Genomic DNA, 71,337 nt, shown 5'->3' with positions numbered 1-71,337 from the left:
CCACCCCCGGCTGTCCTGGCTTCCGCTCTTCGGCCAACCAGCTCACATGCCATCTCTGTCAACCCACGATCCGTTGCCTCTGTTTCTCCACGTGTTGTAAGTGAGTGACCCTCACAGCATCCTCCTGGAATAAGACCACTGGCTCACCCTCTGCCTGCCCTCAGTCAAGATTTCCCTTTGGATTCCCCCTGCCTGAGCTCCCATCAGCAGCATGTTGAAGTAAGGATGCTCTGGCCACCAGCCTCAGTCTCATAAGACTATTGTTGGGCAAATCAAACTCGGGGAGGAGATTATCATTCATATAACAATCACTTATGGAGCACCCGCTGTATGCCATGTGGGGACTGGGGCTTCCAGGATGAGCAAGTCAAACAGCACACTCTGCAGTCATGGAGGGAGAAGCTGAGCATTATTTAAGATGAAACAGCCAGGTTCTGGCTCAGCTTATTAGCTATGGGACTTCTCTGCGCCTCAGTTTCCTCATCTGTAAAATGCGGATAATGATGGTACTCACCTTGTAGGGTTTTCGTGAGGAGTAAACATACATGAAGTGCGTAGACACAGCCTGGCACTGATGAACCTGCTGGGGAAGAACGTGCATTGTTATTCTGCGGCTCACAGCCCCTCAGGGGAAACAAACCTGAACAAGTCATTGTGCTAACATGGTTCCCAGCCCTGGCTGCATCTTAGCATCCTTTGGGGAACTGTTACAAACGCAGATTACCCAGCCCCTCCGGGAACATACTTAGACTCTTTAGGGATGGGATCCAGGCATCTCTAACTGTGAAAAGCCTGGTGAGTGATTCTGATCAGGCTGGTTTGAATGTGAGCCACTATTCAAAGCACAGATGTTCCTCCCTGTAGAGCTGAGAGGAGAAGACAGGAGAAGGTCTCACCCAGCTCAGCGGAGCTAGAGCCTCAGATGCTGGCAGCATATCAGAGATGAGGCGAGAAGTTAGGTACCTCCCCGCATCCTGTAGTTCCGGCTCTCCAGGCACCGTATCAAAGGTAATCCACACCACCCACTGTGGACACATGTAGGGTCTAGGTAGATGGAATCTGTCTCTATAAAAAAAGAATGGGTCAATAGGCAGGGAAAGCCACCCCCACACGAAAGACACATGAAAAATCCGCAGCCACAGAGAAATGTCACACTGCAAGGAAGTCTCAGGAGCAGGGAATTGCTCTGAAAATTACTTTATCCATTAAGCAGAAGAAGACTGTTAGGAATCATTTTTGGGGGGTCTCAGAAGAAGATGCAGCCTCTCTTGAACAGGGTCAAGGAGCCTCAGGTGAGGCTGAGACCGTAGAAGAGAAGGCTGAGATAAACAGATGGGCTGAGACAATGAAAGCCAGCAAAAAAAAAAAGAGAGAGAGAGAGAGAAAAAAAGAAAAAGAAGAAAGAAAAAAAAAAGAAGCCGCAGCACAAAGATGAAATCTACATCTGAGGTCCTAAAGACAGAACTGACCAAGCTGGAAAGCAGATTAAAGAGGTTGGAGTGGGTTGAGTATGAGCTCAAAATTCATGTCTGCTCAGAACCACCGGAGTGGCCTTATTTGGAAATGGGATTTTTGAAGAAGTATTTAATTAAGATGGTGAGGTGAGGTGAGGTGAAGTCGCTCAGTCGTGTCTGACTCTTTGCGACCCTGTGGACTGTAACCTCCTAGGCTTCTCCGTCCATGGGATTCTCCAGGCAAGAATACTGGAGTGGATTGCCATTTCCTTCTCCAGGGGATCTTCCCGACCCAGGGATCAAACCCGGGTCTTACTCATTGGAGGCAGACGCTTTAACCTCTGAGCCACCAGGGAAGCCCAGAAGGTATACCAAATTAAAGCAGAGCCTAAATTCAATGATTGGTGAAGAGAAGAGAAGGGGGTTCAAAGAGACACACACAGAGGAAGAAGGCCATGTAACCATGGGGAAGAAAACTACAGCGATGTAGCTGCAAGCCAAAGGACAGCAAGCATTGCCAAGAACCACCAGAGGCTGGGAAGAGGCAAAGAATCCCTCCTCAGAGCCCTCAGGGGGAGCATGGCCCTGCTGATCCTTTGATTTGGGGTTTCTGGCTTCCTGAGGGAACAAGACAATAAATTGCTGTTGCTTTAAGTCACTCAGTTGTGGCTTAAAGTGGGAATTTGCTACAGCAGCTGTAAGAAACTAATACAGATTTCTAGGTCGTACTTCCAACTGAAAAGGAAAAAGGAAATGGAGTGAAAGTGTTAAGAAAGTAAGAGGTATAGAAGAAAGAGAGAAAAGATCTAAATGATTTTAGTGGGTTTGCCAAGAGGTGAAGGAAAGAGTTAAAAAACAAGTGGTCCAACAAGAGAAGCCCCCACCATAGAAGCCCCCCCACCACACCTGGAGAGTAGCCCCCCCTCACCACAGCTAGAGAAAGCCCACACATGGCAGTGAAGACCCAGCACAGCCCCAAATAAGCAAGTAACAAATAAATAAAACCAAGTCCTCCATCTGGCCTTTTGTGTCTTATAGTAAGGGATTTTTATAGTAAATAAGATTTTAAAAGAAAACTAACAGCAGAATATTAATGCTAGTAAAACGTCTTACCGAAAAGAAAACCAGCATAAATGGTGCAGGAGCACTTTAATAGAGGAAAATTCCAGACGTCAGAAATAATGCCTTCATATCACGATGCCAGGTCAGCAGATTGATGAGGTTTGGCCGGGTATCCAGTTACAAAGATGGCGCCCCATGGCTACATGCTTGCCACAGTCTTCCTTCCATTCTGTGCTCCAGTGGTAATAAATTACCTCAAGTCTTTCAAAAGTGCTTTTTAATGCTTTTCATTTACTTTCACCTCCTTTCCTAAAACTAGAATTCCCTTCCCAAACTCCTTTCTGTTCTCCCCAACCCTGCTTACCCTCTTGTCAATTTTGCAGGGTCTACTCACACTCTGCAGCCCTGAAATTAAAAGACGCCTTTTCCATGGAAGGAAAGGTACAACAAGACTACACAGTTTATTAAAAGGCAGAGACATCACTTTGCCAACAAAGGTCTGTAGTCAAAGCTGTGGTTTTTCCAGTAGATGTATGGATGTGAGAATTGTGCCAGCTGCTGCTGCTGCTGCTGCTGCTAAGTCGCGTCAGTCATGTCTGACTCTGTGTGACCCCATAGAGGGCAGCCCACCAGGCTCCGTTGTCCCTGGGATTCTCCAGCCAAGAACACTGGAGTGGGTTGCCTTTTCCTTCTCCATCAAGCAAGCTGAGTACCCAAAAATTGATGCTTTAGAATTATGATGCTGGAGAAGACTCTTGAGAGCCTCTTGGATAGCAAGGAGATCAAACCAGTCCATCCTAAAGGAAATCAACCCTGAATAGTCATTGGAAGGACTGATGCTGAAGCTGAAATTCCAATATGTTGGCCACAGTGTGAAGAGCAGACTCATTAGAAAAGACCCTTATGCTGGGAAAGATTGAGGGCAGGAGGAGAAGGGGGTGACAGGATGGGATGGTTGGGTGGCATCACGGATTCAATGGACATGAGTTTGAGCGAACTCTGGGAGATGGTGAAGGACAGGGAAGCCTGGAGTGCTGCCGTTCATGGGGTTGCAGAGTTGGACAAGATTTAGCAACTGATCAACAGCAGCAACTTTCACTCCAGGTCACAGTCAGGTTTCTTTGTCCCCACGGAGCTTTGGCCTGGGCTGCCTGCTTCCCCTTCTTGTGTCCACTACACCCTGGATGCACCTGAAGATCCCGTTTCTCACACACTATTGTAATTTATATCGCTCCATCTCTGCTTTACCTTCCAAACTGAGAATTTCCTAAAGGCAGGACTCCCACCTTCTCTGTCCTTTTACCTGAAGCCTCCTGCCCTGTGCTCAGTGCTGTCTCATCCTTGAGGACTAAATAAGCACAGTGCCTGCTGCTGCTGCTGCTAAGTCACTTCAGTCATGTCCGACTCTATGTGACCCCATAGACGGCAGCCCACCAGGCTCCCCCCCTCCCTGGAATTCTCCGGGCAAGAATATTGGAGTGGGTTGCACAGTGCCTAGGGACAGCTAAATTTTCAAGAGCTGAAAAAAAAAAAAAAAAGAAGTGAGACCTGAAAAAAAATGATGGCTCCAAACTTAGAGGGGGTAAGTGCAGAATACAGTTAAGATTTGTCTGTTAGCCATAATATTTAATCAATTTCATTAATTGTTCCATCTGATTTGCATAAAATATCATTGTAATGGGAAAAATATGTAGAGTAGGTTTTTTCTCTTTGCAAGAATCCCTCATATGCACAATGGCTGCTGAGAAATCATAGATGATCCTAAAGAATGACTCACACCCAATAATTTAAAAAGTAAAGCCAAGGCTTTAAAAGCCTTTCAAAACTTCGTAAGTAAAAGAAAAATTTTACATATGATAGATGTACTTTAGTATATTTGATTTGAAGAGAGATGAGGAATCCTAAAAGCCAGCGTGTCTGAGATCTGTAATCTGATAGTGCAGACACATAACAGATTTTCAAAAAATCGATGTGCAGTGAATAAATGAACACAGCCCTCAAAACAAATGGTTGCCTGTGGGGTACCATCCTTGCAAGGTGGGTGTGCGCCTATACTTGTGGGCTGTGGAAGATCAAGTGCCAAGATATATCATGTGTACACTGAGCACCAGGAGGGAACCTTGTTTCCTGTTCTCTGTTTCCCCCTAATTAAGGGACATCAATTAGGGTAGCACTCTTGGCCTCCTGTCCCGCTTTCACTTACGTATGAATTCTGATGGGAGGACGGGAGGTGAGCATGTCCAGCTCATCCTCTCCTTCCTCCCTCCGTCTCCTCAAGGACCCAGGTTCCCACAGGAAGTTCACGTTTTGAGCTGCTCTTCCCTGGGTGTTAGGTTTAGAGGGGCAGGCCCACTCAGGGATGCTAGCGGTGGTCCAGCTGTGCCGATGAGAGTGGGTGGGACTTTCCGATAGAGCGTTCAACGTCTCCTTTGTTTTCAAAGCCACCTCACACATAGCGAGCATGACTTCCTTCCAGCTCTTGGAAGGATTCGTTGTGGGTGAAACTGCCCCTCAGACACTGACCTCGGCCATGGGATTTGCTTTGGCCAGTGGAATACAGGTGAAAGTGCCACTTCCACGCTGAGACTTTAGGAGGCATCACATGCGGCCACTGGTCCCCGGCTCTTTGCCACTTGCCATGAGAAGAGTACGCCCACGGATCCTCTGATCTTAGAGTCAGAGAAACAGAGCAGAGATGAATCCTTTCTGCAGCCTGAAGCAGAGCTTCCCGAGCAGACACAGACCCATGAGTTTAGAAAAATAAACGTTTGTGTCTCTTTTTTTTCTTTTTTTTTTTTCTTTTCGTCATAAGCCAATGAGTTTTGTCATGAGGCAAAAAGCTAACTATTACATCCTCCAACCTAATACATAGAGGTGTTATTTTGTTCTCCATCTTCTGAACTCAGACTGGGAAAGGGAGGAGTCATTTGATAAGCCCCTCAAACCAGAACAATATTCAGCCTCGCAGTGGAGAAGCCTGTGCATATGAGCCTCTTAGGATGAGAAGGTCCCCAAGCAGTTTGTACACGCCCTTAGGGGACTGTATGGTTTGTGGTGAAGAGCTCCTGCAGTGGGTAGGAAAAATGGATCAGGAACACAATACTTTCCTCAAAATGAAGATGGGAGAGGAAATATAAACACTCCTGCTTCCTTGTTGGGCCATTTGGAATAACTGATCGGAGGCAGGGCTATTGTGGGTGTGTTTGAAGGTTTTGATTACCTAGAATTTTTCTTTTTCCCCAGGGAGTGTCTTTCACCATTGGTTCCCTGCCTAGGCAGAGCTGCACGGCAATGACCTTTTCATTCATCTATTTTCCTTCCTATGCTAGGAACTCCCGGAAGGTATGAACCGTGTGTCTTATTCATCTTCATATTCCTAGAACCTACCCCAGTGGGTGAACATCCAGTTGGATGCATGAGTAATGGGAGAGCTCCCTGACTCTGGCAAGGCAAGCTGGGTGCACGTTTCAGGTCTTGTAAGTGATGCTTCCCTCTGCATTAGCTTTCCCAGACTGTCACGATCAAATGAGGGCTGATAGAAGCCAGATTCCCAGCTCCTTCATCTGTTCAGCCCTGCAGGAGGTTCCCCGCTAAATGGATCAAGCTGAGCTCCTGGGGACCATTTCCATGGTTCCCTAAAAGGATGAGGCACGGCGATCTAAAATGAATTATTCTTTGCGGTAGATACCCTGTTGGCAGCCGCTAAAGCAGCGTTTCCAAGGACATGGTGTGCATTTTTCAGGGACAGAAGAAGCATCAAGCAAGTGAGCACAGATTTGGAACTTTTACCTGCATCTCCACTAGCCTTGTGGCTTTGGAAAAGGAACTTAACCTCTTCGAGCCTCAATTTTTCTCATCCTTACACTGACTATCATGTCACTTGCCTCCGAGTCCTTAAATCATATATAATAGGTGCGAAATGTCCAGCCTATAATAGGCGCTCGAGACAATTGGAGGCTTTTAAAAAATGTTTTGGCAACAGCTGGACTTTTTTGCTGAATGGGCTTTTTATAACCGTTGGCCCAGAAGATTCAGAAGGTAATTCTATTTTTTTCAGTACATCTTAGATCTGCCTCCTCTGAGGGGACGTAAAGCAGAGAAATGCTAATTTGTGACTATCTTAAGGAACTTAGGGAGCAAGACACATTTTTCAATAGCATATATGAAAGCTTTGCAAACTGGAAATTAAAGAGGTGGCTTTGAGCCTGAGTCTCACCTAGTACGTGACCTCACTCTGTCTTTCCAATCTTCCTGTCCTTCCCAGGTGACCTGGTCTCTGATCACTACTCCTTCCCTCAATAACCACCTCTCTAGCCTGGAAGCTCATCTTTTCTCCATCACAAATAACAGTATGTGCCCCTCACCCCTGCGTATTCATACCGTGTCCTGTCTTCAAGGTGGTGCAGATTCCACCTCCTCCAGGAAGTATTCCCTGAAGCCCCAATGCATTATCTCTTCTGGGCATGCTGCAGTGCCTAGAGCTTTAGAGTAAGACAGCCCAGGGTTTGCGACCTGGATGCACCTCTCATCAGCAGTGTGACCTTAGGAGAATAGCCTGTCTTCTCTGCACAGACATTTTATTGTGTAAAACCTACACAATACACCTAAAAACCTAATTTGTAGGGTTGTTGTGAAAAGTGTATATGGAGATCCCTTACATTACAGGCGGGGTCTGCAGAGAACACTCAATAAACATTGTTTCCTTCCATTGGCCTATATCACTGTTTTTTGGGGCTGTAACCTCAGGTCTTTTCCCTCAAGTCCTTATCTTGTCATCCATTCATTTAGAATTACTCTTTGCTCACCTGCTATTTGTCAGGCACCATCCTAGCATTTGGGTCCATGTGTGAAAAAAGTAGTCAAAGATCCCTGTTGTCTGGAGACTTAACTTCTAGTCAGGGAGGTAAACAGTAAACATGAATAAGTACATCATTTTGTCTGTTAGAGGTGATGGGGAGAAATGAGTAGGGAAAGGGGGCCCAGCAGTGTTGGGGGAGACCAGGTTGCAGCACTGAACAAGTGGTTGGAGAAACCTCATGGAGAAGCGGAGGTTCAAGCGAAAACTCAAAAGCGATGGGTAGATTGCACCCATTTGTTGAATGAATGAAGACAGCCACATTTCTTTCTCTTTTATTGGCTGCGTTTGGTGCTCGTGGTGGCACGCAGGCTTAGTTGCCCCATGGCGTGTGGGGTCTTAGTTCTCTGACCAGGATCAACTTCACATCCCCTACATTGGAAGGTGGATTCGCACCGGACCACCAGGTAAGTCGCAAGAGCCACATTTATTCCTGAGGGAAAATGGCTCAAAATCAAGAGCTTGGACTTTTAAAGGATTTCTACTAAGCCCAGATCTTATCTAACTAATAGAGGAAAGGAGAAGCCTCAGAATATTAGTCGTAAAAGCCACATACCTCTTTTTTAAGCGTGACATCCTGCTGGGCTGGGGAGGGCAGGGGCACAAGGCCTGAGTCAGCAGGGAAAGTTTAAATTGACTTCCTTTTGTAAATGATATTTACAAATCTCATCTGACCGGAGAAATCTGTTTGTATAGTGAGTAATTCCTCCAGTGAATTCTAAAATGAGTTTGAGGCCTCTGAGCGGAACTATGGGGGGTGCATACTGGAAGACTCTAGAGCTACAGGTGCATCTAAGAACCCAGCTGGAATTTTTAAGTTTATCTTCCTTTATAGCCTTCTGGACAGCCGTGAATAAGGGTTTAAGTGTATAATGGCTTCATCCTGTGGCCTTCCCAGTAGCCGCCTATGAATCTGCAGAGCCACTGACGCTGTAGAAAAATCTTGCAGATAAACCTTTATGTGATCTTCCTCCAGTAGCCCTAAGAGGTCACAGTCAAGGCTCAGAGAGGGCAAGCAATTCCCCCAAAGTCACACAGCCACTGCCATCATAGCTCAGCCTCAGACTCAGGTCATCTGATGTCCACTCCAGGGCTCTTCCTGGCTCTCACCCACCTTGAGCTGGTGGACCCCAGTCCAAGGAGGGGGATGAGAAGAGGACCCACTAAGCTTATTCTGCCTCTGAGCCCTTGCTTCCTACAGCTCTGGGGAGTGAGCATCCACGCTGTCACAGAACATTACCATCTTGCTCAGCTCCAGAGGGCCATGGGACGAATGTCTACCGGTTCCCCATGACAACAGGTCCACCTCAAGTGCTGAGTACACCTGAGCTGAGACTGTTAAGGCAAAGAGGTGAAGGGAGGGCCTTGGGTGGTAAATTTCACTGGGTAAAATTTCCCACCAGCAAAAGGGACTCTTCTTAAACAGTTCAGCTCACAAATCTGCAGGTATTTGTGATGTCCAACATCTCTTTTTTCCCAGGTCCAGAATGACTAAGAAAATAGGGGACAATATTAAAGCAGCTTTTGGACTTGATGGGATCTCACTCCTATCTTTTTAATTTGTTTTTTATTGCAGAATGGATAATTTGCAACAATGTGTGTGTGTATATATATATGTATATATTTTTTCTCTTTCAGAAAACATATATTCTTTTTCAGATTCAGTTATACCACTTCAGTTCAGTCACTCAGTCATGTCTGACTTTTTGTGACCCCATGAATCACAGCACACCAGGCCTCCCTGTCCATCACCAACTCCCAGAGTCCATCCAAACCCATGTCCATCAAGTCAACGATGCCATCCAACCATCTCATCCTCTGTCATCCCCTTCTCCTTCTGCCCTCAATCTTTCCCAGCATCAAGGTCTTTTCCAGTGAGTCAGCTCTTCGCATCTGGTGGCCAAAGTACTGGAGTTTCAGCTTCAGCATCAGTCCTTCCAATGAACACCCAGGACTGATCTCCTTTAGGATGGACGGGTTGGATCTCCTTGCAGTCCAAGGGACTCTCAAGAGTCTTCTCCAACACCACAGTTCAAAAGCATCAGTTCTTCGGGGCTCAGCTTTCTTTATAGTCCAGCTCTCACATCCAATATATTCTTTTTCAGATTCTTTTCCGTTTATAGATTATTACAAGATATTGACTATAGTTCCTGGTGCTATATAGTAAGTCCTTGTTGTTTATCTCTTTTCTATGTATTCATGTGAATATTTTTATGCCCATTCATTCTTTCACTCACTCATTCATTCATTCCAAACTTCTGCCGAATGCCTGCTATCAAAAAGTCTCTTGATCTTGGAGATCCAAAGATCAATAGGTCTTGTCCTTCTCTGACTTGTGGCCATGTGTGAGGTACTAGATGGGGAGCTGACACTGAGAATTAAAGAAGCCAGAAGACAGGAATCTATTGTGTCTGACGTGGAGGTAGGTATTCAGAGACGCTTTCTGAAGGAGGTGGAACCTGAGCTGAGCCTGAAGATATAGAGTAAGAGGTGAAAAGGTCAGGGTTCAGGGCAAGCTCAAGCCATCAGAGGGTGTGAGCAAAAGTTCATAGTCCAGAAAATGTCACAAGAGTCAGGGAGCACGGTATCTGTATTATTGAACTATCAGGTTTGGAGTCAGCTCACTGACTCAATGGTCATGAATATAAGCAAAATTTGGGAGAGAGTGAAGGACAGGGAATCCTGGTGTGCTGCCGTCCATGGGGTTGAAAAGAGTTGGTCTTAGTGACAGGGCTTCCCTGGTGGCTCAGATGGGAAAGTGTCTGCCTGCAATGCGGGAGACCTGGGTTCAGTCCCTGGGTTGGGAAGATCCCCTGGAGAAGGAAATGGCAACCCACTCCAGTACTCTTGCCTGGAAAATTCCATGGACGGAGGAGCCTGGTAGGCTACAGCCCATGGGGTCACAAACAGTCGGACATGACTGAGCAACTTCACTTTCTACTGACTGAACAACAACACACTGATGGAGCCAAGCAATGAAGATCAAGAAATAAAGGCAGAGAGAGATGGAGCTTTGGGAACCAGACTGATAGAGCTTGGATTTGATCTCCAAGAGAGCAGACAGAGCAATGAAGAAGGTCAAGCAGGAAGGGGTGGGGCCAGATGTGTCTGTGGGAAAGAGCAGTCTAGTATTTACATAAAGACAGGAAAGCGGGAGGGATGCAGAGAGACTCCAGAAGATTCTGCTGCTGCTGCTAAGTCGCTTCAGTCGTGTCCGACTCTGTGCGACCGCATAGACGGCAGCCCACCAGGCTCCGCCGTCCTTGGGATTCTCCAGGCAAGAACATTGCAGTGGGCTGCCATTTCCTTCTCCAATGGATGAAAGTGAAAAGTGAAAGTGAAGTCGCTCAGTCGTGTCCGACTCTTCGCGACCCCATGGACTGCAGCCTACCAGGCTGCTCCGTCCTCTTCCTCCTCCCCCTCCTCCTCCTCCATCTATGAGATTTTCCAGTGGGGTGCCATTGCTTTCTCCCCAGAAGATTCTACTTTCTCCCAAATCAGCCTCACAAGCATTCTGGTGGTTTCCCTTTCCAGCCCAAGAGCCCTGGTGCCCTTGGCAGAAACCATCCCGGGCTTCCCGGCTGCAGAAACGGTATAGAATCTCCAGCCCATCAGCTCTCTGCTGCCCTCTACTGTCTATAGAAGGCAACAACACTCTATTATTGGACCTTGAAGGCTTGCTCTTAATCTCGTAAATCCTAACCCAGGAGCTACAAACTTTTTCTGTAAAAGATGAGATAGTAAAATATTTAGGATTTGCAGAACATACGGTCTTAGCAAATATTCAACTCTGCTGCTTTCGCACAAAGGCAGTTATAAACAAAATATAAACAAATGAGCAGGACGGTATCCCAATGAAATTTAATTTAGGGACATTAAAGCTTGAATTGCACATAATTTTCACAATTATGCGAAGTCACAAAATCTTCTCCTTTAAATATTTAAAAAATGTAAAAAAAATTTTATAGCAAATAAACCCAATTTAAAAGTGAACAAAAGACTTGAGGAGACATGTCTTCAGAGATGATACAAATAGCCAATAAGAATACAAAAAGATGCTCACCATCACTAATAATTAGGGAAATGAACATCAAAAAGGGCTTCCCTGGTGGCTCAGATGGTAAAGAATTTGCCTGCAATGCAGAAAACTGGGGTTCAATACCTGGATACGGAAGATCCATTGGAAAAGGGAATGGCAACCCACCTCAGTATTCTTGCTTGAAGAATTCCATGGATAGAGGAGCCTGGCAGGCTACAGCCCATGGGGTCGTGAAGAGTCGAACCTGACTTGAGTTAATAACTCTTTCCCTTTTCACTTTTACTTTGAACAACAAAACCGCAGGATACCACCTCACACCCTTTCGTGTAGTTACTATCAAAAAGTCTGAAAATAACAAGTGTTGATGGGAAGAGAAGAACGTGGAGAAATTGGAGCCCTTGCACACCGTGGTGCATTGTAAAATGCTGCGGGCAGTACAGAAAAACAGTATGAAGCGTTCTCAGATGGTTAAAAATAGACCTACCATACGATCCACTTTGGGGATAATTTATTACACAGCAGCCGCAAACAAACAGAGGCATGCAAATGAGCAGATGGCATGATTCCTGTATTGAAACACCATCAAGGAAGTGAAGTTAGTCCAACAGTATTTTTATTTATAATGAACTCATTTGGAGTCCTGGACATCCTCATCAAGGTGTGTTGCAATATATTCTAGAACTGCCCTGGGATCAGAATCAAGTTAGTGCGTCTACAGCTGGAAAAACATACACCTTCTTTCTTTTTTGAAAAGTGGTGCGCCGTCCCCAGTCTAGAGTCCTTTTTTATCAAGCGTGTTGCAGTAGGAACAGCATTGTCTGCACTTTCTTTCAGGTCCCAAGATAATATTCATTTAGGACAAAAACCTCAAGTTTTGGAAAAGCTGCCATGTGTTCTTTTATAATCTCCAGCCCCAGCTTCTTTCTAGATGCCCCTCAAGGCCCTTCAGCAGCTCTTAATTCTCCTGATCTTGGTTCTAGTCACTCAGAGTATCAGGTGAGAAATGAGACCATTTGGGGGTTTCAATCTGGGTTATTCACTGACTAGGTGCAAGTCAGCCTTCCAACCCCCCACCCATTCTGTCCACCTACACACACACACACACACACACACACACACACACACACACAGGGTTATTATACAGGCCAAAGAAGATGACACATGTAAACAGCTTTATGCAAGACTGATAAAAGTAGTGGCTGTAGATAACATTATTCTTAGAGACTGTATTTGCTTGCTTGTCACATATCTAGACTTGTCTAGGAAATCATCTAAGACAGCAGCCCGCAACCTTTTTTTCATCAGGGACTGGTTTTGTGGAAGAAAATCTTTCCATGGACAAGAGTTGGGAGGCGGCAGCGGGGAGGGATAGGCTTGGGATGACTCAAGAGTGTTACATTTGCTGCGCACTTTATTTTTATTATTATTACATCAGCTCCACCTCAGATCATCTGGTATTAGATCCCAGAGGTTGGGGACCCCTCTCCTAAGAGGAAATCACTAAATTTGAGCAGTTGGGAAACTTTAGGGACCGCTAAAAAGGAAGGGAGCAGGAGGTGACATGTATTAATTCCGTGCCTAGCATCTTACTAGCATCACTTCACTCACTCTGAACACAAACAGGCATTAGGGCCTCACCATACAAGTGGGGAGAAAGAAGCAGGAATCACAGTTACTAAGAGGCAGCATCCGAGCTCACGCTGGTCACATACACTCATGGGCTTGTTTCTTGAGCTCATTCTGTCAGGAGTGCAGGCTTAGACAGCCCTCCCATCTCAGAGCTTTTGTTCCTTTCACCACATTGTGCAGGGCCTCCCACCCCGGGATCTCCTTCTGGCGTGACCAGCTCTACTGTCCAGCTGCAGCCACACTGCCCAGTCCTACAGATGAGCAGGGAGTCCTCACTGTGGCCACAGCAGGGACTTAATGAAGCGAAGAGGCAGCAGGCTATAAAAATGTCGTTAGGCAGCCCTCCAGCCGTGGGGTTAACCATGGAAGTATTGAAAGGGCGCAAAGGGGGTGATTATCGGCTGATAGTTACTGCAGAGACAAAGGGTCTCCCTGGAAAGCTGGCAGAAAGCAAGGAGCAGTCATTCGAGGCTACCCTGTGCCTCTACAAGGGGTACCAGAGATACAGGAATTATTCCCATAACTTTGGTTTTTAAAAGGATCAGAAGAGACACCTCACCAATAACCAATAAATATGAAAGAAGTGTAGCCCCTGGAATTGTCAAAGAAACCCAAATTGAGCCACAGTGATGGGCCCTGTTTCATATATCAGGTTGGCAAATGCCCTTTAAAATGATAATACCCAGTGCTGGTGAGGGTGTAGTAAAATGAACAGCCTACATCTTGTGTATCTTACAGATCTTATATCCGGAGGGATAGAAATGGACACAACCTTTTCTTTTTAATTTATTTTATTGAAGCAATATACTCTTTTTCATATTCTTTTCCATTATATGGTTTATCACAAGATATTGGATATAGTTCCCTGTGCTATACAGCACGACCTTGGTATATATCATCTTACATGTAACACTCTGTATCTGCTAACCCCGAACTCCCATTCTGTCTCTCTCCCCCCTCCCCTCCCCATTAGCAATCACAATTCGGCTCTCTTTGTCTGGACATAGCCTTTCTGAAAGCCATTTGGTAGTATGTACTAAGTACTTTGAAGCTACCTGGGGATCAGCCCTTAGGATATAATCAGGGGTGTGGTCAGCTTGTGCTGTGAACACATAATCCCCAAATGTAATCGCTTACATTTGGCATTTAGATCACGATTTGAGGGGATGAGATGGTTGGACGGCATCAACGACACGATGGACATGAGTTTGAGCAAGCTCCGGGAGTTGGTGATGGACAGGAGAGCCTGGCGTGCTGCAGTCCATGGGGTCTCAAAGAGTTGGACACAACTGAGCCACTGAACTGCACTGAACTTGGGGGGTTGACTGAGCTGTTCTTGCGGTTTGCGGCTCTTTCTCACACGTCTGCAGTCAGCTGGAGGGTCAGCTGGTGACTGGGTGGCCTAGGAAGGTGTGGGGTGGGGGCAGGAGAAGGCGACTCCCAGACCTCCTTTGACAGATAGCTGATCTCCCCACGGCCAGGCTGCTGTTCCCCAGGGTCCCTCACCACGGCCACTCTGAGGGTGCCCTGCCTGGGGGTTGCTCCCCTCCAGCGAGTCTCCAAGGCATAGATACTACATTGACCTACATCCCTGGGAGACACAGGATTCCTTTGACAGCTGACTTCAGCCTGGCACGTTCTTTCTTTTATTATATTTATGTATTTATTCTGGCTGCGTTGCCTCTTCGTTGTTGTGTGCGGGCTTTTTCTCATTGTGGCGAGTGGGGGCTACTCTCTAGTTGGGGTGAATGGGCTTCTCATTGCTGTGAGCATAGGCTGTGAAGTTGGGGCTCAGTCATTGTGGCACATGGGTCTAGTTGCCCCATGGCATGTGGAATCGTCCTGGACCAGGAATCAAACCCGTTTCCCCCACATTGGCAGGCAGATTCTTAACCACTGGACCACCAAGAAAACCCCTGGCATGTTCCTAAGGTGATCTCAGTGGTCATCACAGCTAACACTATCCAAGTCACATTTTCACGTGTCCCATTGACATACCCACAATCTCTGTGGAAGAAGCATGTCCCAGGCCACGGATGCCAGCAGGGGAATTATTGGAACCATGTCTGTAGGTGTCTACCATGTCTTTTAGAGGTGTGTTTGCAAGGGCTCTCATTCTCTTGTTCACTTACTCAAGCAACATATACTTATTGAACGCCCGCCAGGGGGGCCAGCTCAAGATGCTGAGCAATTAGTTGTGACCCAGTTGGCAAACCCTGCATTCTTGTGGAAACTATATTCTAGTAGAGAAAGGCAAGTGCGCAAATAAGCAAAAGAGAAGAAAGTGAAAGTCGTTCAGTCATGTCCAACCCTTTGCGACTCCATGGATTGTCCATGGAATTCTCTAGGCCAGAATACTGGAGTGGGTAGTCTTTCCATTCTCCAGGGGATCTTCCCAACCCAGGGATCGAACCCAGGTCTCCAGCATTGCAGGCGGATTCTTTACGAACTAAGCTATGAGGGAAGCCCAAAAGAAAAATATCAGAGTAATTTAATCATCATTATACAGAGAGCGCAGAGAATCAAAATGTGGTCAGGTGACAGAGAACTAAGGGAAAGGTAGATTCGGGAGCATTCAAGGAGGAGCTGAGCTGGCAAAGACCTGCAGGCAGGAAGGGTTCTGGACAGGACGGAGGAAGAGAAAGAAAACCAGAGCCCTTCCGGAGGGTAGGCGGTGGGGAAGGCGGATGATGAGGGCACAGACGTGGCCAGTCTTAGACCACAAAGGGTCCAGACACCAGGCACTGGAGGCTGAAATAGGTTCTACGTGGAGTGGGAAGCTACTTGAGGGTTTTAAATGAGTCAGGAGGGAGAGCGTAATATGGTCTAACTTATGTCTTTAGATGGATCATTCTGGGCTTCCCTAGTAGCTCAGAGGGTAAAGAATCTGCTTGCAATGCAGGAGACCAGGGTTCAATCCCTGGGTTGGAAAGATCCCCTGGAGAAGGAAATGGCAACCCACACTAGTATTCTTGCCTGAGAATCCCATGGACAGGGGAGCCTGGCAGGCAACAGTCCATGGGGTCGCAATGAGTCAGACACAACTGAGTGACTAACACACACACGTGATCATTCTGGATGCTGGGTGCAGATGAGACTGTAGATGGACAAGAATGGCAACAGGCAGAGCTGTTGGGAGCCCGGGAAAGTGATTCAGCTAGAGATCATACTGGCTTGGAATGTGGGGCTGGAGGAGGAGACTGAGAGAAGCTGGTTGCTTGGGGAAAGCTGCTGAAGGTAAAGACTCTTGGACTTCCTGAGAGCTTGGATATGAGAGGTGAGTGTGTGAGGAAGAACTTGCAGACACTGGCTTTTGGTACCGGCTGGTTGGTTGGTGGTGGCAGAGGGAAGGATGGAAGAGAAGCTAGTCTGTGGGTGATGATAGGAATCCAAGCTGTGTGGGACTTGTGAAATCCAAAGTATCCTTGGACTTGCAGCTGTCATTTTCACATGGCATGAAATATGATGGCATGTGTAAATTTCACAAGAGAGATCAGGTAGGACATGGAAACTGAGGGGCTCTTGGCAGGTAGAGGGGATGTAACACCCTGGGAATAGATGGGCTCACCAGGGAGGGTATAGAAAAGAGAAGGGGCCCAGGACTGAGTCCACTGGAAGTCAAGCAGAGAAGGAGCTTAGAATGAAAGGAGCCAACAAAGAGGATGGGGAAGCTAGGATAACATGGAACCTGCAAGGAGGGAGAATTTCAAGGACAGAGTAGGGACAACTGACTGTGAGACATGAAAAGATTGAAGACAGAGAAATGACTATCAGATTTGGAGATGAGAGGTCACTGCTGCCCTTGCCTAGAGCAGAGACTCGGGGGCTAGCAGTCCCTGGAGATGGATAGAAGTGGCCAAAGATGGCGAGCTGTGCAGAGAGACAGAGGCTCAGGCCACTTTAAAGCTCTGGCATAAGCCCAACTCTGTCCCGAAGCGTGAGACAGGAAACAGCTTGGTCAGGACACAGGAGCTGACTCAGCTGATTAAAGGAGGCTGGCGGGAACACAACAAAGCTTAGATCTGTTCCATGTGGTTCCAGAAGGCTGAGTGGAGCCTGAAGGGCAGGGGGGGATTTCTTCCAAGGCAGATTCCGGCTCAGACCCAGGGAGAACTCTCTTAGAGCCAGAGCTGTTCACAAGGGAAGTAGACTTCCCTACGGAGCAACATAGGCTGCCTCGATCTCAGCCTCCAGTGCCTGGTGTCTGGACCTTTTCTGGTCTGAGACAGGCTCATCTCTGTGCCTCCCGCTCCTCCAGCAGATCTGGCAAAAAGTGGTTCCACAAACCTTTTTCATGTTGGAGAGAAAAGATCTGCCCCTGCTAACGTCAGCAAGGGCTCTAGGGCGTCCAGCGGTCCTTGTGCTGAGGGAACCCCAGCCTCCCCCTAGTCAGCATCCTAGTCAGCACGGTCCTACTCCAGGGAACACATGCAGGGTTACCTCCGACCCTCTGCTATCTCATGACGCTATGATCAAGCCAGTGATGGACTCAAACGTTTAAGTGCCAATGTCAAGACCATGCGAAGGCAAGGAGTTTGGGATGGACATGCACACGCTGCTATATTTTAAATGGATAATCAACAAGGACATACTGTAGAGCACATGGAACTCTGCTCAATGTTATGTGGCAGCCTGGATGGGAGGGGGTTTACGGGGAGAATGGGTACGTGTGTATGTATGGCCGAGGCCCTTCGCTGTTCACCTGAAACTATCATAAGATTGTTAATCGGCTATACCCCAGTACAAAATAAAAAGTTTAAAGTTTGAAAAAAAGTGTGGGCTGGAAAATGACACAACCGGGGGCTGCTGTCAGCGTTAAGTGAGAAAGACATTCATCCTCGTGTTGTATGCGGTCCCTGGATACATAACCAGACCTCTCCATTCTATCACATCTGCATTCCCTGTGAGTTCTGACATAAAGACACCCCGCGGTGTAATGGAATGTTCAGAGGAAAGTGGTCTTCAAAAGAATTTTTACAGCAAGATATAAATCGTACCGTTTTAACACTTTGAAATGTCATTTGCATTCTGGAGGGAAGGCTGGACTTTGCCTTGGGCAGGCTATACTCACTATTCTTGATTGAACCTGAAGGAAAACGGCCCAAATGCACCTGCTTCCAACCAAAAGGATGGCTTTCTGGTTAGCTTCTTTTATTTATTTTACTTTATTATTATTATTTACTTTACAATATTGTATTAGTTTTGCCATACATCAACATGAATCCGCCACAGGCGTACACATGTTCCCAATCCTGAACCCCCCTCCCACCTCCCTCCCCTCCCCATACCATTCCTCTGGGTCTTCCCGGTGCACCAGCCCCAAGCATCCTGTATCCTGCATCGAACCTAGATTGGCGATTCATTTCTTATATGATATTATACATGTTTCAATGCCATTCTCCCAAATCATCCCACCCTCTTCCTCTCCCACAGAGTCCAAAAGAGTGTTCTATACATCTGTGTCTCTTTTGCTGTCTCACACACAGGGTTATCGTTACCATCTTTCTAAATTCCATATATATGCGTTAGTAAAATGGCAACCCACTCCAGTATTCTTGCTTGAAAAATCTCCTGGACAAAGGAGCCTGGTGGGCTACTGTTCACGGTCACAAAGAGTTGGATACTACTTAGCGATTAAACAACAACATACATCCCTCAGTTCATATTTATCTTATAACTGGGAGTGTGTGGTCTTCACGGTGACCCAGATGGTAAAGAATCTGCCTGCAATGCAAGAGACCCAGTTTCCATCCCTGGGTCAGAAAGATCCCCTGGAGAAGAGAACAGCTACCCACTCCAGTATTCTTTTCTGGAGAATTCCATGGACAGTGGAGCCTGGTGGGCTACAATTCCTGGGGTTGCAAAGAGTACACATTGGGAGTGTGTACATTTTGACTTATTCAGTCGCTCAGTCGTGTCTGACTCTTTGCAACCCCATGGACTGCAGCACACCAGGTTTCCCTGTCCTTCACAATCTCCTGGAGCTTGCTCAAACTCATGTCCATTGAATCGGTTCCAACCATCTCATCCTCTGTCGTCCCCTTCTCCTCCTGCCTTCAACCTTTCCCAGCATCAGGGTCTTTTCCAATGAGTCGGTTCTTCACATCAGGTGATCAAAGATTTGGAGCTTCAGCTTCAGTCATTCCTTCCAATGAATATTCAGGGTTGATTTCCTTTAGGATGGACTGGTTTGATCTCCTTGCAGTCCAAGGGACTCTCAAGAGTCTGCTCCAACACCACAGATTGAAAGCATCAATTTTTTGGCGCTCAGCCTTCTTTATGATCCAACTCTCACATCCGTACATGACCACTGAAAAAAAACAGAGCTTTGACCATACAGACCTTTGTCAGCAACGTGATGTCTCTTTAAAACACTGTCTAGGTTTGTCATAGCTTTTCTTCCATTTTGACTGCCTCATCCAGTTCCGCCTGCTTCCTCTGACTTCTGATAACCACTAGTATGATCTCTTTTCCTATTGTTTTGTTTGTTTGCTTTGAAGCTTGATTGACCTACAAGACTGTGTTAGTTCCTGGTACAAGACATAGTGATTCAATATTTAAAGTTTTAAAACAATTATCATGATGTCTGGATACAAAGATATTGCATAGATATTGACTACATTGCTCACACTGTACATGTCATACTCATGACTCATTTATTTTGCAGCCGGAATTTTGTACCTCTTAATCTCCCTCACCTATTTCTATTTTTAATATCTTTCTCTGTACTTAGAAAATATATCAGAGGAAGGAGATACAGGGTGAAAAGGAATACAGCTTTTACAGGTGATTTTATACAGCAATAATACTTCAATCTGGAGTTTAATACATCATATTAGCAGCTTCTTCCCACTCACTAAAACAAAAACGTCAACAACCACAAACTGAAATTTCTAATCATGGGTTTGTTGTTTTCTTGAGGGGCAGGGGAGTTGCTTTTTTAAATTAAAGCATAGTTGATTTACAAAGTTGCATTAATTTCAGGGGTACAGCACAGTGATTCAATTATATATATATATACACACACACACACACACATATATATGTATATATGCATGTGGCTATTCTTTTTCAGATTCTTTTCCTTTATAGCTTATTACAAAATACTGTGTAGAGTTCTCTGTGTTATAGAGCAGGTCCTTGCTGGTTATCTATTTTACATATGGTCGTGTGTTCATGTTAATCCCCAAATCCTAGTTCAGTCCTAGTTAATCCCCAAATCCCCCTCCTTTCCCACTTTGGTAACCATCATTTGCTTTCTGTATCTGTCCCTTACCTATTTCTTTCCTCCCCCTACACCCGCCTGGCAATGCCCTATTTTTACCTGTTGCTCTGTTTCTGTCTTTTTATGTTTGTTACTCTGTTTTCCTTTGTAGATTTCCCATATAAGTGAAATCATGCAGTATCTGCCTTTCTTTGTTGTACTTGTTTCATTTAGCATAATACCTTCTAAGTCTATTGATGTTGTCATAAATGGCAAATTTTATTCTTTTTTATGACTGAGTAATATTCCATGGTGTATATATACACCATATCTTCTTTATTCATTTATCTTTTGATGGGTACTTAGGTTCCTTCTATATTTTGACTACTGTAAAAAAAAAAAAATTCTGGGACTTCCCTGGTGGTCCAGTAGTTAAGAATCCTCCTGCCAATGCAGGGGACATAGGTTCGATCCCTGGTCCCAGAAGATCCCACATGCCTTTGAGCAATTAAGCTCATGTGTGTGTTGAAATCTTAATGCCCAGAGATGATACTATTTGGAGGTGGGGGATTTGGGAGGTGCCTAAGTGAATGGGATTCGTGCCTTATAAAAGAAGCCCCAGAGAGCTCCCTCTTGCCTTCCACCAGTGAGGGCACAGCTAGAGAGTGATAGCGTGAACCAGGAAGAGGGCCTTTCCTAGAATATGGCCACGCCAGGGCCTTGATCTTGCAGTTCCCAACCTCCATAGCTGTAAGAATCAAATTTATGCTGTTTATAAGCCACAGAGCCTGTGGTACTTTGCCTCAGCAGCCCAAGTAGACTAAAACGAGCCTCCTCTGGTGCAGGTCCTCAAGTACATGTCCTCACAATCTGGAGACCTGAAAATTAAAGGTGGTCATGTCCATCCACACCATCAGGACTAACTCAAATGTGTTCTTTTTTATAGCTGAGTAATATTCCATTGTACATACGTACCACAGTTTCGGTGTCCATTCATCTTTCAGTGGGCATCTAGGTTGCTTCCATGTCCTAGCTACTGTAAAAAGCGCGGCAACAAACCTAAAGCCTATTCTAAAGAGCGAAGCAAGTCAGAAAGAGAAAGGCAAATATTATTTATTAATGCAAGTGTGTGGAATCTAGAAAGACGGTTCTGATGAACCTGTTTACAGGGCAACAGCGGAGATGCAGACAGAGAGAACAGACGCATGGACACAGTGAGGGAAGGAGAGAGTGGGACAAATTGAGAGAATGGTGTGGATGTGTACATTACTGTACATAAAGTAAATTGCAAGTGGGAATTTGCTGTGTGACACAGGGAGCTCAGCCCAGTGCTCTGTGGCAGTCTAGAAGGGTGGGATGGGGTGGGAGATGGGAGAGGGGTTCAGGAGGGAGGGGACTTTGTATACCTGTGGTTGATTCATGGTGATGTATGGCAAAGGCCAACACAATATTGTAAAGCAATTATTTTCCAATTAAGAAAAAGATGATTATGTCACCGTTCATTTTCCTACTCCCAACATACAGTGACCATCAAAGGGTAAACACAGCAACACTCCCAATCAAGGATGGCGGGGGCGATAAGAAGTCAGAAGAATGGGAAGTGCCTAGGAGTCCCTGGCCCCTCACAATTCTGAAATGTAGCTGGGCGCAGACCACTGGTTCCTCAACTAAAGCACAGTCCTGCTCTGAGAACAGTTCTAGGTGACTCTGGGTTCTTGGTTCTGCTGTGTCACTGTCCCGTAAGAAACGGCCCAGATGCACAGTCAACTCGCTTTCTCAGTCTGCCTCCTGCCTAAACCATGCTCAGACCCCAAAAGTGACTTGTCATTCCCAACTGACTCTGTCCCTTCAGTCTAAGCTGACACCTTTCCTCTAAAATTCACATGGGTTTCCTATTATCAGGTTATAAAAGACCCGTTTCTTCCTAAGATATATCCTTTTACATTTGGGGCTGCCTGTGAGGTTGCTATGCGACCATACCCTTTAGATTCTTTTTTGAAAAAGGGCCCTGCTGTCTAGCAGAAATGGTATAAAAGTGCTCCCTAAGATTGTTAGAGCCCTCTTGTCCAACAGCGAATGTCTGCAAAGCACATCCTGATTACAAATCTTCCTGGTATCTTAAGGTCTCGTAGGTGTACTCTGGACTTCATTTTACCTTGACAGGTCATACTTCACTGGCAGTCCCTGGGTTTGATCTTTGCCATGAGGCCATTTCTTACTTTGAAAACATCTTGTCATTTAGAAGGATTGCCCTGAGTTCTCTACATTTCCTCAAAATTCTGTGAAAACCAAACAGCTCCTTTTTCTTTCAGCTCATCCATCTACATCCATATTGTATATGCAGGTAAAAGGAGCCAGTTGGCACTTTAAGCATTCCACTTAGAAACCTCCTTAGCCAGATACACAAGTTCATTTGGTACAGTTTTTATGCTCCAAGTTGACACAGCCAACCATCTCACTAATTGTCCTGCCAGTATATAAATCACATCCCTTTTCTTCCAGTCTCCAATAAAAATTGCTTTCCTTCAAACTTTCATTGACAGTCTCTTTGAAATCCTTCCAAGTCTCATCTGCCAAGCAGTCCCAGATAGATCAGCATCTCATTTCCCAGGGACTAATGTCTTCTCGGCTTATCTGTTACTGTGTAAGAAACCGACCCAGAACTTAATGGCTCAGAATAACAATTTATTACTGCTTATCATTCTATGGATTGGCTGGGCTCACTTGGGATCTCTCATAGAGGTATAGTCAGGTGGCAGCTGGGCTGTCAATCAACTGGCTGCTCCATGAACCTTGGGCTTCTCACAGTATAATGGCTGGATTCCAAGAAGGAATGTCCCAAGAACCAACATCTCCAAAAATTCAGGAGGAAGATTCAAGACTACATATGATCTAGCCTTGAGCATCACTTCCACTGTATTCTTTGATCTCCAGAACAAAGCAGTCACAAGCTAGCCCACATTCAATCAGATGGAGAAATACACCCCATCTCCTAACGGGATACTGTCATGTGGGTACAAGGAGGAAGGGAACTCATGGTGGCCATCTCTGGAGGTGATCTATCACATCAGGGAGGGGCAGGCAGTGGGTTTGAGAGCAGGTGACTAGTACCCTTAATCTCACTTCCCTGTCATCATAGCATTTATTAATATTACCATTTCTAATTAGACATCGTGTCCCTCAATAGAACATAGTCTGTGTGAAGGCAGGGGTCATGTCTGTTTCTATGCATCACTGTGTTTTCATACTTAGCACAATGGCTTGTCCTTCCTGAGTGCTCAGAATGTACACTGTTTGTGTAATAAATTAATGAACAGGGTATTAATGAACTGCCCAACTTCTCCACTGGAGTTTTGGGGAGAACCACAAAGGCCCCATTTCCACTGAAGCATATAGGTGTCTGTCCTTGGATGAAAAGTAGCAGAACTCTCATTCATTCAAGATGCTTATTAACCATCAGCTTATTATAGATGAGTAATTTTCAAAGCAACTTCCATAAATGCTGGACATTAGCACTTCTTGGCTTCAAATGTGTGTGGCAGGGTGGGGAGGGAAGGAGGCCTCAGGGTGGTCAGTGGGTAAAGCAGAAACCTGGGTGCCCCCAGTCCTAGTGAATGTGAGTTGATGGGAATGGGCCTCCAAAGCTGTGTTGAAACCAGTTCCAGGTGGTTTTGATGCCCAGGAAAGTGTGAAAACCTCTTCAGGAGACGATATTGACGTCTGGAGGTGGGCAAGATGGCCCAGGCAGAGAGGAGAGGGACAAAGGGCCAAGGGGAGACCACCAGGGAAACACCCCCCAAGTATAGCAGTGAGCAAGACAGGCCCGTCTCTGCCCCCAGTGGGCCTCTGTTCTAGCGAGGAGCAGGGTGGTAAGCAAAGAATTCCAAGGATGTTGATTGCGCTGATACAGGAGACGGCGGGTGGGGGGGGGGGGTGGTGCGGGGCACTGCCAGCGATTCTGATGACAGACACCACACAGAACACAGCTTGTCCTGAAGATGGCAGATAAGCCCCAAAGGTTTTCGGAGACCCACAAACAACCCAAACTGCTTTCTTAAAGGCCCATCCATGGACCAAGAGCAGAATGCTCTGCCTGGCCCCTTGGTGATGCCAGCCACTAAGCATCTCACCAAAGAAAAGTAGAACAAAATTATTATTGTCTTTCAGTTGCTAAGTTGTATCTGACTCTTTGAGACCCCAAAGACTGCAGGCTCCTCTCTCCTCCATTATCTCCCAGCGTTTGCTCAAATCCACATCCACTGAGGTTGGCCATCTCCCAACGCCTGGCATTTATCCTTTCCCCCGCTCCTCTGTCTCGTATAGAAATCCTGTCTTTGCTTTTGCTACATGGAAATCAATCTAGTGTTAGTTTGCCTTGTACAGAAGCTAAGTAATGTGCTTGTTATTACCTGTGTCTGATTCATTCTTTGACAGGAGACACTATGATTATCTCCATTTTACAGATGAGAAAACTGAGGCTCAGAGGGCTGAAGAGGCTTCTCTGATGTTAAGTGGGAGCCGGGATCCTGATCCCGGTCTTCTGGCTCCAAATTCCCTTCTCCTCATCCTCCCCCCTGGACAGCTCTCAGCCTGGGAAAGCAAACCACCCAATTCTGGCTGTTAAAGGAGGCATTTCCAGGGGCAAGAAAGGGACCTGAGATCCACTAGGCGTTTCTGATAGGATTGGATGCCATTATGATTTTATTGGGTGCCAAAATACACCTCCTTGAGCCCCTTTAGAGCCAGTGAAGGACTCAAGATTCCCTTCACTGGGAGGACACGTTGGGGAGGCAGGGCCCTACCTGGGGACATATATGCTGCTGCTGCTGCTGCTGCTAAGTCGCTTTAGTCGTGTCCGACTCTGTGCGACCCCATAGACAGCAGCCCACCAGGCTCCCCCGTCCCTGGGGACATATATAAGTCTGCCTAATTTAATTTTTTCATGGAGGATTATTCAGGAAAGATCAGAGTATGTCTCAGCGTGGCTAAGCCCAAGCCCTGTAATAGGAACGGAGCCAGGCAGAGGCCACCGCGTGTGGAGGAACTCAGTCCTGGAGAAACAGCGCCATCTGCTGGATCTTCGCAGTGTGACCTACCTGTGACAACAACAAATGTTCAGAAAATAGCGTCTCAAAGATGCATATAATCCTAATGTTTTAGTGTTTGAAATTAAATTTGAGATTATGCAGGGGTTTTACCCACTTAGCACTTAGAGATTAAAATATGTATTAAGCACCTAACAAAATAAGATGAACAGAGGTTGCATTTGGCAAGGGGTAGCCGACCATCACACACACAGACAGACATATACATACATGTATGTTCATAGAGACCTATTCGGATACAGACATGCCTGTGTACCTACAGATACAAGCTCATTTTAGGTGCTGACAAGCGTCCTGAAAGACACTCTTTCCACTTATTATGTCACCTGCTGTTTAGTTGCTAAGTTGTGTCCGTTTCTTTTGTGTTCCCACAGACTAGCCTATCAGGCTCCTCTGTCCATGGGATTCTCCAGGCAAGAACACTGGAGTGGGTTGCCATTTCCTCCTCCAGGGGATCTTTCCCATCCAGGGATCGAACCTACGTCTCCTGCAATGCAGGCAGATTCTTTACCATTGAGCCACTGGAGAAGCCCATTCTTTCCATTAGTTGGGTTTAAATCACTACGTTCTATCTGGGGAAGCCACAACAGCCTGAAATGACCTCCTAGGAGCTATTTTGGCCAAAGCACTTAAACCAAATGCAATCTACAGTCCCAGCTGGAATGCTGAATGTCATTATAAACAAATCTTTGAGCATCATTTTAAAAAGCAAAGTGAAAGTGAAAATGTCAGTTGTGCCCGACTCTTTGCGACCCCATGGACTACAGTCCTCCAGGCTCCTCTGTCCATGGAATCTCCAGGCAACAATAATAGAATGGGCAGCCATTCCCTTCTCCAGAGGATCTTCCCAACCCAAGGATTGAAGCTGGGTCTTCCACACTGCAGGCAGGTTCTTTACCATCTGAGCCACCAGTTCAGTTTAGTCGTTCAGTCGTGTCCGACTCTGCAACCCCATGAATCGCAGCAAGTCAGGCCTCCCTGTCCATCACCAACTCCCAGAGTTTACCCAAACTCATGTCCATTGAGTCAGTGATGCCATCCATCTCATCCTCTGTCGTCCCCTTCTCCTCCTGCCCCCAATCCCTCCCAGCATCAGGGTCTTTTCCAATGAGCCAACTCTTTGAATGAGGTGGCCAAAGTATTGGGAGTTTCAGCTTCAGCATCAGTCCTTCCCATGAACACCCAGGACTGATCTTTAGGATGGACTGGTTGGATTTCCTTGCAGTCCAAAGGACTCTCAAGAGTCTTCTCCAACACCACAGTTCAAAAGCATCAATTCTTCTGCGCTCAGATTGCTTTATAGTCCAACTCTCACATCCATACATTACCACTGGAAAAACCATAGCCTTGACTAGATGGACCTTTGTTGGCAAAATACTGTCTGTGCTTTTGAATATGCTATCTAGGTTGGTCATAACTTTCCTTCCAAGGAGTAAGCCACCAGAGGAGCCCTTAAAAAGCAAACCAGTAGAAAAAAAAAAAAAGCAAACCAGTAGGTAATTACATGAGTTTGAGCAAATTCTGGGAGATGGTGAAGGACAGGGAAGCCTGGCATGCTGCAGTCCATGGGGTTGCAGAGTATGACACGACTGGGTGACTGAACAACAGCAAGGTAATTACATCACAGAGACCGTGGTTAAACACCTCCAGGGAGGAGAGGAGAGGAATATCAAGCGTCCTGTATGCTTAAGGTAAAATTTCCGCAGAACGGGTCGTGCATGGATTCAAACTGCGCCATTTCGGACAACCTAAATAAAAATCAAAGACATGGGCTCCTAGGACTTTCTTATCCTATGGCCTTCCCACCAGCATCTTCTCCCTGGGGCCCAGAGCTTATTAGAATGTGGAATTTGAATCTGTGTTTTAACAGGATCCCTTGGTGGTTTGTATTCACAGTAAAGTTTGAGAAACTCTGCTCTGGAAAACTTGTTACAGACCTCAAGTTCTCTAGACGTGACAAGAGACATTGGTGCTGAAACTGCTGATAGAGCATTTTAATAGTTGTTCCATAAACTGTGGGGAGAAAGCAGTACTCCTAAATACATATGTTGTAATATGTATGTGGGTTTCCCAGGTGGCTCAGTGGGTAAAGAATCTGTCTGCAATGCAGGAGATGCAGGTTCGATCCCTGGGTTGGAAAGACCCCCTGGAGAAGGGCATGGCAACTTGCTCCGGTATCCGCAAAGAGTCAGACGCAACTGAAGCTACTGAAAACGCACGCACGTAATACACAGGCATCCCTAAATTCATCGAATCCTGGGCTTGTATTCCAAGTCTTTCACTTCTCTTACCTGTGTGACCCTGGCCAAGTCACTCAACTCCTCTGTGCCTCAGTGTTCTCACTGGCACAGTTTAAAATTCATGTTAAAAATAGATAAATAAAATTAATGTTAAAGCATATTTAAGATAGTGCATTAAATATATCTGACTGTAACGTCTACACTCATACAAGTTTTTTTTCATGTACTTGTATTTTTTTATTGAAGTGTAATGGATTTACAATGCTGTCTCATTTCAGGTGTATAACAGTGATTCAATTATATATATATATAGATATAGATATATATGGTTTTCAGATTCTTTTCCCTTATATTTTATTACAAAATACCGAGTCGAGCTTCCTATTCTATACAGCGAATCCTTGTTGGTTACCTATTTTATGTATATGCATGTGCGTACTAAGTCACTTCAGTTATGTCCAACTCTTTGCGACCTCATGGACTGCAGCCTGCCAGGCTCCTGTCCATGGGATTCTCCAGGCAAGAATACTGGAGAGGGTTGCCATGCCCTCCTCCAGGGGAATCTTCCCAACCTAGGGATCAGATCTCATGTCTCCTGCATTGACAGGCAGTTCTTTACTACTAGCGCCATCTGGGAAGCCATTTTTACACTAATCCCAAACTCTTGATATATCACTACTCTCCCCACTCTCCCCACCACTGCCTTCCTCTGTTGATCAACTCTGTTAACCTCAGTAAACATTTACACAGTTGATCAAAGGAACAGATGAAAACGCAAGTGACGTTGGAAGGTGTGGAAGAGGAGCAGCTCACCCAAAGTCATTCTACAAAGCAACGCCCCTCACCCACCTCTTGGCAGTGCCCTTTAGTATGTGTGCCTAACAACTGGCGTGCCTCCTGGCACAGAGGTCAGAGGTCCTTTCCAGGGACACTGACCCCAGAAGGAGGCTAGAACCAGGGCAGGAAACCCCAGTTCAGAGACTGGCTCCAGGTAGGGGAAAAGGGGGCTTAGCACTGCTTTGGTCTTGGCTCAGACCTTGAAAAGTGCAGAGACACGGGAGTGGGCTTTTGGGGGTGGGGACGATAAGGGACCTAAGCTAGAAAGACAGGCTCTGCAGAGAACAAGTCCAGGCGCATGGACCGTAGCCTATGGGCCAATTTCTCTACCCCCGTAGGCTCTCTTGAGTCATTAAAACAATCCTTGCGTAGTGTTTAGTCTGGAGCCAGCTGTGCTAGAGGGTGTCCTGGCCGCAGGGCCAGGGGCCATGAGGTCAGCCTGGCAATGATGGGTTTGTAAGAAGTGAACGAGAGGTGGACACAGAGAATGGGGCTCCAGGGCTGGCCACCTGGAGATGGTGGCCCTGTGCCAGGACATCCCCAAGACCCATCAGAAGGAATCCCAGGACTCGGAAGACCTATTGGATGATTTATTACAGTGAAAGGGTACAGACTTTCATTAAAGTGAAGATAAAAGTTGCATGGGGGAAAGTCTGGGAGAGATGGATTCCCAGCTGCCCCTACCTAGTGGACCCTCTTGGACAGCAGTTCATTCTCCCAAACCGATGTGGCATGTGCCAAGTGATGCCCACTGTGGATGCTAACTTGGACCGTGGTGTCTAGAGTCTTTACTGGATGCCAGTCAAGGAGGTGCTTACTACCCAGCTACTCAGTCCCCAGCACCCAGGGGTCAAACTGATCCAGGGTACCGAGGGCCAGGGGCAGCCCTGGTGGGGCCTGAGAAGCTTGGGTTGTTAGTGATTATCCTGTCCACACAGAGCCTGACCAGGCGATCTAGGAATCCTGTATGAGTCACAGACAAGCCCCGCCTGGCAGGAAGCTGTTGCCTAAATCTGGAACCTCCAGTGGCCTGCTAAACGCTGACATGCAGGGGGCAGTGAGGGCCACCGGGAGCAGGAACAGGGGCACGGAGTACAGACCAGCTCCTGAGACTCTCCTTTCCCACCCAGCACCCAGGCGCCTGAGTGTATGCACGGAGTGCTTAGTTCAGTGTCTGTCCACGGCCGCTCCCGCATCCTTTGGGCAGGGGTCCATCCGCCATCCATCCACTGTTGTGATGGTGCTGTCCTCTCCCCATGGGGATGGGTGCGGGGCACAGACTGGGCTAGAGGCTCACAGAAGACCCTGGGCACTGGGGCAGGGAGTTCCTGGGTCCCAGTTACCCATGGGATGGTCTCAGGGAGGAAGAGAGAAGGAGTTTAGTGAGGCACAGCCCCTTGGCCCCATTGACTCAGTGTCCTGTGGGAAGGGAGCTCCTAGAGAAAGTCAGAGAGGGCCAAGAGTAGCGGTCCTGGGAGCAGGGTCTAAGGTGGGGCTGCCTGCAGCTCAGCAGAGCCTCTGGCCAGAAGGAACATCGCCTATGCATGCACACACTTCAGTGTGTGTGCGTGCGTGTGTGTGTGTGCACAGATGCAGTACAACCCATCAGGGCCTGCCATGCATTCAAAGCCATAGTACAGCTCTTGCTGTACCCTCGCTGTTGAGCACAACCCAAGTCCCCACAGGGCCCCCAGCCATTCAGATGGGCCACCTCCATCACCTGCACACCAGCATCGCCAGGGGCTGGCCTCGATGGGACTTGGGTGCAGCAAAGATGACCTAGCGAGAAGGGCTGGTTGGTGCTGGCTGGCGGCCACCAAGATCATTGTCATCCCAGGCCCAGCGCAGGCACTGCCTCCTAATGACCCAGGAGACCCCCTGCTCTGCACCTCCCTGGCCCCCAGGCAGATTCCACTCACCCCGCAGTGTCCTGGTGCTCAACCAGGACGCTCATCAGACCCACAGGAGTCACTTCTTAGTCAGACCTGTACCCCTGTCACCATCCATCCAAGCAGTAAGCCTCTGTGGTTTGTCGGGTGGGAGTCTAAGCACTGGGGACGCATCAGGGAACAAGGCAGAGATACTGGCCCTCATGACATGCCCCATGCTGCGATGGAGGGAGCACTCGGCGAAGGCTGATTCAGTGCCACAATGTGAAAGAAACTGCCATGGATAACCAGCAAGGACCTACTGCAGAGCACACGGAATTCTGTTCAATGTTCTGTGGCAGCCTGGATGGGAGGGCAGTTCTGGGGGAGAATGGGTCCATGTATTAATATATGGATGACTGAGTCTCTTCACTGTTCACCTGAAACTATCACATCTATAACTGTTGAGCAGCTATGTGCTCGGATGCTCAGTAGTGTCCGACTCTGCAGCTCCTTGGGTTGTAGCCTGCCAGGTTCCTCTACCCTCAGGATTTTCCAGGCAAGAGGACTGGAGTGAGGTGCCATTTCCTACTCCAGGAGATCTTCCTGTGCCAGAGATGGAACCCTTGTCCCTTGCATCTCCTGCAAGAGACATATTCTTTACCACTAGCGCCACCGGAGAAGCCCATTAAGTGACTCTGCTGCTGCTGCTGCTAAGTCGCTTCAGTCGTGTCCAACTCTGTGCGACCCCATAGATGGCAGCCCACCAGGCTCCCCCGTCCCTGGGATTCTCCAGGCAAGAACACTGGAGTAGGTTGCCATTTCCTTCTCCAATGCATGAAAGTGAAAAGTCAAAGTGAAGTTGCTCAGTTGCATCCAACTCTTAGCGACCCCATGGACTGCAGCCCACCAGGCTCCTCCATCCATGGGATTCTCCAGGCAAGAGTACTAGAGTGGGGTGCCATTGCCTTCTCCTAAGCAACTCTACCCCTGTACAAAATAAAAAGTTAAAAAAAAAGAAAAGAAACGCTAAAAATAGGTGTGTTAGACTGGTAGTAGGTGTATAAACTGCTTTTTGGACTTAATTTGACAATCTACAAATATTTAGTATCTCTGACCAAGAGTACTTCTTAGAATCTACCTGTAATGGTTTCCTGGGGTCACCACGACAACGCAACACAGCCTTGATGGCTGAAAACAACAGAAGTCTGTTCCCTCCCAGCTCTGGAGGCTAAAGTCTAAAAGCAGGCGTCGGCCCAGCTCTGGAGGCTGAAGTCTAAAAGCAGGGGTCAGCAGTCTATTCCCTCCCAGCTCTGGAGGCTGCAGTCTAAGAGCAGGCGTCGGCAGGGCCCGGCTGCCCCCAGGACTCTCCGGGAAGGCGCGCTCTTCGCTTCTCCAGCTCCTGGGGTCCGCTGGGCTCCTTGGCTTCTGGCTGCATCGCCCGATCTCTGCCTGTGTCGTCACGCCACCTTCTCCTCTGTCTGTGCCGCCGTTTCTGCCTCATTTACGGACATTTGCCATTGGGTTTAGACTCTCCCAGATATTCCAGGATCATCTCCCTGCCTCATTTCTGCAAAGTCTCTTTTTCCAATTAAAGTCACCTTCCCCCGTGGCAGAGTGGTAAAGAATCCGCCTGCCAAAGAAGGAGATGCAGGAGATGCAGGTTTGATTCCTGGGTCAGGAAGATCCCCTGTAGAAGGAAATAGCTACCCACTCCAGTATTCTTGCCTAGAGAATCCCATGGTGAGAGGAGCCTGGCGGGCTACAGTCCACGGGGTTGCTAGAGTTGGACACTAACCAGCGACTCTGCACATGTGAGCATGCTCAAGTCCCAGGGATTAGTATCTGGCGAATCTTTTGGGGGAACCACCATTCAACCTACTACATTAGCCTATGGCAAGAACCTGTCCCATTTTTTAAACAACCTCCCTCATTAAAAAGGTTAAAATACACTGTTTGCACAAACATCTTTAACATTGTATAAAACTTACCATTGAAAACAGCCCACCAGTTAAACAATAGCATAATTAAGCAAAATTGAGTACAACACAGAATCAATTATTGTCACAGCCATTACAAACACTTCCAAAGTTTCATAACATGGGAGATGCTCATATTGTGATACTGTAAGAGGAAAAAAGCAGAACATAAAGTTTTCTTTAATGTCTAACTTGAAATATGCAAAATCATTTGAAGAATAATAAGTAAAAGAAAATATGCCTTATGAAAAGTATTTGTCACCTGTGAATGGGATTATTGGCCTATTTTTTCCCCCTCTTTCTAGTCCTTTAAAGGAACACAAATTGTTTTTATGATTTGAGAAGGTTTTGTTTAAAAAAAAAAAACACACACAGAAATTTAAACGTGGTGATTGATCACCTACATTTACTTGGGCTTCCTCTCGAAACTAAAAGTAAAAGAAGTAAAGGAATTTTAAAAATATACAAAATAGATATAAATGATAAATAACACAAAGGCAAAGGACAAGAAGGAAGAGAGGAGCGAAGAGGAGAGAAGTTGGTCAGTTTTGAGGGGCTGGGAAGTGTGTGCAGAGCTCCGGGCGCCACACAGGCTAAGGGGGGAGCACGGGGTGGACAGTGAGGGTGAGGGGCAGGAGACCCATAGGACACTGCCCGCTCCTCCATCCCGCCCCAGGGGCCTCAGCCCCCAGGATGGGGGCCAGTGAGTCCAGCAGAGGCAGTGGGCCGAAAACCAGAGAGGCCGGTGGAAATCGATACGCCACCGAAAGAGCTCCCAGCCTCCACTCCAGTTTCTAGAAGACAGACAGGCTCACACCTCCTAGGTGGGATGGAAGAGTCTTCTCGGGAGAAATTAAATGGCCTCAGAAAAAAGACATGCGAGTACTGACACTTGAGATTTGAGAGTTCACCAACCAAAGGTCAGCTCAGCACCCAGCTGCTGTACTAGGAAGTCCACCAGCAGTCAGCTGCTCTAACCTCACACACCCCACATACACTGTCTCTCTACAAATACACACGCACACACACACACACACACACACACACACTGCCTCCAATCCTGTATTCAATATCAATCTCCTAATGGGTTCTTTACTTTTCAAATGGGAGGCAGCAGCTAAAGGGTCTTCACCTAGAGAGTTTCCAGCACAAAGGAGAGGCCAGAACAGATAAATGAAGAGGAAACCGGACTCCCAGGGAGAATGCAGACGTGTTTTAAAAGAGTGGTTTGGGGAAAGAAAAAAAAAAGGTGTAAGTAATACCCTCAGATACGCAGATAACACCACACTTTTCACAAAAAACGAAGAACTAAAGACCCTCTTGATGAAAGTGAAAGAGGAGAGTGAAAAAGTTGGCTTAAAACTCAACATTCAGAAAACTAAGATCATGGCATCTGGTCCCATCACTTCATGGCAAATTGATGGGGAAACAATGGAAACAGTGACAGACTTTATTTTGGGGGGCTATAAAATCACTGCAGATGGTGACTGCAGCCATGAAATTAAAAGACGTTTGCTCTGTGGAAGAAAAGTTATGACCAACCTAGACAGCATATTAAAAAGCAGAGGCATTACTTTGCCAAGAAAGGTCCATCTCTAGTCATAGCTTTTACTCCAGTGGTCATGGAAGGATGTGAAAGTTGAACTATAATGAAAGCTGAGCGCCAAAGAATTGATGCTTTTGAACTGTAGTGATGGAGAAGACTGTTGAGAGTCCCTTGGAGAGCAAGGAGATCCAACCAGTCCATCCTGAAGGAAATCAGTCCTGAATATTCATTGAAGGACTGATGCTGAAGCTGAAACTCAAAACTCTGGCCACCTGATGTGAAGAACTGACTTATTGGAAAAGACCCTGATGCTGGGAAAGATTGAAGGAGACCCTGATGCTGGAGGAGAAGGGGAAAACAGAGGATGAGATGGTTGAATGGCATCAATGAATCAATGAACATGAGTTTGAGTAAACTTTGGGAGTTGGTGATGGACAGGGAGGCCTGGTGTGCTGCAGGGTCACAGAGAGTCGGACACGACTGAGTGATTGAACTGAACTGAAGTAATATCCTCAAAGTTAAGGTATTGTATTCATGAAAGATAAAGACAGAACACGTGGCTATAAAAAGGATGCATTCACGCTCATTAAAATGGCCAAAAACCAAACAACAAAAACACCACCACACAAAATCCAGAAAATAGCAAGTGTTGGAGAGGCTACAGAGAAACTGGAATGCCTGTTCACTGTTGGTAGGAATGTCAAACAGTGTAGCCACTGTGGAAAAGAGTATGGCAGCTCCTCAAAAAATCAAACATAGAATCAACATAACATCCAGTAATTCCACTGCTGGGTATACACCACAAAGAACTGAAAGCAGAGTCTCAAAGTTATTCTGTACTCCCAGATCCATAGTAGCACTGTTCACAATAGTCAAAAACTGGAAGCAACCCACATGGCTAGTGATGAATAAGTAAATAAACAAATATGGCACAGGCACACGATGGATTACTGCGCTTAGCTGCTCAGTCACGTCTGACCCTTAAGAGACCCCGTGGACTGGAGCCCACCAGGCTCCTGGGTCCATGGGATTTTTTCCAGTAGGAAAACTGGAGTAGATTGCCACTGCAGGCAAGCCTGACCCAGGGATCAAACCCGTGTCTCTCGGCAGGTGGATTCTTTCCCACTGCGCCACCTGGGAAGCCTAATGGATTATTATCCAGCCTTAAAAAGAGAATGGCATGGATTTCCGTAGTGGTCCATTGGCTAAGAATCTGCTTGCCAAACCAGGGCACATGGGTTCGACTCCTGGTCCAGGAATTTGGGGTCCATGCCTTGGGGCAACCAAGCACGTGCACCACAACCCCTGAACTGATGCATCCTGGGGCCTGTGCTCCGAAACAGGAGATGCCACCACCGTGAGCAGCCCAGACGCTGCAGCTCGAGAGGAGCCCCACCTGCCACAACTAGAGAAAGTCCGCACACAGCAATGGAAGACCCAGCGCAGCCGTAACTAAATAACACAATCCACAACACAGACGAACTGTAAGGACACCATGCTATACGTAAAATAAACCATTCACTAAAGGGTAAACATTATGTAGTCCCACTTTGATGAACTACCTGGAGTGTCAAATTAATAGAGGCAGAAAGTAACATGGAGGTTGCCAGAGCTGTGGCGGGGGGTGGTGGATTGGGGGATTGTTTGATGGGTAAAGAGTTTCAGTTTTAGAAGATGAAAGGAGTTCTGGGGATGGATGGTGTGGTTATACGACAGTGTGAACATATTTGAAAACGGTTAAGATAGTAAATATGATTTTTTTAAAGATTAATCATTTAACAAAAGCCCTTAGAAACTGTTTTAAACAGGTAGCAGAATTCAAGGTTGGAAAATGGGAACTTGCCTGGCGGGCCAGTGATTAAGGCTCTGTGCTTCCTCTGCAGGGGTTGAGGGTGGGGCTTGGGAGGAACTAAGATCCCACACGCTGCGTGGCGCAACCAAAAAAGGTGGTGGGGGGCGGGAACTGGAAGATCTCTGCTCTACTATGACCTCAGTAGAGAGTTTTTCCCTAAGGACCCAATCAAAAAATGTCCCTTTCTATACCCTTACACTGGTTTTTTTTTTACTTCTTAGCTCTTAACGCACCTAACCAATAATTGGTCCACTTACCAGCTGTTTCCTCTCTCTCTCCCTCTACTCGACTATGATCCCCATGAGGACAGAGACGTTTTCTGCACTGTTTCCTTCTCTACCCCACAAATCCGGGACAATGACAGAACCAGGAGAGACAGATGGCAAATATTTATGGGAGAGACAGAGAAAAGAAAGTCAGGGTAATCTCCCAAAGAGGAGAATGAAAGGATAGGGACTTTGAAAACAGCAGAGAAAAGGCGAGAAAACTATGAGGTCGTTCTAGAACCCTAACATCTGACAGACAGGAATCAGAAAGAGAAACAGGAAACATCAGGATAGGGAAATTCCTGAAGAAGTACTGGGGAAATTTCTCAGAAGTGAAAAACAGAACTCTCTAGATTGAAAGCCAGTGAAGGGAAAACAAAAGAGATTCATACTAAGGCACATACACCAGGGATAAAGAAAAGATCCTAAAGAGGGTTTTTCCTACAAAGGAATCATCAAAGATTGGGACTCAGAATAGCATCAGATTTCCCACTAACAGCACTGGAAGCTGGCAGGCAATGGGGCAACATCATCAAAATTTAAAGGGGAAATCTCTTCTGATCCAGACAAGCTATCAAATCTAACACACAAACAAAATGAAACCTTCTCAGACAAGCTGATCTCCAAAAGCGGGCTTCCTATGCAGCTTCTTTAGAAAGCTTTTGCAGGATGTGCTCCAGCAGAGCAAAGGGATAAACTGAAAAAGACAAAGACTCAGGATGTAGGGAACAGAGAAACCAACACTGGGAAGACATGAAGGGAGTCCAAGAATACTGACAGGACAAGCAGAGGCCAGCTGGAGAGCGGAGGGCTCCAGGAAGTGCTTGGGAGGAGGTGGATGGGGGACAGAGGACAGGCGCATCTATTTATTCAATGCTTCTGTTTGAAAACTGCATTGATGGGGAGATGTCAGACTACTGTGTAAAGGTTAAACATGAAATCAATCAGAAAATAATCAAATTAAAAAGATAATCATTATATCGCTTACATGCAAAATCTGAAAAGGTAGAACTCAAAGAAATGTAAGATAGAATGTTGGTTGCCAGAGCCTGGGGGATGCGGGAAATGGAGAGATGTTGGTCAAAGTGTACAAGTCTCTAGCTACGGAATGAATAAAATCTGGGGATCTAATCTACAGCATGGTGAGTATGGTGAACAATACTATATTATATATTTGAAAGGTGCTAAGAGATTGGATTTTCAATGTTCTCTCTACCAAAAATAAATGGCAATTATGTAAGGCAATGGATGTGTGGATGTCTTAACCAACCCTACTGTGGTCATCATCTTGAAGTAGATCAATGTATCAAATCATCACACTGTACCCCTTAAACTTACACAATGTTATACATCAATTTTATCTCAATAAAAGAATGAAAATGAAAAAAAGCAATTATTAATAAAGGGAAGGAAACGCTGCACAAGAAAGAAATACAGCATTTGGCTTATCAGTGGAAAAAAAATATAACAGTCATAACAATAGTCACGCTAACACTGACTACCACTTTAACCCAGAACTGTTATAACTGTATGGGAAATAAAGTAGAAGGGGGCAAGGGGGACAATGATGAGGCTATAAGAGCACTGAATCCTTTCCTAGGAAAACAGTAAAGAGATCGGATGTCTGAAATGAGTTAGCAAAGAAATAACAAAGAAGCATAATATTAAGAAAGATGGAGGCAAAAAGAAGAAATAGCTTAGGGAAACAGGTGAAAGACAGGCCACTGCAACGTTCATTGTCAGTTTGTCGGTATCATTTGATTTTGACATGCATTGTCTTATTAAAAAGTGCATTAACTAATAGTTTAAAAATACCAGTGACTGGGAGTCTACAAACCTTATTGGACGGGGATACCAACAATCAGAGGGTGACGGAGGAAAACAGTGACAAAGGAAAAGGCTGGGATCTCGGACAGAGGAGGGAGCAAGGGAAGGAGGACTGGGCGGGGAGAGACACCCAGGCACGTGAGAACCAGGGCTGGTCATGAAGTAAGGGCAGAGGCTCTGCGCATGCGCAGAGACAGAGGGCGGTCAGGACTGGGTCTGAGGTCAGAGGGGAAATCCTGCAGATGATGGGAGCTCATCCGCCCTCCGCCCTCGGGTTCAAATACCCGCTTCCTGCCGTTGGGAATCTCACCAAATGAAGCCCAGTGGGACCTCTGGCCTGTCCGCTTGTCCACGCACCACGAGGACCCTGGGGCACTTTCCCCTGCTCTTTGTTCACCTCTGCCCAGTTAGGCCTGCTCTGACGGGCCCCGTCTGGAAAGCTGACCCTCCACCTCCTCACATAGCTAGTCAGGCGTGGCCAGGGGGAACTTGCAAAAGCCCTGGGCTCCTGGCTGAGTATTTCGGGGGAAACACAGATCAAATTCAGTGGCAAGAACAGTTCTTCCCTTCAGGGCTGCTACTCCCAGACCCGTGGCCAGAGCTCCATAGAGGCTGAGGATGCAATTATTTGGCCACGCCTCCGGAGTGACCCACAATGTGAGGACCGCAGCTCCAGTCCTGCCCCTCACTAGATAGTGACCTTGGATGAGGGACCCCGCACCTCTCTGAGTCTGTTTTGTCATCTGAAAGGGAGAGATAACACTACATTTGCAGACCTTTTGTGACCAGTAAATTAGGGCTCTAAATGCCTAGTGCAGGGGAGGCGGTGCTCAGTAAACCTTTGTGTCCTGATTCCTGTCCGCTCATACAAAGCGGCACCCACCATGAAAATCCAGGAACTGCTTGTAGTAGGTTCCTGTCGCTTCTGTAACAAATAACCCCGACTTGATGGCTTAAGACAGCACTCATTTTTCTTCTTGCAGTTCTGGAGACCAGAAATCTGAAATCAATTTCACTGAGCTAAAATCAAGAGCTATATTTATGTGGCAGCCTGGATGGGAGGGGGGCTTCCCAGGCGGCACTAGGGGTAAAGAACCTGCCTGCGAGTGCAGGAGACAGACGCAGATTTGATCCTGGATCGGGAAGATCCCCTGGAGGAGGGAATGGCAGCCCACTCCAGTATTCTTGCCTGGAGAATTCCATGACATAGGAGCCTGGAGGGCTACAGTCCATCCATAGGGTCACAAAGAGTTGGACATGACTGAAGGGACTTAGCATGCAGGCCTGCTGGATGGGAGGGGGATTTGGGGGAGAATGGAGGCATGTGTATGTATGGCTGAGTCCTTTCACTGTTCACCTGAAACTATCACAACATTGTTAATCGGCTATACCCCAATACAAAATAAAAAGTTTATAAGTTGGGAAAAACAAAACAAACAAACAAACAAAAACAAAAAAACCCACGGCCTATATTCCTTCTGGAGGCTCCAGGGGAGAATCTGTGTGTCCTCGCCTTTTTCAGTTTCTAAGGACACCTGTGTCCCTGGGCTCATGGCGGCTTCTCCATCTTCAAAGCACTTGTGATGACACTGGGCCCACCCAGATGATCCAGGATAATTTCCCATTAACTTAATCACAGCTGCAAAGTCCCAGGGAACAGCCTCACAAGTTTTGGAAGTCGGGATGTGAACCTCTTTGGGGCCCTTTCATTTAACCTACCACACCAATCTTTTGCTTCATTAAAACTGCAGTGACTTGGACAGGCAGAATTGATAGCAGCCTTTGCTGTCACCTCTGTAATAGTGCTCTGCTCCCCCGAGAATCATTCTACAGTACTACTAAGAAATTGTGGATAAAAACTCAAAGGTCAGAAAGCCCAGAGAATGGGAAATGGGCCCTAGGTCCCCAGGGTTACAGCTTTTTGTGTAAAAGCAACTGCTGAAGTTCTCCTTCAAATTCCAAATATGTTAATGCTCCCCTGCCTCAAAGCAGGAGGTGGAGATTATCTAATCCCTGGCTAAAGGCTCAGCCCCAGATTTGGGGTCCAGAGCAGGAAGAGCTCCCATCACATAATACAGGATTTAGCCTGGACTCCCCTGGAGGAAGGATAAATTACTGATAAGTTAGAATTGATTCAAGGTTAAACTGTGTTCTTTCAAATAGACTTTCACATGATGAAACCTATTCTACCTATCAGTTCAGTAAACAGTTTCCACTGAACGAGAAGAAGTACTATTTAAAAAAAATTAAAACTCAGTGGCAGTTAGTCCAACTATATTATTAGGAAAGTAATTTACAGGGAATTCTTTCTGTGTCAGGACTCCCTTACCCCAGCCCCAAGAGCAGCTAAATAATGGATACACTCCATTGAGAGTATTAAATTTTGCCATTGACCTTCAAAGATGAGTCTGCATGCTCCGGGAACAACCAAACAATAGCCCGTCAATAGATACAGACTTATCTCTACTCCCTTATTACGCCTAACAATGATGGTGAATAATGTACCACAATCAAGTCCAGATCTAGTCCAGAGTAACCATGGAGGTTACCCTATCTGGAGAGCTTATTATGGGCTAGGCTTTTGATGTGGATTCTCCCATCTCATAACAAGCCTGACGTAGGTAACATTCACCATTGTCCTGTTCAATAGAGAAGGCAAGGGGGGTTATTAATGTGTCTGAGGCCTGTCACATATCTGGGAAGAACTGGAATAGGAATCCAGGAAGTTTGATCCAAACCCAAGCTCTTCTGCACTGCCCTGTGCTGCCACTGTGGGGAACTGCAAGAACTTAACACTTCTTACATCTTTATTATTTTTTAATTATTTATTTATTATTACTTTGGACTCTGCTGGGTCTTCGTTGCTGAGCGAGGGCTTTCTCTATTTGCAGTGAGCCTGGGCTCCTCTCTAGCTGCGGCAAGCAGGCTTTTCGTTTCTGTGGCTTCTTTTTTTGTGGAGTATGGGCTCCTCTGGTAGCTCAGATGGTAAAGAATCTGCCTGCAATGCAGGAGACCTGGGTTCAATCCCTGGACTGGGAAGATCCCCTGGAGGAGGGTATGGTAGCCCACTTCAGTATTCTTGCCTGGAGAATCCCATGGACAGAAGAGGCTGGCAGGCTACAGTCCGTGGGGTCGCAAAGAGTCAGAGGACTGAGTAACACACACACATTAACACACGCACGGGCTCCAGGGAGCATGGGCTCAGTAGCTGTGGCACGTGGGCTTAACTGCCCTGTGGCATGTGGAATCTTGCCAGACCAGGGATCGGACCTGTGTCCCCTGCACTGGTAGGCAGAGTCTCAACCCGGGACCCCCAGGGAAGTCCTGCTTCTTTTGTGACTCATCTGGAAAGAACAGAGAAAAAATTGTCTGCTTATTTTTTACATATTTTTCTGAGCATGACATATGCTACTTATTGCGATCCTTGAGCAAAGACAAGCAAAAGGGCAGTTTCAGCCTGGTGTGATGGAAAAGAAGGGGTTGTGGGGTAAAATGGGGTGAGGAAAGGCCATCGGGGATGGCGACCTGGGAGACAGCGAGACGGCCCGTGAAGTGTGTACGGAAGCCCGGTCTGCCTGCAGTCAGGAAAAGATCTTTGAAGCAAGGTGCACTTCTTAGTTCCTCAGTCGGGTCTGGCTCTTTGCGACCCCATGGATTGCAGTCCGTCAGGCTCCTCTGTCCATAGGATTCTCCAGGGAAGAATACTGGAGTGGGTTGCCATGCCCTCCTCCAGGGATCTTCCCAATTCAGGGATCGAACCCAGGTCTCCCATATTGCAGGCAGCTTTCTTTACCAGCTTAGCTACCAGGGAAGCCCAAGAATACCGAAGTGCTTTGCCATTCCCTTCTCCAGGGGATCTTCCTGACCGAGCAATCAAGCTGGGGTCTCCTACACTCAGATGGATTCTTTACCAGCTGAGCTACCAGGGAAGCCCTTAGCCTCGGCGCAGATCTGCTCCCAGCTCACCTGGGCGGTGCACACGGCTTTACCACCGGCATGATGCTGCTTTCAGGAAACAGGGCAGGCTGAGATGCCCAAGTCCACCTCGCCCCCACTGTGGGTGGCTTGAAACCAGCTCTTTCCTTTTTCACTGTTCCTTTCCTCTCCCTCAAACTAGCTATAGTGTGAGATTCCCTGGTGGTCCAGTGGGTAAGACTCTGCACTTACACCGCAGGGGCAAGCTCAGTGCCTCATGCGGAACTACATATGGCACAGCTGCACACACCCCTGGCCCCGCCAGAATATATAGCTCTCATTGGGTTCTTATGGATGACAAGAAAGGAATTTTGGATTCCACCAATTCTCAAGTGGATCATGAAATCTATTTTTTTAAATAGCTATCAAATCTACTTCTGTTTCTACGACCATCCACCAATACCTATTTTTGCCCGCCAGTGACTCTCAGAAACAAACCTGGAAGCTTCCTTGCCTCTGGTTTAAATTTACTCCAACTTAACTTTGCCAACACAAAGGTCGATCCTCTGAACCCTTGGCGCAATCTCTCCCATCACGAATACCAAGGGACCCAACCTCTCAAGATACAATCTTTCTCTTTAACAAATTTACAAGAATTCCTTCTCAGGCTAGCTGGTGGGACTTTACTAATCACAGGAAAGTGTGAGGATCCATATTCTAGCCAATTCAATAGGGCCAATAACAAGAAATCCTAGATGTCTTAAAACTTACCTTCTGTTCTAAAATACCTCCCAAACCTCAACTCATACAAATGTTTAATTTTCTAAAATAACCTCCTCTATTTCCAAGTCTAGTAACACAGTACTTTGAAGTTGTGACAAAAATCCAATAAATTAAATGATAACAGCTGACGTCCTGCAGTGGAAAGCTGTGAAGCAGAACTTGCGTAGTTAAAACAGATGATGTGTGACATTGCTGTTTGTACAAGGGATTCTGGTGTCACTGTTCTAATTATCACGGCAAATTCTAATTATGCAGATCATTAAAATTATTCAGACTGACATCAGATACCATCTTCAATTTCCCACTTGGGAAAGATGTGTCAAGCATAAAGAAAAATATTAATGAACTGCTGGAAAGAACATTTCCATTCCTTGTAGAGCTCAGTGATTCCTTAAACTTTTAAGCTCTCTGGTGACTGATATGATCTCACTGTGATTCATAAGCCTCTGAGTCACATTATTTACTTGGTGGCTCTCTCCCAGTGCTGATATTTTAGGGAGGTTTCCTACATTGATGTTTCCCTGCAAATGTTTCTCATCATTTCATTGTTTAGATGAACCCTATGGGGATAAAGGCAGGCTTAGGGAAAAAGCCAAAAGGAGCAAAATTATGGAAAAGCACCAGAAGCAAAAGCGAGGGTCAGTTTTGCACACTCACATGTGTGCCCCACAGCCTGGTTCTCATCCAGGAATGGTAAGAGAGTGATTTGCTACTTTCTTTCCAAAGGAGAAGGTCACAGGCTTGGCTCGGCCCTGGCATGGCAGTGGCACAGGGCTTCCTTCCAGTGCCCTCATTTTCATTTGTAAAACAACATGCTTCCAACAAATGAGCTCCAACCTCCTCTACGGGTCTGTGTAAGCTCTTAGCGTAGAGCAGACACAGAAAGTATTGATGAGATGCAGCGTATAAAGCACGTGTAACAGGAAACCTTTTGTGACAGCACTCTGCTTTTCTTTCCCCTGAAGCCCCGAGCTCTGTGATTTATCAAGGCCAGTCCTCTCATCCAACAGGACAGCCCCCAATGACCTGTGGGGGGGCTACAACTCGTCTTTCCTTTCTCCACAGGCTCTTGGAGGGTGGGCGGCGGGGGCGCTGTGTGGGAAGGATGGAACCAGGAGCTGAGACCTGCAGGACCACCAGGCAGGTCAATCCTTACCCTACTAAGTCCATCTGTTTTCAGAGCTTTTCCAAGAGGCATTCATGTAGACCCAGTGTTCAACACAGAACAAGCCTCCCAAACGGCTCTGGGGAAATAAGCCATCCTCTTTGTTATTACTTTTGCTCTTTTCAATTTAAAAAAAAAAAATGCAGCTTCTTCCTACCTCTGCCACCATGCACTTCTGAATAGATGCTTTAAGTTCTTGGAGATGAATGAAGGCTTCTGGGGAGCCCAAGGTTTAAGAGTGGGCTTTCTTCCCATGAGTCACTGCAAAGCTTACCTCCAGCTCCACGTTCAGCCCAGGTGGAGAAGAAACACAGTCTTGTTAAAAGATACCATGCGCTGGAAGATCTCAACTATGATTTCAATTATGTTCTTTTTTTATAAAGGCCCTATTTTTAAGGAATAAAAGGTTCACAAGATCCCATGTTTTGGACGGAGTTAATGGCCGCTTCCTATTGAAGTGCAGCACAGCTGGCCAAGCACAGGTCTTTGGAGAAGGGCAAGCGGGGCACCCCCTTGTCTCTCCCACTCACTTCTTGCCAGTCCAGTCCGCCCAGAACTCCAACTGGATCATCAACGCCTCTCAGCATTTACAATACTTACTTTCCCTCAAGAAATTAGAGCACAGCTTGATGGCAATTTTCATGGAAATTTTCATAGAAGAGTATGAGAATCACTCTTAATTTCTAAAATCCAAAGGTCAGAGTTACTAAAAGTCCTTCTAGACTGACTGTCTGTGTCCCCTCAAAATTCCTATGCTGATATATAACCTAATTCCCAAAGGGATGGTGTCAGGAGGTGGGGCCTTTGGGAGGTGATCAGGTCATGGGGTGGACCCCTAATAAATGGGATTAGTGCAAAAGGGGCCCCAAAAGTGGGAACACGGCTGTCTGTGAAGCAGGAGTGGGCCCTCACCACAGAGCGTATCCGCTACAGACCTGATCTTGGACTTCTGCCTTCCACAACTGTAAGAAATCTACACCCACTGTTTACAAACCATTCAGTCCACAGCATTTTGTTACAGCAGCCAGAACATGAACGCACAGACTTCCTGCTGTTCAGAATAACCACTCACATGCAGTATCCCTGGGTTGGCATTTTATTTGAAAAAAACAAAAACAAAAAAAAACCCGGTTATCTTATTTTCTTCCTTGTCCATCAGTTTTCTTAATAGAACAAGTCACAAAAAACTGGGGGAGGGTTGGGGGGGGTGGTATATTATCTTTGAAGACTGACATATTTGTGGAGGACCCGTGAAGAATAACAATGATTCAAAAGCTCCCAGGTTTACTCCTGAATCAGGCAAACAGCAAAGGACAACACAAGAAGGAATTTTGTTTACAACAATCTCGTAATGCAACATTGATTATGACAATACAGTGGTCACAATTATGTTCGCGATAGGATCTTCCTTGCCCAAACACCAGACACGCTAAAATCACTTGGCTGCTTACAAACTGGAGGAGCCAGCGCAAGCAGTCATCTGAAGAGTGGGAACCTGGATGGGTAAGGCTTCTCTGGTGGTGAGACTCTGACGCCAGCGGCTCCTCGCCCGGGGCTTCCTTCCCTCACTTCGAGTCCTGGTCTTTCGCTTCATCTAAGAGGGCGGAGCGGATCCCCAGCTTTTTCAGTTCTTCCACCAGGTCTCCATTCTGGTGCATCTGCAGGAGAATGTCACAGCCCCCCACGAACTCGCCGTTAAGGTACACTTGCGGGATGGTGGGCCAGTTGGAGTAGTCTTTAATGCCTACGTGGAAAGAACATTGAAGGGTCATTGGAATGAGCAAAGATGAACCTGCATGACAACACGTCTCCCTGCTCTGAGCAGGACACCCCGTGTCCCTCCCTTGCTCCCCATCCTTGGGGACAGCGTAAGCTTTAGAGTCCAGTGAACCCCTGTTTAAACCTTGACACTTTGGGACTTCCCTGATGGTCCGATGGCTAAGACTCTGAGCTCTCAAGGCAGAGAGCCAGAGTTCAAGGGTTGCCACACGTTGCAACCAAGACCCAGCACAGCCAAATAAATAAATAACAAAACAAAACCAAAAAAAACCCCTGACTCTTCCAATTATAAACTGAGAGGCCTCCATCCTCTGTTTCTACCTTCATCCCACAAAGTTTTTACAGGAATCAGGTAAGGAAAACTCTCATAAATGACCTGACTCACGACTGACCCTGGATAATGGCAGAGTACTTGATTAGTTAATGCAAGTTACACAAGATACACAAGGTGATATTGCCCATGCTTGTGCCAGCCACGTTTTCAGCAAAATAAAAAGAGAAATGCCACAACTTCAATTCCAAATGACAACTGAATGTGGGCCCATCACAGTGACTCACTGGCAGACTGGGCAGCCCCCACCTAATGTTCTTCACGCCTTTCTTGGTTGGTGAAGCAAGACACTGAGTCACTGGTTTTTATCTTTAATGATTCTCTTACCCAAGCAAAAATCCGTCTCCTGTGTCTATAGACTATGGCTCTGGCCCTATTCCGCCCCTCAGATGGGACAGCTGAGCTGGTTCAGCCCAGAACTCGTAGGGACTGAGAAAAATGAAGGGAGGGCCCAGGGCTCACTAAGGCCCATGTCCTGGGCCAGGTACAGGGCCACAGGCCGAGGGAGACCCACTCCCCGCACTAGGAGAGAAAGACAGTGGCTCCAAGGACACACCGAGATGACGCGCCTCCTGGGACAGGGCAACCATCTGATGATTCTGTTCAGAGCTGGGCCACGAGGGTGCTGGTCATGAGAGGAATGTGGTTGCAATCTTAAGACATTGAAGAAAATCAAAAAACCCTTTTCTGAATTCCTCATCTTTTACTTTCTTTTTGACTCAGACCCTGAGATTGAAGTGTACCTTTTTATACACACAAATAAATGAAACAGAAAAGTCAACAGATTCTTCAAGCCAAAGATCGTATTATGTACATTTTAGAAATCGGCCAAGTGGTGGTTTTTATGTAAACAAACGATACAAAACCTTCTGCTTGATGCCCTATCATTTATTATCAGATGTGTTTGACCAAGTAAGATGGCCAATATGAGTTATCTTAAAAACGACAGTCCCAAGATACCTTATGTTTTTCTCTTTTAAGTCACTGCCTCCTAAAAAAAAAAAAAAAAAAAAACCCAGCAACTTTGCTCAGCAGGACAGCGCTAGAAGGTCACTGCTGGAGAGTTTTATCTTTCTTCTGCAGACAGGCTTCAAGGATGAAGAAATGGTTACAACATTATAGGCTCTGAAAAGTTCGCTTTGAAGCCACTCTGGGTTTGTTTTGTTTTGTTTTTTTTTTCTTTAAAGCCAGCTGGAGGTTTGGAGATTATCAATAAAGGGCAAATTCCACGAACCATCAGAATGTCTTCATACTGGAATACTCTGAAGAATTCAGGTTTTCCATTGCTCTGATGTTTGGTACTACATAAATAATTACTTACCATGTAAGTTATGTGTTTGGGATTTAAAAAAAAAACAAAACTCTATTCTCAAACACGAAGAGACTATCCGAATTTACTTATGTTTCCAATAATTCATCTTTTTAAAATTTATGATGGGGAGGATTAAGAAATTTTTTTTTTGCGGCATTACATTTTTATTGTGGTAAAATATATACAACATTCAATTTACAATTTTAATCTTTTAAAGTTTACAATTTAATCCCATCAATTATATTTACAATGTAAACATCGTGACCATCTAGTTTTTCATCATCCCAAACAAAAATCTCATCCCCTTTAAGCAGTAATTTCCTGGTCCCTTCTTCCCTCAGCTCCTGGCAACCACTAAGCTGCTTCCTAACTCTATTGTGCCATACAGACTGATATATCTCAGTATTCAGATTTGCCTGTTCTAGATATTTCATATAAATAGAAATATTTGGCCCTTTGTGCTTAGCTTCCTTCATTTAGCATAACATTCTTAAGCTTATCTATCTGTAATATATATTACTTAATACTTTTATATGACTGAATATTATTCCTTTCTAAGTCACTTCAGTCCAGCCTGACTCTTTGCAACCTATGAACTGTAGCCCTCCAGGCTCCTCTATCCATAGGATTTTCCAGGCAAGAATACTAGAGTGGGTTGCCATTTCCTTCTCCAGGGAAGAATTGTTTTAATGTGAATTTTTTACCCCTTCTAAACTTTCTTAAACATCTTTTACATTTAGGTACACAAACCATTTATCTGTACAACACTATGGGGTTCCCCCCCCCCAATTAATAATACGTGCATTAAGCTCTCCATAGCAATAAATAGGGAGAAGGCAATGGCACCCCACTCCAGTACTCTTGCTTGGGAAATCCCATGGATGGAGGAGCCTGGTGGGCTGCAGTCCGTGGGGTTGCTAAGAGTCAGACATGACTGAGTGACTTCACTTTCATCTTTCACTTTCATGCATTGGAGAAGGAAATGGCATCCCACTCCAGTATTCTTGCCTGGAGAATCCCAGGGACAGAGGAGCCTGGTGGGCTGCCATCTACGGGGTTGCACAGAGTCGGACACGACTGATGAGACTTAGCAGCAGCAGCAGCAGCAATAAATATTACTGATTCTTTTGGTGAACGCCTGCTTTTTTTTTTTTTTTTTTTTTTTGCCGTGCCTGGCAGCATGCAGGATCTCAGTTTCCCGATCAGGAATTGAACCCAGGCCCCCTGCACTGGGAGTGTAGTCTTAAATCACTGGACTGTCAAGGAAATCCCAGTGCCTACAATTTTTGAAACACTCCAAAGGTGAAAAAATTTCCCATCTGAAGGCCACCGAAAACCACGTTTAATCCTAAAAAGTATGATGTTTTAAAATAAAACCTTTGTTGAGTAAAAGAATGATCTGCTTTCATCAATTGTTTTTATGCTCAACCATGGTTGTACCATGCTGAACCAAAGCGTCAGGCGCGTCCCGTTCACTGAATATTATGCTGCTGCAGACCATGCATCCCAGCTACAAGGAAGGAAGGGAATCCATTCTTACCACCAAAACTACCCAAAAGCCCACCACCAAAAGCCCAAAACAAGTGGGCTTTTGGACCACTCTGAGTATCCAACACAGTCACGTGCAAGGGAGACAAATTCCTTGCAAACCCCATGGCCCGTGACTGTCCGGATCACTTGCACTTCAAGAGCGTAGGAGAGCCCCACTCAGAGCACAGGGCGGCACTATGACAGTGCCCAAGGGGCCCACAGTGCTGAGTTTATCACGATTAGGCTTACCTGCTTCTCTCATTGTTAGAGTAGCAAGTGTGGGTGGCTGATGCCAAAGCAAAGCTCTGACATCTTTCCTAAAAACGATGTCATTTTCCATGTTTTAAAGACTCTGATTACAAGTTTAAATATTAAAGGAAATACCCAACTGCTTCCTAGAAAGTGAAGTGAGAAACTCCCCAAAACAAAAGACGATGAATCATAAATTGGAAACTAAAATTCTATCAAGTCACAATCAATCAAGTATGGCTAATTTTTCTCACCCTTTAAATTTTCCGTGACTACAATGTAAGTGTGAGTATTTGTGTAGTTCTTGCATCTATCGCTTGGAATATATAGCTTGAAAAATTGCTTGGAGCAATTCTTGAATAATTCGAAAATCATAGCCAAGAATGGATATTAATGATAACCATACTTTATAGATGATAAAATGTGATTCTGTTTGTGACAGAAAATGCTGAATGCAAAGTTACATAACAGGTAAAACCAGGACTGGGACTTGGGAGTCTCTTACAAAATCAGTTCTACATACACCCACTGCTCCACCAAAAATTTTAATATTCCAAAGTATCAAGTCAGAGGGGAGGAAATGTTCTAGAAAATTCCCTTCCAGAACTTTCAAAAGGTGCTTCTAAAATTCTTGACATTTCAGAACACTGGACATCATTCCTGCTTTGGACAATCAACCATAAGAGCACCGTGATCCCAGTTTTCCTTTTTCTCGGCAGATTTTCAGGACACGAGCTTCAGAGTCTGACGCAGGTTAATTCCAACTCTGCCAAATAGGGGACTCTACTCCTTGGAGAGGTTACGCCACCTCCTCTGGAGTCATGTAGTTCTCCATATCCCCCAACTTGGGAGTACTTAAGGACTTAAGCAGGTAGGACTGTTAGAGATAATGTGAGCTCAAAGCATCAAAAACAGCAGAGCTTCAAGAGAAGAAAAGTAAACCACAGGGCCAAGAAGGAACCTGGGGGAGGGACTGGCGACCCGCTCCAGCGTTCCTGCCTGGGAGATTCCATGGACAGAGGCGTCTGGTGGGCTATAGTCCACGGGGTCACAAAGAGTGAGACACGACTGAACGGGCACACAAGAGGGAACAAGGCTTTGGTTCAGGGGTCAGCCTGGCTGGCTGGCTTGTAAATATAGCCTCAGGTAAATCGCATCTCTTAGCCTTCGTTTCCTTTTCTGTAAAATGGGAATAACTCTGCCTCACAGATTTACTATGAAGATTAAATAAGTTAAAATTGGTGAAAGAAATTATGCTCCCACTGTGCCAGGTGCACGGTGGCTACTCTCTCCACGTCAGTTTCGTCTACCCCGCTCACAGTGACGCTCTTCTGACAATATATGCAGCGGGGAAAACAGAGGGAAAGAATGCGGGGAAAACACCAATGAAGCAGGCCATGCAGCAATAAAAACCCCATTTCCTGAGCTACGGGTTCCTGAGCTTCATACTCTTACATTGTTCACACATCTAATCTCATTTCATCTTCACAGAGGTATGTACAACTGTTCTTATTCTACAGATGAAGAAATAAGGGCTCTGAGGTTAAATAACTTAACCAATGTCACAGAGCTAGCATGTGGTGGAGCCAGATTTGCGTCCCGGTGCCTGGGAGTCCAAAGGCCAGGTTCTTGACCACCAGAGGTGGCCTCTGGCCGGGGGCTGGCATCGGTTACTCCTGCCTACCTGTGAGCCCCACCTGCATGACACACAGATCTGCAATCCATGGGACTGCTTCACATTTTGAACATTTATATACACACAATTAAGTCACAATTACCTTTTTGCAACTGGTTGTTGTTTAGTCACTAAGTCAAGTCTGACTCTTCTTTGACCCCATGGACCGCAGCCTGCCAGGCTCCTCTGTCATGAGATTTTCTAGGCAAGAATACTGGTGCAGGTTACCATTTCCTTCTCCAGGGGATCTTCCCAACCCAGGGACCGACCCTGAGTCTCCTGCATTGGCAGGTGGATTCTTTACCACTGAGCCACCTTTTGAGCTAACCATTGTCTTTTCTGAGATTCAGTCAGATTAAATACACCTAGATCTAATTAATTTTTTAACCATAGCTTAGTTTCGCATCACATGACACAGTTGCTTTCTTCACTCTGCTGCTAAGAGACCAAGATCCTTTCTTGCCCGCTTTTCATTACTACAAAGAAGTTGCACATCCTTACAGGAGTCTCTGAGTTCACAGGCAGGGGACGGCCTCTCCAGCCCATGGGGAGGCAAACCACAGCCTTCAGGCCAAGTCCACTCCAATTCCTTGTGTTTATAAGTAAAGTTTTATTGGAACTCCGCTTCTCTCCTTCATCTAGGCGTCGTCCCTGACTGCAGTACACTGTAACGGCAGAGCTGAACAGGCGCCAACAGAGACCACTGGGCGCCCAAAGCCTGAAGTATTTACACTCTGGCTCTTCACAAAGGAAGCTTGTCGATCCCTGCTGTAGACTAAATACTTGAGCATGAAACAGATGGGTCTTCAGGTCGGTTCACCTTCAACCTGCCCGGGTACTGAGAGTTTCTCCTCCAGAGGGTGGGCACACGTTATCTCCCTGTCTGCAGCATACAACCCGCCCTCCATAGACACGTACGCACACTCCTGATCTGACTTCTTGCTAACATCATAGCTTTACTATCCTTAAAGTCCTGGACACTGGAGAGGCTGAGCGTATTTTCAAATGCTTAAGAACCATTCAACAAAGCATGATGGTTATTCATTCAACAGACACTGCTCTTTACATGAAGAACATAAGAGTAATCTGAACAGGCAGAAATTCCAGTGTCCGTAATGTTTTTACGAGTTTATGATAAAATGATAAAGAAAAGAAGCAGTTTTCATTGAGACACTCACTGAAAGTTCGCTTTGCATAAGCAACACGCACAGTGCTCCGGGAGTCACAAAAGACACGTTCCCCGCTCTCAGGAGGGCAGAACGCTATATATAGACATGTGTGATCTCAACTCTACTGAAAAAAAAAAAAACTGTTAGAAGGTAGATCCAAATATTAATAATAATGGTTTATGGTTTCCACCAGAATTACAGTGGATTGTCATTTGCTTTAGGTTTTCATTATTGTTTTCCAAGCTTCTCCCATGAGCACATGTTTCTTTTGAAACCAAAAGTAAAGATTAGTCTTTGTTAAGACCAGGGCTGGGAGATGGGTCCCTATCTCTTTGGGTTCCACTGTGGTTGTCTTCAATGCGTGCTCCAGGTTTTAAAAAAGGAAAAAAAAAAAAACCAAAAACTTGAGGAAGGACAAAGTGCAAAGCTGCCTCACAGTCGCCCTGGTTCCCTGGGTCTCAGGTCTCGGCCTGACACCTCTGGGCACTACACTCCATGGACCCAGCGCCCAGAACCAGGAGACAGTGTCTGAGGGTCTTCCTCCAGCTTGGGCTCTTTGTAAAGCTCAGCCTCCTCTGGCACAAGAAAGCAGGAAAGGCCAGTTTTGCAGGAGTCCCTCTCCTGTCGTGGTTTTCATTCTGTCTGCCCTCTAGGGGAAGACTGAAGGCAGGAGGCGAAGGGGACGACAGAGGATGAGATGGTTGGATGGCATCACCGAGGCGAAGGATATGTGTTTGAGCAAGCTCCGGGAGTTGGTGATGAACAGGGAAGCCTGGCGTGCTGCAGTCCATGGGGTCGCAGAGTCAGACACAACTGAGTGACTGAACTGAACTGAACTCTCCTGTTACTAGAAGTGACCTTGGTCTGGGAAAGGCGCACAGACATATCCTTGGTTGGCAAAAGCAAGCATCAGACAGCCTGTCAGTCTCTCGCGGTAAACTCAAAGCTGTGGCAAGCAAAAAGATGGAGACTTCAAGTTTCAAAGCCTCACCCAGGCTAAACTAATCCTCACTGTGAAAACCTGCTTACACCACCCTGCCCTAAGTCTGGAGGTTAAGACTTACACTAATGCTTACTTTTCTAGGGAACAAAGGACATGTATTATGTTCAATATACATGTAACACATTTACTGACTAAAGTAATGGTCTGATGAAGGTCAACGGTCAAGACATTTAAGGGTTAAATTCCTGTTGCTATTGTTTGAACACTTAAGAACAGAAGGCTGAAAGTCAAACACAGAAGTGTTCTTAGCAAAAACATTCTCACTCCTGCTCTTACTTTCAGTTTGCTGGCCAGACTGCAGTATGGCCTACCTCTGGTTATATTTATTTTTTAAATAATTGAAGTATAGTTGATGCATAATGTTTCAGGTATAGAGCAAAGGGATTCAGTTATACCATCCACTGGTTATATTAAACAGGAGAACTGAAAGTCACAGACTGGAGGCTCTCAAAACTTTATGCTAAGCAAGATATCAACAACACAACTTTTTACTAAGGGCCATAGGGGCGAGGCAAGGTCCCAGCTGAGACTGCAGTTACTCCCATCTTATCTTATAAGCAGAGACACCCTGCTGCTGGATGAAGACTGCAGCTCACCCTGTAAGTGAAAAAAGCCAGCCACTTGGTAGCATTCCAGAAGACCAGGAAGGCAAAAGGATCGTGGGCATAATACATGGAAGTATTACTTTTTTAAATTTTTAGTTGCTCGGTTGTGTCCGACTCTTTGGGATCCCATACCTTCTGGTAATGTTAAGCTGCCTTCACTCCTCATTTCCACCCGCCAAAACCAAGAGTTCTGTACGGATTAGATAACATGGGGAAAAATACTTTTAAAGTCATAAAGTGCTAATAATAAAACAGCTACCATTTAGTGGGTGCCTTCCCTGTGCCAGGTGAGATGACGGGAACGTTCTAAAAGTTTTCCTTTCTCTTTGTTCCTCACAAAATCTTTGGCACACGTGGTTTCATTATCCTCATATTATTCAAAGGGAAAACGCAGTTTTGTGCCTTGCTTCAGGCTGCAGAATGGATTGGCCACAGGATTCTAACCTGAAGCCTTTCCCTGACACCAGCCTGTCTCGTCCATGTTGGAATGACTATGATGGACAACTTCAAATGCAGAACAGCAGAATACAGAACTCGGCATGGAGACTACCAGAGAACTTGGTGCCTTAAAACTCTCCAGGACGCTGTCACTAAACAACCTCAGGAAGACTCAGGGAGAACTCAGTCACTGAAAAGTCTAACTGGAATGCCACGCTTCAGCGGGTACAGGGACAGTCCCCCCATTTCTCTGCCAGCCCCATCCACCCCAGCCAAAGGGCAGGCCTGGTTTTCCAGGCAAGAATACTGGAATGCGTGCCCGAGCCATTCCCTTCTCCAGTCCCTCCTACTCAACTCACTTGAAACAGCAGAATGCAGGTAAGGTTCACAGCAGGAGACTCAACAGCAAAGGTGCTAATTAACTGTCAGGGCCCTCCTCCCTCCCTCCAGAGCCAGTGACAAGTCACAGACTCTGCATACTTTGCCCCAGAACCTGACTGGCTCCTGGAGCTGCCAGCTTGAGTTAGCTAGGGCTCAGGAGTCATTCCTCATCCAGCTCCCCACAAACCTCTCTAAGATACCCTATCTCCCACAAATCTCCCCCATCCGTGAGTATCTGAACATAAATTTCCATGTCTTTTTCAGCAGCAGACGTCAGCTAAGTCCACTCCAAAAGCTGAGTCAAGCCCCTCCTTGTAAGCAACGACGGAGAACGGTCCCTGACCACCCTCATCCCCCAGCCTTGAGGCACGACAGGCCAATCTCTGAATCCCCGAGCCTCAGAAAAGGGCAACCTCGGCCCTCCCGGCACCATCAACAGCACCTGTCCCTTATCCACGGGACAGGCCACTCCCTCAAATTGTCCCCAAGTGATTACTTCTTAGGGCCTCTTCCTGTATCCCTCTGCCCCACTTCCCCACTCCTGCAGAGCTGGGAGTCGGGCTGCTGATAATGTTGCTTGGACTCAGCCGAAGAGAACTTGCCCCGAAACGCCTACTACAGCTCAGAGTGAGGATCGGAGAACCGCTAGGACTTAAACCCGCTGCACAGACTGGCCCAGAGCCCCAGATCTTCAAAACCTAGTTCCAACTCGATCGTGCCCCCACTCTAGATGCTCTGATGCGGTGTGGAAACCCATACCCTAACCCCCTCCCCTCGAGCCCCCGGACGGACCTGCCCGACAGACCCTCGGCCCCGCAGAGCAGCCAAGGAAGGTCGCCTCCCAGCCCCGCCCGCAGCCGGCCCTGACCTTGCCGGAGCTGGGGGTCGTCCAGCACATTGTAGGCCGCGTAGTCGCGGACGCCGTGCAGCCGCAGGATCTGCACCACGGCGTTGCTGAAGCCGCACTGGGGCTGCTCCGGCGTCCCCTTGAGGAAGACCACCACCTTGTCCTTCTTCACCAACGCGTCCAAGTGCTCCGACGAGCCGCTGCCGCCCGAGCCTGCCGCCCGCACGCCCGGGCCCCGGAGGCCGCCGCCTACGCCGCGCCCCCAGCGGAGCAGAGCCGTCGCCGCCGCCGCCGCCGCCCGGCCCAGAGAGCCGCTCATCCCAGCACGTTGGCCGCAGCTCTTGACCGCCGGCGACCTGGGCTAGCCAGCCGGAGCCTTCCCGGGGCCCGGCCCGCGGCGACTCGGCCCGCCCCCCGGAGGCCCTCATTGGACCGGCTCCGAATAGCTCTCCCTCATTGGATAGAGCTGGCCCGCAATTACTTGATTCTACCAATCAGATTGCTCGTCCCGCCCCGACAGGTTGAAGGAGGTCTTTACGTCTGAGCCTCTACCCACCCCCTTACCGTTGGCCGTCGGCAACCGCTTCGTCAGCTGATTGGAGAAAGTGGATGTCCATCAGTGTCACGACGTTCCGTGGTAAGCAGAGGCGAAACCAAAAAGACGACTTCCCTTCGAAGGGTAGACGGGCCTGCTGGGATACTGTGGGAGGACTGGGTCAGGCGCTGGGAGGGGTTTTCGCAGCTCCGCGGAACGCCGGGAAGGGGTCACGTCTAGACGACGGTTCCGGTTCCGGTGCAGACGGCGGCAGCTTCGTTGCCGCGGCAGTGCGGTTGGCCGGTACCTGGGTTAGGGTTAGGGTTAGGGTTAGGGGAGGGGCTGGAGTTGGCTTCGGTCCTGCGTTGTCCGCTTAGGTGAGCTGCCGGAGCTTCCGTGAGGCCGTGGCGGGAGCAGGGACGCGCGGGCCTCTGGGGGCCGGGCCTGGCCGGGGTTACGAGGTCGGGGCGCGCGGGGCTTGAGTCCCGGCCCTCCGGCTGTCCCGCTGCCCACGTGGGAGACCCAGACCCTTTCTCGTCTCTGCACCTCGATTATTTCACTAAAATAGCTTTTGACTTTTAAAGTTCACGAGGCGCTCTTGTCTGTGTGGTCGGGGCTTCGCTGACTTTTCAGCCTACTTAACCCCTGGGCCTGGGCCCCAGGAAAGGTGTGTTGAGTGAGAAACTTAAGAAAGGAATTGGTTCGTTCGAGGAACGTTTTCCGAGCAGCTGCTGCGTACAAGGCACGGCGCCGGGGAGAGACGTCCAGTGAGACCTGTGCCCAAAGGTTGACAGATGAGAGGCGGGCGCAAAGCAGTGTGGGGGTACAGGGGAGGGAAAGGAAGCCTCCCGAGGCCCACCGCTTTCTCCATTCTTCATTGTGCATGTCACACCTTGTCGTACATCATTAGCTTGTTGTTGCCTTCCCTCCCAGACCCTTGACTTCATTCACCGCTGCATCTTCAGTACGTAAAACGGGTGCTTGCGTTGCTGACAAGAGTGACCCCCGAAGAGCGGGGCTCGGTGAAATCGCCATGTGATCTGTAGTCTCGGCGTCGCACTGGGTTGATGGTACCCTGGAGCACCCCAGACTTGCAGAGAAAGCATCCTCCAGAGGAAGCTGAGGCAGGACTGCTCGAGGGCCGGCAGTGCCATGTGCAATTTTCCTCTGATAGTTCCCAGTGCTGTTGCCACGGTGATGATGGCTGTGCCATGCCATTGTCTATCAACCGACAGGAAGAGAAACTTTGGCAGTCAGATATTGTTTAACAGATGAAGTGGTTTCTGTTGGACACTTCAGTACTGCTACAAATTACCTTTCTTTTCTTTTCTTTTTTTTTTAAAACCCTAAGTATTTTAAAAGTTGTGGCTGGAGGTGACCTCGTTCTGCATTCAAGGTTAAAAATCTGAAAATTAAAATATGTGCTTTCAGCAAGAGTATCTTCTAAATAATCATTCAGCATGAAACTTGAGCCCCATAAGCTGAAAATTAAACTCAAGACTTTCCTCAGAAATGCTCCCCAGTGACATATTTATTTAACCCCCCTCTGATGTTATTGATGTTTAGTACTTTACTAATGTGGGACCCACGATTGATGAGCTTCTTAAAGAATCCTTTTTCTCTCCCCCAGAGTCATTGATTCCAGGTAAATCAGAGGAACAGACATCATGAACAGAAATAATACGGAAAGTGATGTGATGCAGAAGTTTAACTATTGTTCCAGAAGTCCAGCATCTGTGGCTCATAACTTTAGGAACTGTATCATTTTCAAGGTCACCTAACATATACTCATATTGGGTTGGCCAGAAAGTTCATTTGGTTTTCCTGTAAGCTGAGAAAACCGGCATGAACTTTTTGGCTAACCCAGTGCTTATAGTAAGTTTATTTTATTTTATTTTTTCAATAAATATTGACAGTTTGTTCCAGAAAATGTAAATTGTTCATTGCCTCCTATAAGCTGCCTGATTCTCTGCTTGTGTTCACTGGATTAGGGAGAAGAATTTGCAAACCGATTATGTGAGGGTCCAAAATGTAAAACTGGGTGGTGGGGAGTAGCCTGTTGTTTGCCTGGTCTGTAACATTGGCTTTGCCTGTACAATTGACAGACATTTTATTAAGTTGAGAATATAGCTGTCATTAAGAATAATCCTTGAGCAGGAAGAATATGAACCCTATGTTTTCCAAACTTACGATAGAGTTGCTAGTTACAGTCAATACGGTGAGACTGTCTGAAATGCAAGGACATGGAAAAGCAAGCGGGGGTTCTTTCAAAGAGCTAAGTGGGATGGCTTTGATAAGATGATGAAGGGAAAGAGATCATGTATCTAGACCAAAGAAATTGAAGCAATACACCTAAATGTAAGTTTTTAATAAAGTAACCTGAAGTATAAAATGTTGTATGTGTTGAATATATTCCTTTCTGTCTTTGACTTAAAACCACTCATCAGGTGTTGGCACCAAACATCAGTGATTTAGAGAATCAAAATAGTGTTCAAAATATTTCCTCCAAAGCACCAGCCTCTTGTATATAACCTGGCTTCTGAATTATCAACTTTCTCACTAGAGACTCTATAGTGAACCTATGACAAAAATTCTTAAACAGTTGTAAGGAATCTGCCTTTGTATGCAAGTACATTTGGGCGTTCTGAACTGGACATCACCCTCTTTATCACTTTGTGATCTCTCCCTTGGGGACATTAACAGGGAAGTGGGGGTGGGAAGTACAAGAAACCTAGGAGAATCCTGGGATTTGGGTCACAAAATGTAATTTGACCCCAAACTAAATAGTCTACTATGTAAACATGCTGACTCAGGCATCCTAAAAGTGGTTTTCTTTCCCGTGGTTATTTATAGATAAGGTTTTACTATATTTAGTAAAATTTCTCCTTTCTACCCACTCCGAAAGCAAATGCTGGTTGAACCCATAGTTAAAACCTTACAAATTTGACATCGTTTCTTCCTATATATCAGCCCTAAACAAAAAGGATTACCCAGCCTAAAGGTGGAACTTCATTTGAACACTTGGTGTGTCAGTGTTTTGATACTCTTAACTTCAGTCCTGAGGTTCATGCTGCCTTCTGACAGGGTGTGGTTATTTTGTATAGGACACATGACCCCAGAAACTTCCAGTAGGTCCGAGCTGGCTGGAGCATTCTGTAAGTGTCATTTTAAGAGAAAAGTGGCTGCTTGTGTTGCAGGATGGCTAGAGCCCCCAGACATTCCTGAGCTAGAATAGCATTCAAGACCCAGATTTCTGTAGACCTGAGCCAGAACCCGAGACCTTTCTCCATGATGACCTTAGCTCTTGAGTCGTTTTAGAGCATCACTGCAATCCTGGAATTAACTTGATTCCCTAAAAATAAATGATAAAATGTGTGGCAGTGCCCAGCCTCCCGAGAGGAGTTTTGCTCACTGGTAAGGCAAAGATAGAAACGCCTTTGCAACCTTTACTACCTCTATCTGACAAGACAGCTGGGTTTATAAATACTTCTCTGGCCATGGGAGTGGCCTCGGTTTTGCTAATCGCAGTTTCTCACATCATGTGGGCTCAGCTTAGAGGCAGGAAAGGAGGCTTTGTTCAGGCACTCCCTTCTCTGCCGCAGAGGTAGTGCTCTCCATCTGGGTAAAATGAAGGAAAATGCTGTAAATTGAGTTAGTTCAGTCTAAAGGAAATGGAGATTCAAGTGAAAATGAATCCTGGAAGAAACTTTTATGAAAGCCTAGGTGTCACAGCAGAACCTGATTCTGTTCTGGGATTTGGGATGTAGAGTGTGGGGTCTGGCTTCCAGTCCTGAGCATCTCATACGAGCTTATTGGGATTGCCCCTGGAATTTCCCGCCCCTCACATCTTCCCCCTTCCTTGATTTGTGAAAAATATATTTGTGACATTGGCAAAGTTCAGTTCAGTTGCGCAGTTGTGTCCAACTCTTTGCAACCCCATGGACTGCTGCATGCCAGGCCTCCCTGTCCATCACCAACTCGTGGAGTTTACCCAAACTCAGGTCCATTGAGTCAGTGATGCCATCCAACCATCTCATCCTCTGTTGTCCCCTTCTCCAGCCTTCAATCTCCCAGCATCAGGGTCTTCTCCAGTAAGTCAGCTCTTCACATCAGGTGGCCAAAGTATTGGAGTTGCAGCTTCAACATCAGTCCTTTCAATGAACACTCAGGACTGATCTCCTTTAGGATGGACTGATTGGATCTCCTTGCAGTCCAAGGGACTCTCAGGAGTCTTCTCCAACACCACAGTTCAAAAGCATCAATTCTTTGGCGCTCAGCTTTCTTTATAGTCCAACTCACATCCATACATGACCACTGGAAAAACCATAGCCTTGACTAGACGGACCTTTGTTGGCAAAGTAATGTCTGTGCTTTTTAATATGCTGTCTAGGTTGGCCATAACTTTCCTTCCAAGTAGTAAGCATCTTTTAATTGCATGGCTGCAATCACCATCTGCAGTGATTTGGGAGACCCCAAAAATAAAGTCTGCCACTGTTTCCACTGTCTCCCCATCTATTTGCCAAGAAGTGATGGGACCAGATGCCATGATCTTAGTTTTCTGAATGTTGAGCTTTTGTTGTTTCATTTTTGGTTCACTTTTTATTTTAATCGAATCTAGATATGCATATAGATTAAAGAACTAAGTAGGTTTTATAAGCTTTTTCATTAGGTGATAACTTTCATCTCTTAATCAATTTCCTTGGTGCTTATCCCTGTATAAAGAACTTGTGTGCTTAGCTACTTTCTTAACTTTTAATGTTCAGGTGTTGGTTGCCCTCCCACTAAGAAAGATGAGGATTTAACTTCCTCCACAGATGCATATCTCTTCCCATTACTTTCTCATTCAGTTGTCTCATAACTGGTTAGATCAGTATTTCATGTTATTGTTGTTTTGTTCAGTTGCCCAGTCAGGTCCAACTCTTTGTGATCCCATGGACTGCAGCACTCCAGGCCTCCAACAAGATCGTTATTAGCCCCAAAGAAAACACACCTATTGTACAAGGGGAAAACGCGGCCTACTACATGGCCCTACATGTCAGTAGCATTTATCTAATCATAATAACATGAAACACAGTAAAAGAGCTGGCTTAAAACTGAATGTTTGAGCTCTAAGCCAACTTTTTCACTCTCACTTTCATCAAGAGGCTTTTTAGTTCTTCACTTTCTGCCACAAGGGTCCTGTCTTTATATAAGGACTGGAGAGTTTTAATGAATTTCTTTGCATTCTATTCCTCTGCCATTAGACATTTACCCCCCAAATACTGTTGTGTGGGTGTAGCACGACAAACAGGTTTTGCATACAGGAATTCATTTGAAACTTGCCTTAGACCTAGGATAATTGTTCTCGGGCATTTGGGCTCCTAAATTCTCTTTTCACTCTTTGTTAGTAACATCTTTTTGACAAACTTAAGCACTTGGGGTTCGTAAGTTTGTTTTGTTTTACCTTCACAAGCATTTAAAAAAAAATTTTAATTCAGAATTGTAACAAATTCAGTAAGTCTGACAGAAAATTAAATATTCCTGAATTATCTCCAGGATATGAGTATGTATTGGACACAAATGTGATTTTTATGCTTTTTGAAACTAAAATGACAACAGTGCAAAACTCCAATTAAAAAAATAACCCATAGTTTTTCACTTCTGAAAGTTGTTCCCTTTTATCCCTATGCTCCTCTCAGTGAGGACCGAACTCCCTGGCTACACATAGGCCTTTAAAGTCAGACATCTGCTGGGCTTTTTTCTATTGAGAACCTTATTTCATTTCGAGGGAAAGAACCCAAATGATACTGTCTCTGGGGTCGCACAGAGTCGAACACGACTGAAGCGACTTAGCAGCAGCAGCAGCAGCAGCATAAGGTCATATTAAAAATTAAAAGTTAATCATAAAGTGTGCTAAGCCTTGAGTAAAGGTGATAGAAGAATTGAATTCTGCTTAGCTGTTTAGTGAAACATTTTAACGTTTTGTGTTATGTTTCTTTCTTTACCAACAGGCAGATTCCATAACTCAAACTGTTACTACGTTCCAGAGACTTCTGAGAAGGTGCCTAGACCACAGAATTTCAACAGCAAGGAGCCAGGGCTGTTGTGTGTCACATGTTAGGACGGTTTATCTGTTGGCAGGAGTCTGTGTCTCCCTCTGATAATCTCTGAGCTCGCAGCCAGACGAACACTGAGAAAATTTTATTGTTTTCCTTTGAATGATGACTAAGACATATTACCAAGGCCATAAGCACTCTTTATGTTGAGTCAGAATTTCACTTCATACTTCAGCCTTTAGGCCTTGATAATTACATGCTTCAGAATTAAATCTTGCTCTCCTGGGAATCCATAGCTCTAGCCTCCTTCACCAGAGTAGCTAGCAAAGGACCCTTGTTTCTCAGAGTAGGGGAGTAGGTTGGAAGTGGGATGACATTAACTGTTTATTTTCCTTTTGCAGGAAAAATAATGACTTTAAATAATATTTTTTTCTACTCTTCCAGCCCAAAAAATTAGCCACTTGCTAATTCTAAACTTGACAGTTTTTGAGAGTGTAACCTACTGAGATAGAATTAATTTGATATCAAATTTCCGTGAGCCAGAGTTTTGGAGCTTTAATAAAAAGACTATATTATTAACCAATTACACTTTGTAGAAAAATAATATAATAAAGAAGGGGGAGCATTTTGCATAGGCTGCCCTTACAAATTGGATCACCGAGAGAATTTTGTGTTAAAACTTTGAGGAGGGCTTCCCTGGTGGCTCAGTGATAAAGAACCTGCCTGCCGATGCAGGAGACAGGGGTACCATCCCTCATCTGGGAAGATCCCACAAGGCTCAGAGCAGCTAACGCCGTGCACCACCAACTGCTGAAGCCTGGGCGCCCTAGAGCCCGTGCCCCACAAGAGAAGCCGCCGCAAAGAGAAGCCCAAGCACCCCAGCTGGAGAGTAGCCCCCCCTCTCCACAACTAGAGAAAAGCACTAGAGACACCAAAGACCCAGCAGAGCCAAAAATTCAGTAAATAAAAACTGTTTAAAAAAAATAAAGCCCTGAGGAGGAGGTGACATATTTCCAAGCCTTCTGCCCTCTCCAGACATCCAGATCTGCACTCGGTGTAGCTCTGAGCCTGTATGTCAGGCCAGTGGGTGAGCTGTTGCCCTGTTCATCTCTTCCTACTGCGCAGCTGCGGCTCGGGGGCTTCACCCATACTGCACAACTTTCAAAATCATTCTATTCTTTGAGAAACTTGGAGCTTTTCATAATGCGCGTCTCGGCCTTACCCCGCAAGGCAGGTAGGGGGCACTAGTCTATCTCCCTTAGGAAGCAGGGCAGCAAAAGCCAGTAAGTGCTGTCCCTTGTCAGGGCACAGGAGTGTGGGAGCTGCCAGATTCTGGGAAGAGGCTGTTGGTTCCTTTCCAAGACTTGTGCTTATTTTAGGGAACAGTATACTTGCTTAGTTTTCTAATATTACAGCCACAACAGATTAGAAGTAAATTTAAAAGGTTAACACAAAACGCAGGAAGAACCCATGACTAACAGGAGATTTTAAAAACTGAGAAGCAGATATTTGGGGATTTTTCTCTTTTTTGGACAGCTGCATTCTGGGAGCATTGGGTGCAAGCGGAGGTTCATGGTCCTCGCGTGTCAGAATTCCTTGAGCGTTAGAGCCCCTGTGTAGTAATTCCAAGTCACCCAGACAAGAAAATGGTATTCCGTGTGCTTTGGTTAAGAAGTCAAGGGAACGTAGTATATGTTAGATTGCCAACAAAAAGTATACAGACTCATGGTCTAAGTGAAGTTGCTCAGTGGTGTTCTAATCTTTGCGACCCCATGGACTGTAGCCTACCAGGCTCCTCCATCCATGGGATTTTCCAGGCAAGAATACTGGAGTGGGGTGCCATTTCCTCCTCCAGGAGATATTCCTGACCCAGGGATTGAACTCGGGTCTCCTGCATTGTAGGCAGACGCTTTACCATTTGAGCCACCAGGGAAGACATGGTCTAAGTAGGTTGTGTTAAAAAATAAATTTCAGAGGCATACTTTCTTCCCTCATTAATGCCAAAAAAAACAGTGTTATTCTATTCCTGTTATATATCTCATATTAGTCCAGGATGAGCACCTTAAAATTACTTAATATGTTTAATTCGGTGGTGAGGTATTGAATTATACTGGCATAAAGTTGGATTTTTCTAAACTGCAAGTCACATGCTGGGCTTAAGAGCTCAGCTAGCCAGCCATCCATAGAGCAGTTCCACAAATGCTGGATACACCATTAGAGGCATCAAAGGACAGAACCACTTTGCTGTCCTACCACTCAGCCCTATTTCTCTACTTTTGGAGACCAAAACCCTTCAGGGGTTTTGTATGTATCACAGTTTAATTTTATGCCCCTCCCACCCCAACAGACCTTCAGCTTCTAGTCCAATGGAACTCTTTCCCACCCTGGTCCTTCTGTGTGCACAATACATACTTCTTGACTGGAGAACATGTGGCGTTGTGAACAACGTAGGACAGTGTCTCAGATCCCCAGATTGCATGAGGCAGTACTGACCACAGACACCGTAGGAAGGAGAGAACCATTCAGCCATAGAGCTTGTGCTAAGCAGGCCGCAGAGTGGAGTAGGACACGCCCACTCCCCAGGACCTCAGCCCTACTGCAAGAATGTCACTAAGTACCAGCAAGGGGTGGGGCTGCCTGGCCCAGCACAGCAGGGCCTCAGAGAAAGTTAGCAGAGGGGATGGTGTTTGAACTGAGTGTTGACAAAGGGTAGAGAGCTGCTATTTAAAAGAGAAGGACACTCCGGGGCAAGGAAACCAGCAAGGGAAAGGCCCAGGTGGGTGCCAGGGTGTTTCTCTAGTAGACGTGAATTGAATGTCGCTGGGGCTTAGGATTTTGTCCTTGGGATGAGAGAAGGTCATAGCAAGGGTGTCTGCTGCAGAGTTCTCGAGAAACGAGCTGGGTAAGAATGTTGATGAACTGGAGGTGGCCCAGACTGACTGAGGGAGACTGGTCAGGAGACCACTGGAAGATGGAGCGGTTCCTGGGCTCTGCTTGTGTGCCGTGAGTGAAGGTCACCCGTGCAAACCACATTCCACACTTTGAAGGCTGGGTTGATGTCATCTGGTGACTGGCTGGTTGTGGGGAGGGGGCTGGGAAGAAGAGGCGGGACTCAGGCTTACCCCCAAGTTCTACCTTAGCCCTGGAGCTCCTCCTGGCTAGGGAATACGAGGAACACAGGAAGACTTGGAGGAGTGAGACACAAATTGCTTGCAGACATTCTGAGTCTGAGGAATCTGAGGGGCATCTATCTAAGTTTATATCTAAGTTTATCTATCGAAGGTTATATCTGTAATATCGGGGGAAAGTACTCAGATGATTGCCCCGGAAGGTCTGGACCTGATAATCAAAGAGATTTGGGGACTTCCCTGGTGGTCCAGTGGCTACGAGACTCCGTGCTCCCGATGCAGGGGGTCCGGGTTTGATCCCTGGGGAACTAGATCTTACACACTGCAGCTGAGAGTTCACACCCCACAACTAAAAAGTCTCGCATGCCACAACAAAGATCAGGATCCTGAGTGCTGCAACTAGGACTCAGCGCAGCCAAAGTAAGTTATTAAAAAGAAAAAGATTTGGGCAGAGAGAGCAAGAAAAAAGGGAAAAACCAGCGACGCAAGCTGGGAGATGTATGCTGTTAGGGAGGGATAGGCCTGAAGACTAGAAGAGGCCAGAGGCGAAACAAGCTTCCTTCCAGGAGAGAGGCCCCATCAGGGCAGTCAGAAGCGACAAGAGAGGCCAGGTAAGAACCCAGATGTCCCCGGGGTTTGGCAATGGAGGTAAGCGTGGCTGTGGGCTGAGCCATGGGGGGGCGGGGGTAGGGAGGGCTTGTGTTCCCTGACCTTGGGCAGCTCCCGAACCTCTGAGTCTCTGGAACATGACGGAGCTGGGCCAGTGAATTTCTAGAGTCTGCTGGCTGAGTTGTGTCTGTGCACCTGTGTGTCAGGCTGTCTCAGAGACTGTAAACTGAGCAGACAGGGTCTCGGCCTTTGCCCAGATTCACCAGTGACACAAATATTTCAGCTTGGGTGATGAAACAGCCTTGATTGCTGAAGCCGGTGAACTAATGCCACTGGCGCTGCACCAGCCGGGCTTGTAAATACCCAAGGACACAGGGTGTGTGTTGCTCTCTCTCCTGCCCATTTATGGGGGCTGCTTCTGTCCCCCGAGTCTGGCTTTTATAGAGCCAGGAGGTGCATTTGGTGACCCTTGCTGTTTTTCTCTGTGGACTATCCCAACAGCGTTAAAGAAATTGAGAATTAAAGTTCTTTTAAGATTGCAGACCGGGTGCTGGGCCTCATGCACAGCAAGGACTTGAGGTGGTTGGTTTGAAAAGCGTTCATTCGGCGTGTATCTGGGGCCAGCTCAGAGCAGGATTCTAACATCTGATGGAAAGAGGCTTCTGTGGTAAAATGACCTTCGCGGCTGGGAAAACATCAAGAATTATCATCAAGAGCAACAGGTTTCTTACAGGCGTGTGGACCTTTGACCCAAGCCTCTGTCAGTCCAGGAGAGGGGCCAGCTGTGCCCCAGATGTGGGCTTCCCCCAGTAGAGCCCAGCCCGCTTGCATGGTCTGATGGGAGAGGGCACAAATGCCTGGCTGCCCTGAGTCAGGTGCAGGTCCCCCTGCCCCCCACCGCCGCAGCCCCGCTTCCTGGGCATGCTGCCTATTACACTGCACCTCTAATATTATCACGTGTTCAGGACAGCCAAGCCTGCCCAAAGCAAGGAGGGAACACGGCAGCAGAATTCAAAACCCTGCCTCCCGGGGGCAAAAACACGAAAAGTTCTCTCTGCCTCCTTACTGGAGATTCTTCCTTCCCCACAGCCTCTTCCTGAGTCGGTCTCAGTCGTGAACTCTGATTGGCAAGACTAGTCATGGGAGGATTCCATTTCCCATGATAGCACACCCTTGCACAGAACCTCAAGTTTGCAATACATTCCCATGGCCCTTATTCTCTGCAGTCCTGAGGACAGATCCTACAGGGAAGTCGGGACAGGAAGCGGCCCCATTTTCTGGATGTGGAGACAAAGGAGGGGAGATGGCCCACCCTGGACCAGCCAGCCAAGGGATGCTGAGCCCCAGAGGTACCACGTCAGGAGGTTTCCCTCTGTGAGCTCGCCCCTCTGCCACGGCTCCCCTCCCCACGTCTCCTTCTCCCTCCCTCCCCCGACCACCCCTGGGTTGGCAACACTGACATTCTAAAGGTTGCATTTAGGTTTCAAAACAAAACTGAACAAAGGAACCAGGTTCCTAGTGTTGTGCTGCCATTGTTTAGGCCAAAACAGTGAAGCTGCAAGGCTGAGCAGCAGTCAAGTCTGTTTACGAAGAGTAATCGCACATCCCACCTATTCAGCAACCAAGGAAATCGCTGAGCGTGGCTGTGACTTTCCTGGTACAGAGCGGTTCGGAGAACACAAAACCACAGTCATTATCAGAAATGATCTCAGCCGGCCCTGCGAGTTTCCCCGAACGTACGAAGCTGAAGCTCCGATGTTTTTCTCACTGCAGGTAAGCAATGTGACTGGAGGGTTTGGCCCTGCTGTTTGCACACACCGATAGACACACACACACACACACACACAGCAGACCTCAAGGCTGGTTCTCTCCCTCTTGTAGCACGTGCACTGCGCACAGGCTTTCTCTTCTGTTACTGAGGCTGCTGCTATTCTTTACAAAGTAATTTCTCATCAATAACGTGGACCCATAAGGAACTCATCACATTAATGGAGCCAGAGCTGTAAGATTTGGGGTTCTGTGTGGCTCTGTGTAAAAACATAACCTAAGAAACAGATTGGAATTCAATCATGACCAGAAAATGGCCCTCCACTATTGCTAACAGGCAGACAGTAGGGGCAGTGGTTATCCATAAGAATTGTGAGCTGAACAGTTAGAGTGGTTATTCATAACAGTACCTGGGTTGTAGCTCAGGGCAGCCTCATGATAGATATGTTTCCTCATTTGTAAAATTAGGTAATAATAGCTACAGACTGGCTCTGAACAGGAAAAGGAGTGTGTCAAGGCTGTATATTGTCACCCTGCTTATTTAACTTATATGCAGAGTACATCATGAGAAACACTGGGCTGGAGGAAGCACAAGCTGGAATCAAGATTGCCTCAGATATGCAGATGACACCACCCTTACGACAGAAAGTGAAGAACTAAAGAGCCTCTTGATGAAAGTGAAAGTGGAGAGTGAAAAAGTTGGCTTAACGCTCAACATTCAGAGACTAAGATCATGGCATCTGGTCCCATCACTTCTTGGCAAATAGATGGGGAGACAGTGGAAACAGTGTCAGACTTTATTTTTTTGGGCTCCAAAATCACTGCAGATGGTGACTGCAGCCATGAAATTAAAAGACGCTTACTACTTAGAAGGAAAGTTATGGCCAACCTAGACAGCATATTAAAAAGCACAGACATTACTTTGCCAACAAAGGTCCGTCTAGTCAAGGCTATGGTTTTTCCAGTGGTCATGTATGGATGTGAGAGTTGGACTGTGAAGAAAGCTGAGCGCCAAAGAATTGATGCTTTTGAACTGTGGTGTTGGAAAAGACTCCTGAGAGTCCCTTGGACTGCAAGGAGATCCAACCAGTCCATCCTAAAGGAGATCAGTCCTGGGTACTCATTGGAAGGACTCATGCTAAAGCTGAAACTCCAGTACTTTGGCCACCTCATGCGAAGGGTTGACTCATTGTAAAAGACTCTGATGCTGGGAAGGATTGGGGGCAGGAGGAGAAGGGGATGACAGAGGACGAGATGGCTGGATGGCATCACCGACTCGATGGACATGAGTTTGAGTGAACCCCGGGAGTTGGTGATGGACAGTGAGGCCTGGAGTGCTCCGATTCATGGGGTCGCAGAGAGTCGGACACGACTGAGTGACTGGACTGACTGACTGACTGACCTTAGTGAAGTGCAGTCGTTCAGTCGTGTCTGACTCTTTGTGACCCCATGGACTGTAGCCCACCAGGCTCCTCCGTCCATGGGATTTTCCAGGCAAGAGTGCTGGAGTGGGTTGCCATTTCCTTCTCCAGGGGATCTTCCCATCCCAGGAATCGAACCTGGGTCTTCTGCATTGCAGGCAGATGCTTTACCATCTGAGCCACCAGGGAAGCCCTGACTGACCTTGATGAGGACTAAATGAGTTAATATAAGTATAAAGGTTTAGGACAGTGCTTGGCACGTAGAAATCCCTTAATAAATGCTAAATATTGTTACTGTTCTCCATCATTCAAGATGTAACTCACATCTCACCTTATCCACAACGCCCTGGCCCAAACACACGAGCCTTCACTCTTCTCTCCCATTTCTGGATTCTTGTAAGAGCCAATTCTGAACCCTGCCATCGAGCATCTATGCGATGCTGTCTTGTTATTTCAATGTTACTTATTTGTTTCAGTTTTATTGTTGCTGCCACAATAGGTTGCAAATTCCTAATGTTAGGAACCATGTAGTTTGCTTTTGTTGAATTTCCTCAACTCACAGCCTGGTTCTGGGCAATCACTAGACACTTCAACATCTTTGGAGTATGTTCATCACTATAATAAATGGGACAGAAATTGGTGGTGTGGTACTGTGTACAGGTACCATACCAGTTAAAACTTAAAAGTGTGAAGACTTACATTGACATGAAAAGCTGTACTAAATGTTCATAGCTGCTTTATTCAAAATAGCCCCAAACTAGAGGCCACCTTGATGTCCTTCAACAGGTAAATGGTTAGATGAGCTATGGTCCATTTATACTATGGAATAAGACTCAGCAATAAAGAGATGTGGATTCTTAATACAGCAACAACCTGGATGAATCACCAGTGAATTATGCTGAGTGAAAATAGCCAGTTCCCAAAGATTACACACTTTATGATTCCATTTGTATAATATCCTGGAAATGGCAGAACTATAAAAATGAGAACAGGTCAGTGGTTGCCAGGGGTGCAGGAGGGGATGGGGCCAGGAGGCAGGAGCAGCAGGAAAGATCCTTGTCGTCATGGAAATGCTCTGCATCTTGATGTCAGTGTCAATATCCTAGTTGTGATACTGTATTAGCTACTCTCGCAAGATGTTGCCATTGCAGGAAACTCAGTAAAAGGTGCGGAGGACTTTCTCTGTAGAACCTGTTACAACTGCATAATCCACAATTACCTCATGTAATTGTAAAACAAAATAAAACCACGTAAGGTGTTCCTTAAGCGAAAAGCAGAGAGAAAAGATTGGCTTGCCCACTGATGAGAGGAATATGGCCAGGCTCTTTCAGAAGGATTTTATTTTGTTAAGAATAAAGTTTGTCAATTTTAGCTTAACGTGTTTATTTCTATAATTACTTATGCTTTAGTGTAAGATAATAGTAGTGTTTAATAGCCATGCTGAATGGTACTATTATCCAGTACAATCAAGATGCATATTATCTGGGGACTTCCCTGATGGTCCAGTGGTTGAGAATCCACTTTGCACTACAGGGGATGTGGGTTTGACCCCTGGTTGGGAAGCTAAGATCCCACATGCTGGGGAGCAGCTAAGTCCACACGCTGCCACTGCTGAGCCCCAAGCTCCAGAGTCCGCTTGCCACAACTGGAGAATCTGTGTGCCGCAACCAAAGATCCCTCATGCTGCCACTAAGACCCAACACCGCCAAATAAATGAATCAATTAAAAAATAAAAAGATTCACATCATTTTCTAAACTGGGAGGAGTAACTTAGAGATGATCTTTTCCAGTTCTCCCATTTCACAGAGTCAGAGACTCAGATATGACCCGAAGTTACACAGCTACTGAACATCTACAAGGGCTAGAACCCAGTCATCCCAGAATCCAGTCCTTGCTTCCAGTACACGTTGTATTTTACTTTTATAAAAGCACCCCAATTCGTGCATCTGGAAGAACAGTCTGAACTACTTCGGTTCCCGAGCTTACTCAGTTATGGGGTGGCCCAGCTGCCAGTGGGGAAGGCAGACTACTTGGAGAGGTGAACAAACTGTGTTGGGGGGTCCGCTCACCCCCCTACCAGCACACGGGAGGCCTGGAGGGGGGAAAGACAGACTAACGCTTGGAGGAGTGGCAAAGGAGGAAACAAAGAAAGAAGCAGCTGCCAGCAGAGCCGGAATGAGAACCAGCTTTCCATGCCCAATCTCTGATGAGGCGTCCCGGAAATGGCTACCCCAGCGCAAGCTTTCCATCTATGCTCAGCCAGCAGCACTAACGTGAGTCCTTGCTAAGGGGGAGGGGATGGAAAGGGATGGATCCCCCAGCCTAGACATGAGACAAAGTGAAAGGGTAAGGTGAAAGGCGCTCAGTCGTGTCGACTCTTTGCGACCCCATGGCCTATAAAGTCCACGGAATTCTCCAGGCCAAAGGGATCATAATCTCCAGAACACCAGTTACCACCCTTGGGACTGTATAGGTAGGTCCGTCCTTCCTGTCCTCTTGCCTCAGTTTACCCACTCGCACACAAGGGTTTGGATTCGCCAGAAGACTCATTCCAGCTTTTGTTGTACTCTTTCTGTAGAGATTGACCACACAAACAACTAAGAATCACACAAAATAAGACTTGTACAGGATCGCTGTCGCAGTTAGCGAGCTGAGACAAATTTGAAACAAAACTGAGTAACCTCTCTAGGCTTTTGAAACTGGCCCCTGCTTCTGGGTGCGCAGCGGTGGAGACGCTGGCCACAGGGGAGAGACATGGCGGAAGAACAGTCAATATTTCACTCCTCAGGAGACCTTTTGAACGTGGCATAAATAACCCCCACCGCCAAATGAGTCAGAATTTCCAAAAGGCATCATTTTAGGGCCTCCTTGTGGTTCCCTCTCTGGGCCACTTCTGA

At 46.5% G+C, this 71,337-nt stretch overlaps 1 protein-coding gene, 2 long non-coding RNA genes and 1 other non-coding gene across 8 annotated transcripts; 3 read left to right on the top strand and 1 right to left on the bottom strand.

The window, feature by feature from the left end:
• Positions 1-44,706: 44,706 nt before the first annotated feature.
• On the bottom strand, positions 44,707-55,455 carry GLRX5 (glutaredoxin 5). Its single transcript, XM_069559530.1, has 2 exons — positions 54,967-55,455; positions 44,707-45,370 (listed from the first exon to the last, which is right to left on the bottom strand). Exons 1-2 carry the CDS (start codon positions 55,262-55,264, stop codon positions 45,192-45,194), a joined length of 477 nt encoding a protein of 158 aa, XP_069415631.1. The 5' UTR covers positions 55,265-55,455; the 3' UTR covers positions 44,707-45,191.
• Positions 55,456-55,596: 141 nt separating this feature from the next.
• On the top strand, positions 55,597-57,872 carry LOC138423540 (uncharacterized). The gene is made up of 2 exons (XR_011250306.1): positions 55,597-55,857; positions 57,111-57,872. It is a non-coding gene; the product is annotated as an uncharacterized lncRNA (long non-coding RNA).
• LOC138424023 (small Cajal body-specific RNA 13) lies at positions 56,518-56,792 on the top strand. The gene has a single exon (XR_011250597.1). It is a non-coding gene; the product is annotated as a small Cajal body-specific RNA 13 (non-coding RNA).
• Positions 57,873-64,131: 6,259 nt separating the features above from the next.
• LOC138423475 (uncharacterized) lies at positions 64,132-69,811 on the top strand. 5 transcript variants are annotated; one of them, XR_011250280.1, is made up of 4 exons: positions 64,132-64,291; positions 66,479-66,601; positions 66,793-67,025; positions 67,576-69,811. It is a non-coding gene; the product is annotated as an uncharacterized lncRNA (long non-coding RNA). The 5 variants fall into 5 exon arrangements; XR_011250279.1 differs by lacking the exon at positions 64,132-64,291 and adding an exon at positions 64,623-65,254; XR_011250278.1 differs by lacking the exon at positions 64,132-64,291 and adding an exon at positions 65,009-65,254 and having other exon boundaries at positions 66,342-66,601.
• The last annotated feature ends 1,526 nt before the right edge of the window (positions 69,812-71,337 follow it).

This window comes from Ovis canadensis, chromosome 18, assembly GCF_042477335.2.
Source record: "Ovis canadensis isolate MfBH-ARS-UI-01 breed Bighorn chromosome 18, ARS-UI_OviCan_v2, whole genome shotgun sequence".
NCBI classification, from domain to species: Eukaryota; Metazoa; Chordata; class Mammalia; order Artiodactyla; family Bovidae; genus Ovis; species Ovis canadensis.
The sequence above is the reverse complement of the archived record's forward strand: the minus strand, read 5'-3'. Positions and strand labels throughout refer to the sequence as shown.

What these genes read in the sequence shown, in the direction of transcription:
- GLRX5 (XM_069559530.1), bottom strand. Translation starts at nt 55,264, where the DNA reads ATGAGCGGCTCTCTGGGCCGGGCGGCGGCGGCGGCGGCGACGGCTCTG. An exon ending in CGACCCCCAGCTCCGGCAAG is followed by an intron (nt 45,371 to 54,966) that starts GTCAGGGCCGGC and finishes CTTTCCACGTAG; the next exon opens with GCATTAAAGACTACTCCAAC.